The sequence below is a fragment of the Hyposmocoma kahamanoa genome, unplaced genomic scaffold (genome assembly GCF_003589595.1).
Source record: "Hyposmocoma kahamanoa isolate Upper Pololo Valley unplaced genomic scaffold, ASM358959v1 94, whole genome shotgun sequence".
Lineage (NCBI taxonomy): Eukaryota > Metazoa > Arthropoda > Insecta > Lepidoptera > Cosmopterigidae > Hyposmocoma > Hyposmocoma kahamanoa.
In genome coordinates, this window is record NW_020654878.1 from 10,698,750 (window position 1) to 10,770,838 (window position 72,089).

Genomic DNA, 72,089 nt, shown 5'->3' on the forward strand with positions numbered 1-72,089 from the left:
CAGAAATTTATTTCATAACGTGAACGCTAAGAGTTCTTGTATTTTTATACGAACATCACTCTATCACTCTATCCATTCCGCTTTAGGTGTTTTCCCTTTCATTTTTTTAAAATAACGAGGATAATTTTCATTATATAGGTATCTTACAACTTACACATTCAATGGCCATAAATCTTGACATTTCGTGATTCACGTGAATCGTAATTTATTCATCGTTTAATATTAAACTTTGTAAAGTAGTAACAATTCTGGGAATGTATTTAAGTTTCCTTAACCTATTTTTACAATGGGTAATGGGAAAAGTTACGCTTGACTCGAGAGCGTCTATTCGATAGGTTGGAAAATGAAGAATGTCCACACTTGTATCCGAGGACGGATTACACAAAGGTCAGGGTAGATAGACGGATTTCAAAAGTACCGAAAGCTGAATAAACACAGGTTTTTTCCAGCGAGACTTATAAACGTGCGAAGAAAGAACGTATGAAGGGTGACACAAAATTAAAAACGCTGGGCAAATATTTTCTAGGGTCGACCGCTTTGAATGAAATTGTATTTCACAGTAGGGATTCGCACAGGAGCATTGAGAGTTATGTTTAAATAGGCAGCTAATCCCACCAATATTGAAGTATTCGCGACAATATTCTGCCGGTGCGCTGTGATCCGTTTTTATTAAAACACAGCCTTATACCGGAGAGTCATGAAAAAATGTGTAAAGGAACGATTTCAACGTTTGAAACTCCCATCTTTATAAAGAAGCCTATAGGCTATGAAGTAATGTGATAATTTTCCTTAAATATAAAAACGCTTCTTTGTTCTTATTAGCCACTACGAACTTCTATAAAGTTAACTAAAACGAAAGATTGTTGAAGTAAATCCAATAGTCTGTTATTTGTAGGAACTCAACAAAGCTATTAAATTTCACTACACTCTGCTCTTCAAGTGATAGAGTTACAAGAGGACTTAGCACTAAATGTAAAACATGGCCGTTAAGGCCACTCCATTTGGCCGAAATGTTACGCGTAATAACTACCAAGTAGAACCACTAAATGTTAGTTAGGTAGAATACATAATTTTTCAAGGAAGACGGGAATGATTCCCTTTATGTTGCTAGCTAACAAGTATTAATGGTCTCGGCCGAGCCACCTTTGCAAAGATTCTGTCATTTGCGACCAATTAGGACACCCTCGTTTCGTAAATTGTGTAAGATTTGATTAATATCTTTCTCATTATGGTCCGACTTCATTTTATGGCTTTTATTTCACTTCTCGTAAATTTTTGCTGACTTTCGGAAAGCTTTTGGAGTAATTTTATTTTGGGCCGCATTGGCTCGATGCCACAACCATTACATTCTACCTATTTTAATTTGCATGGTGACGTGAAATTAAAAGATTGTACTGGTAGGGATAAGTATATGTACACACATGTGTGTTGTTTAACAATTAGGCGTTAAACGTAAATAAGTATCATATTTTATAACATTTGTTGAATTAAACAATGTTAACATTTGTAGAAAGTTATTTAAAAAGAAGTTATTTTAAGTAATTCAACGAAATACAACCCAACAATCCAAAGTAATTCGATACCATTTTTCAACAAGAAACTAACAAGATTGCCCTACAGCGATGCAGCTTTGCAGTTACCATTCGATAACAAAAGCAAAATTGAAACAAATACATTATCGCTTATTCGATTTCCGAGCAGATCTTATAGCACGTTTCGTCTTACTGATCTTCCATTTTGGAACAGTACACTAAGTCGGCTAGTGGCAAACGAAAATAAAACCATGACTTCCAGAGCCCGCGCTCATGCCAGGTTCGTGAGTAAGCCATCGAGAAAATGTTCTAGAAAATACTTTCATGTTTACGTGATAAAAGTGACTTGTATACACGAAGAAGTAGGTACGCCTTTGTTTACGCGCACTTGAGCTAATGTAAGCGTTTGGCTTGTTGCACAATGTTATATTAGTTGCCGTAGAAAACGTTTGTTGCCCTAAGATTTTGTTTGTACCTTATAAAGTTACTGTCTTATTAAAATTACAAGAGAACAGAAACAAGTTGAAAATAGTCTTAAGTAGGTACCTTATAAAGTTACAGTCTTAACTAAATAAACTAGGCCTTTGTCAATAAATATTATGCGACATCATACTTTAGAAAAAATACGTAGAAGTTATGTCTTTCCAAAACATAATGACTGTCCCATTTTAACATTCCAGAAAATATAATTACAGTTTCATATCTCAATCATTTTAAAAAAGCATAACAGGGGAAGTGATTATTTTAATGGTGGACTACGAAGTTTTAAAAACGCCGGTGGTGGTCGCCATTAATGCGATGGACATAGAAATTGCTTTTTCCTGATAAAAGTGGTGAAAAAAACACAGCAGCTACAAGAAAATAATATTGGACGGGAAAGGTGAATAGTAATTTTTCAAATTTTTGAATATAGAAAAAGCTTTGTGCTCTTTAAATAAGTTAACCGTTTCTCTAAGCTAACAATTTTTGTTTTGTATTGAGTCTGTAAATATTAAATTCCGTTAATGTTATTCGCAATTTGTGAAGTAATAAAGGAATTTATGTTAATTAAACTTAGTAATGCAGAATAAAATTTAGTTAAAAGATAATATGCTTCAAATCGTCGTGTTACCAGTATTTTATAAAATTTAAATTTAGCGGGATGTAGTAACAATCGTACTTGATGCACTTGCAGTCTCAGATTAGAGGCATTAGTAGCAGTAGAGCTTTTTGTGAAAGAGTTCGGCCGGGAAGTATTGCCACCTTTGGCATTGCATTTCGGTCGTCAAGCGTGCGTAATGAGAGCATTACTGCGTTTCGGTTTTAAAGGGCAAGGGTGCTGGTTTATTATCGGCACATAGGACTTGTCAGTTAATGTCGCAAGGTGACGGGAGTTTATTTAAAAATGTATGAATAAACCTCCAAAAAATCCTCTCGGATATAATAATAATATTAGACAACATCACATACATTGTTTTGTTTCCAAAGTAAGTAGCTAAAGCACTTGTGTTATGGAAATCGGAAACAACGACGGTACCACAAACACCCAGACCTGAGACAATATAGAAAATTTAGATCTATATTGACCCGGCCGGACTCGAACCCGGGACCTCAGAGATGGCGATACCATGAAAACCGGTGTGCAAGCCACTCGACCACAGATACATTCACTAATTACAAAAAAATAGTGAAAAGGGAGTGAAAAATCTCTTTTAACACAATGGTTTTTCAATAAGTCAAGGATAAAAGATTTATTTACTGCAAGTCTGTTCAATGGTTTTTATTTTATCAAGGGACAGGACCAACACGTCGTGCACCTGGTGTAAAGCGACACGCCTGTCCATAACAGTTGCAGTGCCACTCAGGGTTTTAAATCGTAAAGATCTGTTGGGCACTGCTACTACGCCCGCCACCCTGAGACATAAGTTGATAAGTCCCACGTGCCTGTAATTTCACCAGGAACCACTAAACCGGAAGGCACATTACTGCTTGGCGGCAGAAATAGATAAGGTGGCAGTACTTACTTCCCTGGACGAACTCTTTCACATGATGCTCTGCTGCTACTTAACATGTAGATTAACAAAATCTTCACATAATGTGTAGATGAGCAAAACCATGTTCAAGTTGCTGATCCTCTACTTACCATTTAAGAAATTTAAAATATGTACGCGTACGTAAAACATTATTATTAAATTGTTGTCGGATTGCAGTAATTAATTGAAGCTGAATAATTAACAAGATATTAAATCCGTTTCAAGTGAAGCAGTCTCTTAGGAAATTTTATCAAAATTTTCGGACCCTTCGTCATTTTGTTAATTTGATTTAAAAAAAAAATTACAATTCTACTATCTTTAAATTTCAAAATTTAAGCGTTTTTAAATATACTTAATAGATTTTTCATTTTTAATTTTCAAAAGTGCATTCGTTACTTGGACTCACTACTGATGACCCAACGGTTTCCACAATAGGCGCCGAATTCGAAGGTCCCGGGTTGGATTCCCTGTAGGACTAGTTTGGAAACTGAACTTTTCTAAATTCTTTCTGGTCTGGATGTTTCGGTGCTCTGGTATTCTTGGTACAGGGAATTCACTAGCTTAACATCATGCAAAGGCAATGGTTGTCTGGTACATTACTATTATTGTTATATTTCGGTATAAACCAAAAGAAATAAAAATAAAATCTGATTTATTGAAACGCTAAAATATATAACTAAATAAGTGATAACCATTAATTTTTGACAGTAAAAGCGGAAATCTGATTTAAAAAATTACGTCATATAAATATTTTTTGTTTGTTTAACATTGAATTTTAAAAGCTCGTCGACGACATAATCTCACACAAGGACAAAATTCCCCAGTGAATACAATATGCTGGATATTGCCCCACGACAATGTAGATAAATCCTGGTAAACAAAATTGTAACTGTCACCGATATCGTTCTTTATGATTGCAGCCTTCTGTGATATTCAAATCGTATGAAATTGACCGCGGACCCTTTTTGATAGCTAAAAACACGTTTTCTCCGAGGAAATACAACTTTGTTTCTAAAAGTGGATTTTGTTTTGTTTCAGATATTTGAGTACTTTTACTTTTCATTTGTCACTGTACTTTTAATTTGACACTGTGTTTGTGTATTTACTGTTTACCTTGATAATTGAAGTAATTCATGCACAAGTCACTATCTACCTTTTTGTCTCATATCACATTAAAAACATGTGAGTATGTGCAAACAATAACGGCCACTTGGTTCGATTTTTGTTAATTTAGCAGCAGTAGAGCTCCTTGTGAAAGAGTTCGTCCAAGGTAGTACTGCCACCTTACCCATTTCTGCCGCCAAGTAGTAATGTCAGCATTACTGTGTTCCCGTTTTGAAGGGTAATTGTGCTGGTGAAATGACGGGTACATGGGCCTTGTCAACTTATGTCTCAGAGTGATGAACGCAGCGGCAGTGCCCCTCAGATCCTTCCGATTTAAGGCTTTGAGTGGCTCTGCAACTGTTATAGACAGGCGTGTAGCCTACCTTAAGGCGCACGATTTATTCGTCCCGATTTATTATAAAAAAAATAATAAAATAATTCAAGTCTTAGAAGTATTCTTGAAAAACCTTATTGGTATACTTACCAATCGTCTAACTCAGCGCCCAATAATCACAAAGCACATTCTTCCGGCGTAACCGTTGGACAATGACGTTGACGCCATTATTATATTTTATTCTCCCTCACGACTCCTTATTATTTTTATGTTTCTTTATAGGAGGATATCGGCTATAAAAACGAAATGTTTCTTGCCTGATTGGACCTTCATGTGACGGTGTTTTTTATTTCCCTCGGAATTTGGTAACGCTTTATTCATTTTACATTCTATAATGGGGACGTGTGTGTTAACTGATATACCAGGTGAATATTAATAAATTTGGTATTTTGCCTAACTCTTTGCGAAATATAGTAGCAGTAGAGCTTCTTGTGAAAAAGTTCGTCCAGGGAAGTACTGCCACCTTATTTATTACTGCCGCCAAGCAGTAGTGTGAACATTATTGCGTTTCGGTTTTGAAGGGTACGGGTGCTAGTGAAATAACAGGCACATGGGACTGTCAATTTATGGGTCAGGATGAAGTGGCAGTGCCCCTCTAATCTTTGTGATTTAAAGCTCTGAGTGGTACTGCAACAGGACAAGCGTGTCGCTTTCCATCAAGCGCACGATCTGCTAGGGACGAACAAGTGTCAATTAGTTATTATAAAAAAATACACTTGCCTTTATAAAAACAAATAATTACACCAGTATACCTGATTGGCGTTCGTCCATTTCGAATTTGAGTTTGGTATAATTAAGATTTCATAATTAACGTAAACAAAATTTAGAATTATGGTTCGGTAAGTAGTCAGTCGGTATTGATATTAATGGGTTAAACAAAGCTTGTAGTGTAACTAGGGCAACATAAACGCGGTTTATGACTAATATCATAGTGCGGGCAACTCACCACGAGCAACTTGGTTGCATTTTGCATAAAATCGATATGATGGTTGCAGGGCGATGCAATAATGTACTACATGTCTTAGCCGTAAAAGAAATCTTGCGGGCGACAGGAGATTAGATCCTGGTATTTCTCATTTTATATGTTCTAGCAGTTTCTTGTTGTAGACAATTCTTTGCTTTTGTTGTCGTGTTTTCAAAAGATTGTTCGCAATCACAGTATCTACACCCACAGACAAGCGTAAAGTCTGAATAAAAAAATAAAAAATCAAAGCCAAGAAACAAAGAAAATCAACCTCTCAAAAATGAGTGTGCTTCTAAAAATGACTGACATCAGGGCTGAATTTAAATTTCCAGTAAAAGTACGCATAAAAATCTTGGTGTATTTTGCTGTAAACGAGGCATGACGCGATGAGCAGCCAACCTTGCTGGACCAGATATGAATAGAACTCGACGATGTTAGTTTGAAATTTCGAATTTTAAAACTAGCAGAGTTATATCGCTAGTCAGTTGCTAGGGTAAGTGCATTAAAGTGTCTAGCTAGGGGTGGGTGCTCCAGGTACCGTTTCTGCGCCCATTATTTTATGCAAAGTAAGCGCTAGTAGGAGTCACGTAATAATTTTGGGAAACAATGAAGCTTTGTTGCTCGTCTTCATCCTAATTTCTGAAATCTGCTGCGTGGTATGAAGGCGCGTGGCAGATTACGTTTCCACGTTATGCTGATACGAGTGTCTAGTTTTTTGTTAATATTATGTATTGTTGCTGTGTGTATGCATTAGTTTAGCTGAATATTGAAATACTCGTATTTCTCATTTGTAACCGACTTCAAAAAAGGAGGAGGGTCTCAATTCGACTGTATTTTCTTTATGTTTGTGTGTAAGTTACGCGATTACTCCAGCATTTGTGAACCGATTTTGATGATTCTTTTTTGTTGGAAAGAGGGTAATCTATTCGCGGGATGTGAGGGTATTGGTCCTATTCCAAATATTCCATCTCTTAGGGTAGCAAACTAAAGGATGAATCCGGTTTCGCGCACTTTCCGACCGATGTCAATAAAACTTAACAAATAGATGTGTTAATAGATCCCACGAACTTTTGAGGTCGGTTTTTTTATAATAAAAAGTTATAAAACTCTTGACGATCTCTGTGGTCGATTGCCTTGTACACCAGTTTTCATGACGTCATCATCTCTGGGGTTCCGGGTTCGATTCCCGGTCGGGTCACTATAGAAACTAACTTTTCTGCACTGTCTCGAGTGTGGGTGTTTGTGATACCGTCGTTGTTTCCGATTTCCATAACACAAGTGCTTAAGTTACTTACTTTGGGATTAGAGCAACGTATGTATGTGATGTTGTGAATTCAATTCAAATTATCAAAAATGCTCATTATTTGTATCAATGACATTTAATGTATCTAATCTATTTCATAAAATACTATTATTATTAATATTTTAATTGTGTGTGTGTGCAAATCTTTGCATTTAGTTATGTAATAGATTATGTTGTTAATGAATGACTTAGCCCAAGATTATATTGTAACCTTTATGTGCTGAATGTTACGGGCTTGTGACGTGGCAATAAAGTTTTTGAATCTTTGTCTAATGTGTCTATTTATTTATGGACGAAATGTGACCTCATAGTATTCTATACGTAACGTGCGTTTCACATTTCTATTCATCATATTGTGTGTACGGTAAAATGCTTAATCAAAGATCTTATAAATAAAAAAAAAATACCAAAAAATCGTTTATTTAATAACTTTACATAAATAGTTAAATGCGAGGATAGTTTATTTAATTTTCATACATTTCAAAACGGAAATTACCACTTCCAAAAGTCGGGGCAATTTTAGGTCAAATGGGAGTTAACACAATATGTTTATCGCGAGGACGGGGGTTGAAACAGTAACAGCCAATACTACAGTGAGCCTTGGAAATAGGTTGTAATGAAACAACAAAACCCTATTGTTATTAAATAATATTTTTATCTTTTCTACAACAGAACCATTTAAAAGCCTGCCCTTATCTGGATAGAGTAATACTAGATTTGTATAGCTATTTATTTATATTACAAAGCACGCCGTATTGTCTTTATTGCAGATGATATTAAGATATTTACAACAGATGTTTTCTATATGTTAGTGGTAAAGTATATATAATCACTATAGTTAACATACAGATAAACCTATGATAAAAACTATACAAAGGGACGTGAAGATGTATCTAGTTTTAATTTTACCCATTGCAAAAATCAGACGTTACTTCTCGCAATTAAATTTCTAATTACGAGAAGTAATTAGAAATTTAATATATTTATGTAACAATTTTGTAACAAAAAACGAAAATTATGTTATATAGATTTTAAGACTTTCGTGGGTATTCACTAAATCATTATCACTAATATCAGGTTTCTTACCATACGGTATGACTTCTTTTTGTTTTCCCGATATTTCGGAACGGTTGCACGCTCCATGGCCAGTCAACCCGTGACCATGGAGCGTGCTACCGTTATAATATATAATAAAAAGAAGTCGTACCGTGGTAAGAAACCTGATATTAGTGATAATCATTTAGAAAATTATGTTATCTATTTAATATCAGGAACATAAATAAATACAACAAGTAGCTAGTTGGTAAGCAATTTCTGATTGGTGACTAACTGTATAACAAGTGACTAATCAGATAACACCGCTGACGCTCACGTCGCGTGATCACTTAGCATTTTAAACACTATTACTTCAGCAGTTTAACAATTCCTAATGATTACTATTTACCTATCATTTAAACGTTCAGATATGGCACATTTATCATACAAAACTATCAGTCTTTCAATATCAAGGAAATAGTTCTAAATTATATTTACAATTCAGAAGAAAATTAATCTTCCACAAAAATATATTTGCGACTTATTAACTTAAATATCTATGAATGTCGAACTTATTACTATACATTTTTATCGGTAAAGATTTTCATTTTCATACGATGGAAAATAAAGATATGTAACAAAAAGGAACTGATATGTTTATCTATACAATTTACTTGATTATGTTAAGGTATCACTGCTAGGTTGTATCTCTTTTAGCACAATAATCTAATTGGCACTATGATATGCTACCGTTATGAGCGAAAACCGCGGGTCACCTGGCAAGAAGAGCTGCGATCGCAACGATGAGGGTAAACGCTCGTGCGCTCACGCAGCCCGAACTTTGAGTAGAGTCGAAATCTGCACGGGATTTTATTTTAAGTTTTAGAAGTGACCACACTATAGTGTAACAGGAGTCACGTTGTATTTATGAATAATATATCATTTAAACATCATTAATTAATTATAGTCAGTAATTGAAAAACTGAAACAACATGAAATACTTACAGCCGTCGGCTCCTTTCCATGGCTCTACTTCAGCGCCGTTGACTCTGTTATCGGCAGAACTGTCCGACAACGGTTTTTTATGTTTACCTGTTACAAATGTTAAAACGTATGAGGTAAAAACGTCTCAGCAAGAAAAAAAAACGGTTTCAGAAATGATTGCGTCATAAAACTTCACACATTTTGTTTAGGAGGCTATGAAAGTAGGCTTTCAAGTCTGAGCGTAATTTATGGCGCCATAAAGAATATAAAGGAAAGCCGAAATCTATAACAATAAGAGGTTACATTGGAAGTCAAAGCGCAAACAAAATCGCTTTTCCCACAATAATATTACTAACGACCCAATTGTACGGAAGCATTGAGCCGTGGCGGTGAAACCAATAAATACAAAATCCACCATCGACCTTTCGCTCCACGCCACCGCCGCCGCTCCAAGAGCACGATGAATGTATAAAAGGCACGTGGGACTTAACTTTGACTCCCATTGCCTTTCTAATCGCGGTTTACATTGCAATATTGAATTCCCAAATTTTCCTCAGGCAACGGCGTAAGGAAAATCAACGCAAACAGGAGAATTTATCATGAAAAATTAATCCAGAAATTGCGAAGTTGATCGCCCCTAGAAGGGTTTCATTAGAAAGTTTGAGGCTGTTTCGGCATTAATTATTTACACACCTAAATCATTTTGGGGGCACCAATCGAAGTGGTGCCAATTTCCTTTTAAAGTGTGATTATTCTGAGTTTTGCGTTTATATTGCGATTTGCATGGAAATATTTATATACCCAGTACTTAATGCGAGTACTTACTTCTTCTCTTTGTAGCGAACGTTGGGACGTTGTTGTCTGTAGTACTTATGGTTGAGGGGGCTGGTATTTCTGTTGAAAATAATAAATAATTGACATAAATAGTAAATATTTTCTTCTAAAAAATGAATTAGGGTATCATTAAATTGTCACAGGAAAGAGATGAAGGGGACATCGAAGGTAGTAGCATTAACTGTACAAACAAGGAAGTTTGTGTTGTGTAGGGTTACCGAGAGGTTGTCAAAGAGGAAATATAAAAAAAAATGCGAAAGGTGCCAGTGCTAAATCTTAAAAGATTGGCGTTGAACAAAGATAAAATCACAATATTCATTTCATGTTTCATACCATCAAGTCGTATAAGTCCGTCAGTTTCCCCGAGAGAGTTCTTGGCAACGCAGCGATACGAGGAGAAATCTCTGGACGACACTTTGCGTATGGTCAGCATCATTTTGCGGCTGTAGCCGTCGTCACTGAATGACGTTATGTATTTGTTACCTGTTAACGATTATTATTTGACTTAATAAAGGTAAAGATAAATTTATTTTAATATAACTTAATCTAATACAATATAATTAAAACAAATTTAAATAAAGCTTTTATATTATTAAAATAAGCATTAAGAAGGGAATCTAAATGATACATTCTTCATAGTAAAGCTATACATTTTTTATATAATATACCAATATAGCGGATCCTGGTTATATGATTTGAGATGATGATTAGAGACAGCATTTTAAGCGATAAACAAAATCGTGAATTGATTAGTTTTAAAGCAAAATTTAATTTAATTGTATTTATTTAACACCCCGAATATCACATGTATTCGGGGTGTTAAATAAATACATCTGAAATTTCATGGGGTGAATTTATTTTGGAGGCTCAATTTATATTGCCGAGGAACGGAATGGAAGTGAGTTTTTGTACCGAGATTCTACATAGTATAATGAACTTCATGACAAATGTGTAACATACAAACTACAAGTATATACGTTAGCTGCGGGAATTCCTGAGACTGCGCGAGAATTCTCCGGAACACGCGCGACCTGCTTACGTAATTGACATAAAGTACATTGTGCTATGTACATATTTTGTTACAAAAAATTAGGTCTGCGGTAATGTCATTTGAGCCATAATGGAGATAGGCAGCAGCATTTGCCTGTCGTTTCTCAAGTACGTTACATGACAATGACATTATTTCTAAAGTCTATGTTTAATAGTAAGTAGAAGTGGTCTGCCACAGAGTACGTGTTGAATAAAACTATAATCTCAGTATAGAGTACTGAAAAAACGACCTCAAACATTCGTGGAATTACATCTATTTGCCAAGTTTTATTGAAATCGGTTACCGGAAAGTGCGTGAAACCGGATTCATCCCTTAGTTTGCCCTTAGAGGTGGAATACTTTCTTCAAATGTAAGTAGGACTACTGCTGAGGTACCCTCTTTCTAACAAAAAAGAATGATCAACATTTACGTACAAAAAATATAGACAAATTAAGAACCTCTTCCTTTTTTGAAATCGGTTAAAACATATACGAATGAACGATTGTTGAAACACAAATTAATCAAATAGTGCTTTTAACTCAAATTGCAAAGAACGTAATTTGCTCATTTCAATCAGCTTAACCAATGAAAAGATCCTATGAGATTAAATCTCCAAAAACAATTCAAACTATTTTAATTTGTTTCTGTAATGAAATGTGTTAAAGTTTAAAAGTGCATAATGCAAGTGTAAATTACATAATATTATTAAATAATAATTATTGTAGAACATTTTGACATGAGTACCTGCTACAGGTTCACGAGTACGTCAAGCTTGACACTTAATACTTAAATCCAACTCTATGCTGCTTACGATAAAAACGGTCCAAAGTACAAAGTGTCAAGCTTGATGTGCTCTTGACTGTACAAATATATTTTATTACACGCGCAAGAGTTGTGTTTTTATTAAAACAAGTGTTTTATTATACAGTTTCCAACGAAAGTAATAATAACCACTGTAAAAACCGTTATTGCACTTTTCATACACAGGTTATGAGCACAAAATTTACGTCTAAAGTAAACTCACTCCAATCTCTATGCCTAGGTAACCGCCGCAGAAAGGTAATAAAACCAGAAGTGCTACATTGCGCGCGTCGCATGCATAACAAACAAAACTTTTTAGAGCATGCTATTTACATTCAGCTATTTCCTGGCTTGCGTAGCTTAATATTGGAACTATTTTAGGACACTTAAAGGCCGTTATGGAGCCATGAAGTGGTAAAATATTGTTTACAATGTTTTTATACGTCATATTTTTTTTAATATAACGCGATATATATTTAAACAAATCGAGTTGTCTATAATTTTAATGATTTTTATGAAATACGGTGAGTACAAACATCGTTTAAAAGTACCGCACCGTTAAGGATGACAAAGGTCAAACGAGAATAACAATATCCAGCACGACTATAAATTACATTCAACTATTTAGGTAAATTTTGAACGCAGTTTGATTAAATCCTGGAAGTTTGAGTAGTATCTAAATTCTCACCGGAAATGATCATGTCTCCGCGGTCGGTTGTCCAGTAGTTGATGGAGGAGGGGTACGCCTCCGTGTGGCACTCTAGCGTCACGTCCTGTCCAATATACGCACCCTCCAGCTGGTTCGGAATTGACAGCATCGGTGGAACTGTTATAAAAATACCCAAGTGTAGGAAATATCCAAGCGATAGATACTTTAAACACACTGTTTTTCTAAATTATTTTTCAGTCAAAGAATAGGTTTCCAAGATTGAATACAAGATACAAATAGTAAAATAGAGGTACAGTTATATATATTTAAAATAAAGAACTCAATATGGTTACATACAGTTTTACGTAAATCTAACGTAACCTTGTGTTAAGTAACTTGGTTCGAAACATACTTCCAGTGTCAATATTTAAATTAATCCAAAATCAAGATTAACTATGGAAAGTATGTAGAGCGCAAAGAGAACTCTGCTGTATAACATTCAGAGCATTATCATATAATTTGCCTTCAGCATAATGAAAACTGACAATGAATTCACAGCGAGACTTCGTTGGTTAATCGAGTGAAAGTTACGTGAACATTTTCACGTATCTTAGAAGAAACGAAAAGAAGGACTGCTTAGACACCACGCGACAACATTTTGAATATAGGCACTCATTTCAAGAACATCCATTAGAAACTAAATTTGGTAAAGGGTAAGCACGATTACGTAAAGGGTATTTTCGTAAAATTATTTAATTACGTTTGAAATGAGAAAATTTCAACTTTACTTATTATAGTTCGTGTTTTGTTGGATTCCGAATTACGGTCCATCTTCCTTATAAGAAGTGATGTTTTCATTATTCCTGAATTCCTGCATGGTTTATGAAGGGTCCCAGAGCAGTAAAGGCACTGAGATACGGAATGTGAATTAAGGGGAAGAAAATCGTCTCATTGGCTTTCTAGACGAGGTACGAGCGACGGGCCCGACGGGCGCAGCTCAAACAGATACTATCGCCATTATCGCGTCCGTGCCGTATTCACGTCAGCATAATGCTCTAATTGGCCGCAATTACGCCAGATCCGCCGGAAGGCGCTTTCAGGTAGAGACGCCGTGTCCTCGTAAATACTCGTTAACGACTGCCGCCCGAGAAAAATAATATTTCTGAACGCTGACTCTCGTCGAAAGAAAACGACGTGGAAATGCTCACGTACTTACAGAGAAAGAATTTGGGGCCAAGTTAACGGACCGAGCGAAATGTGCTGCCGTTTTTTTCTGTTCTGGGTGTGAAAGTGATATTGCTATAATTTACTACACGAGACGTCGAAACTTACTTCCAGTATATACGTTCCTATGAATATTAATGTCATAGTGAGAGGAATAACAAATATGCTTTTATTATTATTATGACAATTCAAAAATTGTAAAGCGTACTTTTTTTACTAAATTCGCCAAACAGCTGTGCAGTTTATTGGCGACATATGCACTCTTACTTGATTATACCTACTTTATTTTACAGTAACATCCATGGTTTCTATTAAAGACTTATTTGTACTTACTAAATATAGAGTTAATCACTTTTAACGAACTTAACGCATAGTTATTAAGCTCTTTGCATGAAATATTTCGTGAACACTACACGGTTGTGCATACTAATTAAATAAAGAGTTGCTTGGTACGCTTTTAGCTTACGTTTTACTACATATATTTGCGTAATTTTCTATCATCCCTTATCCAACCCATGTCGTTAAAAACCTTCTCAACTAAATACTAGTACATATGCCAAATGAGAACACTACTATGTGTGTTATTTGATTTCATGGCAATTTCACAATAATGCTAAAATTTTCAACGTTTAATTATGTTCTAAATTAGTGCAAGTACATGCTTACGTAAACACTCCTAATGGTCTCTGACAATAAATATATCATTGTGTATAACTTCCTTTGATTATACATTGTACAGTTTTTTTAACTATTATTGATAATATTACCCACGTGTCCATTATGTAAAATTATCTATTTTTTCTTGAATATTCAGGATAGAATTAAGATGCATTGTGCAGGATAGCAACAGCTGTTTGGAAATCACAAGCTTTATGGCCAAACTGTTGCCATGCTGGTCTGCCACGCAGAGGTCCCGGGTTCGATTCCCGGGCCGGGAGAAATATATGTATGGCCTATATTTATTTATCTCGTGAATTTGGGCGTAATTTGTGATGCTCTACAGGGTTTTCCTAGTGAGTGTGTGCGTTATTCTTATTATCAATTAAGTATGCGTGATATTCAATAAACTTAAGATTACAATTATTAAAGCGACATGTAGTTGTAAAGGTACCTAAGGCTTAGTGAAGAAAAACTTTCATAAATTTCTCACAGATGACCCTTTGGCAAAAAAGTCGCTAAAAACCAAAAGATCTGTAAGAAGCACAAAACTTCGTAAATTCTATGGTCTATTGGTTCGTTCCGTAGCTAAGTTGGGAGAGCGATGGCGTTCAGCAATATATTATAAAAAAATAATAGTCAATAAACTTAATATCAATAAAGTACTTATGTTTTTTTACCGGAATTGGACTAGCACAGGCTTCGCGTGTTCTGTGAAAAGAACTCAGTTGTACTGTTGCAGTCGAAGTTTGAAACATATGAAAGGCAATTTTGCAATGTTTCCTCGATACGAATTTCATGCTACATCATGCAATAATTCAAAGGAAATCAGGCAGAAAAGTTTCACAACACGTTGGTTGCTATTCAAATCTACTTGGCTACATGTGGATATTCACATTAGAAAGCTTTGTGAAAATATTGAATTCCGCCAGGCCGTGGATAAAATAAAGGATAAGGTTCGCAGATTATAGCGCTGTTGGGAGCTAGCGAAATTATTTTCATTCAGTATTCACATATTTCTAGTTTTTTGGTATGTTTAGATACTATTACAAATCACAAGTACAGTTTAATTGTATCAATTTCATAACCTTTTTATAAAAAAAAAACAAAGCTTGTGGAATCTTTTGTCTATTTCCTAAGTTTTCTTGAAATCGTTTAATGGAAAGTGGGTGAAATTTAGTAAACCTGATTCATCCCCTAATTTGCCACCCGTAGAGGTGGAATATTGTCTTCAAATTTGAATGGGACCACTATTGAGGTACCCCCTTTCCGACAAAAAATATTTCCATGATTCGAAATGTTTTCTTAAAATTAGTTTTGTTTGCATTCAATTTTTAAATTTTTTTTCATTCAATCATATCAATTAAGTCTGCCCGGGGGTGGGAACCTGGTTACCTGTGATACAGGTTTTCCTAGTTCAGGGACCAGCCTGCACAACCAGATTGTATTTTGATATTTTGTAAAGTATTTATTCGTACATGCACCGTTTGTGGAGAAAATAAATGATTTTTATTATTTATTATTATTATCAAAATCGGTCCATAAATATCGGAGTAATCGCGTAAACAAGCGTAGACAAAAAAATATAGTCGAATTGAGTACCTCCTCCTTTTTTCAAGTTAGTTAAAAAGTAAGGAATTAGCGTTTACATTTACAATTTTTTGCAAATAAAAGAAGATCAGTGCCTCTACCATGAGATTACAGTGACAGTTATCGCAAGCGACCGTGTAAAATTTTTGTAATCAAAATGTTGTTCCTTCTGGTAACCGCTAGAGATGCTGTACAATTTGCCATATAAAATTGTGAAGTAATTTACGCAGTCGCTAGAGACAACTGTCACAGTAAACTCGTGGTAGAGACACAGAATAGGTAAATAGAATAAAGGAAAACTCACATTGGACCATCAACACGACTCGCTTACTGATTGAAGGCGGCACACCGTTGGACGCTATACAAAGGTACGCGCCCATGTGGAGACGGGACACCTTTGAGATTGTCAAGTTCTCGCCGTCCACTACGTTCACTGCGAACAAATAAATTCCATTGGCTTCCACCTTCCGTCACCTATATTAAACATGATATCTACGGTACATTTCTGTACTCGTTGACTACACAACTCGTAAGTGAAGAGCCTCTTTTGTGAAAGTAGAAACGTCTGCTTGAATAGGCAAGAACGATGACAAATTGAATAAAAGCAGACTAGAGTCAAATTGTGTTATTGTTGCCTCAAAATGTTACACTCGAGCGAAAAATATATTCCATCGCTATTGCAAACGTTAATCCGATTGTTCTCTACGCGACCTCCTCAATTATCTTTTGTGCTTATCTTTTCTGCAGTAAAACAGTCTGCAATATGACTGACTCCCGCGTGTCGTTGTCGTCAATTCTGTGAAATTCGGGTTATTTCTTTTTTTTAGAATCACAATCAAGAGTCGGTAGAACGTAACAATATCTGGCGGCCTTCGATTATGTCATAAATAAACCACAGCTAAAGCAGCATCGTCGATCGAGTACCACCCGCGTCTGTTGATCCATTTACGTGATCTCCCAGCCTGCACTATCGCGCTCCTCATATTTTCCTTTTATTTCGTGGTTTCGTTTCTGTACAAGCACGCCAAAATAATGACCGTACAGGGCGAATATTTTGACCACATATTTATTACGAAAATCTGTATAATACGAGTGAGTTTTGATTGTACATGTTGTGCCCTTTTCAGCTTGAAATGGATGTTTTGTTCGTGCAATGTTGCGACCAGGTTACTCGGAAAATGTCCTATTATTGTTGCCGTAATATTAAAAGCTGCAGACATGTGTTTTGTAAGAAACGCTACTTACAATGTAGATAATGTGTTTCATGATTTGAAATAGGTGAAGCATTTCTTTGACTGTTTATTTCGTATTTACGTACCTAATTCGCCATTACAGTTGAATTCTTGTCCATCTTCTCTGCGCCACATGACGTAAGGTTCAGGATATCCTGTAGCTCGACAGAACATAGTGACGTTAGTACCCTCTCGCACTACCATGTCAGTCGAAGTCATGTTGTCGATGATGACAGGCGGCACTGTGAACAAGGAGTTTATTATACTTTTTATTTATTTAATATACATATATATACCGTATAAGGTTTATATATGTATGATTTTTAAATAAGGTCAAACTGAAAAACTTCTACTTCGTGTTTGCAAGAGCAAGTGTTAATGAAGAATGTATATGGTAGCGTTAATCTGACTCAAATCCTGTTGATGTTTGTTTGTTTCTTTGACATATACGTTCATAAATCTTCATTTCGTTTGACTTACTATACCTATTACGTGTTAGTATATGACGGCGTTTTACTAACCAACAACCTGTAGGTATCCTTTTCTTGAACGCATTGGGTCGGTGTTGACCTGGCACATATACCAGCCTCGATCAACTTCCTGCACATTCTTGATGTGCAGGTACCAAGACCGGTGGTCGTTATATGACAGGCTTATACGCGGATTTTGCGTTATTATATTGTGGTGGATACTCAAAATTGTCTGAGTGTCTACTCGCACCCACGCCACCTGTACAGGACAACAAAAGATTTAAATAACAATCCTATTTACAGATAATACGTAGTTACAATTAGAAATACGAGTGGAGTATAGAATCAAATGTTTGTTAAAAACTATTCTTTGGTAAACAGCTCGTCGACGTAGTTTCTCGGAAATGCACTATAAAATTTGTTTGTAGATTGCCATGATTGTTCAATAATAACTTTGGTACTTGTAGTAGGTATTTTTTATGATACAAGTGACTGGGCGATCAAAGCCGAGGTGGTAAACGACACGCCTGTCCATAGCAGTTGCAGTGCCGCTCAGAGCTATATTAAATCACAAAGATTTGAGGGGCACTTCCACTGTGTCCGTCACGTAGGTAAGGTGGCAGTATTTCCCTAAACGAATTCTTCCACAAGGAGTTCTACTGCTACTAAAAGATAGGTAGGTATTTTAGCCAATATTATTGTTATTGAAATTGAAAAACTGCTTCCATGGTCGAACGGTTATAATGCTGGGCTGCCATGCAGAGGTCCCAGCCTCTATTTACGGGCCGGGAGAAATATTTGTATGATCTAATTATTCATTCATCTCGTTAGTATGGGTGTAATTTGTGGTTATCAACCTATGTGTGTGTCCTTAGCACCCGCAATACATTCTTCATAACAAAATCATTAACAGCTTTGTAAAAACTTAGCTTTCAGCTCGTTCTGTTTAAATCCAAAGCCAGATTACACGACACTCCAATTTTGCTAACTAGCCGTCCTGCATGATTAATAACCTCAGAATCGTGCATTGCAAAGTGATATTAAGTTGGCTTGTTAAAAGTTTACCCCGTGCACTGCACCAATAAAGTTGTATGAAGTTGGAGGCACCATATCCGCTCATAGAATTACCCGGTATGCGCTCCAGCTCGTTCATCATGCGATGTGACGTGTGCCACTGGATGAAAGGTTGTTTGTTTCCTTAATTGATCGTGTTTGTTCGCGCTTAGTGCTAATATTGCGAACCACTAAACCTAGAAACTGTTACGGCTATTATCACTCATTATGGTAGTAGAATTTTTACCAATATATGTTACTAAAACATTTCTTTGTTTTCAATATTGCACTTTTTAATATGCTTAATAGAATGAAAAATGTTTGTAAATTGTGAGAATTTTCATTCAAGCATCTAAATCAAATTCATTTCAATATTTTTATTGTGAACATACAAAATGTATCGGTATTGGATTTCAATCGCGCTAAAAACTGTAGTTTGTGCATGCAATGCGTTTCGGATGGTGGAATTTTTATTATTTTACAACCGCGTTTGAACATTGCGTCACTGTCGGTCGGCATGCGGATTGGATTGGCAGACTATTGGGTACTGACTAGTCACGTGCGATGGACAGATTTGTTGAAATAATGAGCTGACACTTAAGCTCCAGTTGGGGACGATTTAAACGTAGTTTTGTGTGATACGACTTATAAAGCACATTATTCTTTTTTTTCTACAATTTTCATAACTGGTAATACATTTGTTACTACATTTCGGCGGCAATACAATTATTATTTGGTACTTGCACTTCCCTAAAAACATCTGGCAGGGTGAATTTCACAATATCCGCCAAATCTTAATCCTAATCCTATATGTATATTACAAAGAAAAACAACATTTCGTAACACTTTTATGGAAATTGCTGGTTTTTGTAAATACACGTGTTTTACGCATTTTATTTCATCTTAATTGAAACAATATTAGATACGAACGAAAGATAGAAAGATATGAACACATTCCGCTTTCCGCCGAAATTCTTTGTCTGGTTCTATTTATCGAGTTCTTAGGTTTTGTTAGGTTACCATAGGAAACGAAACTATTTTTCCGGATTTAAATCGCGTATATTTGTTTTTTCAAACAAACCGACGACGTTTCGAGCCCTTTACAGGTCCCATGGTCACGGTTGACAGTAAAAAATCCGGAAAAATAGTTTTATTTCCTATGGTTCTATTTATTTATTTTTATACATAATCAATGTATTCGTAATTTGTTTCAAATATCAAACAACTCCTTGACAGTAAACTGTTAAACTGGTTTGTGGTTAAAAATCCGCACATCAACACATACCTACCACATTCTTCATGATTCATACTATAAAAAGTACACTATAATGATACTATAAAAAGAACAGCTTTTCGAGCAACAGCATTGATAATATTTTTATTTAAATGGAAGCGTAAAATATTATTTTTTTAAACAACATAATGTTTCGATCTGTTTACAAGTCCCAGGGTCACGGTTTAATATTAGACATTACTGTTTGATGAGAAATACCGTCTCATTTGGAGAAAGAAAAGCAAATATACGCCATTATAAATTTTGAAAAAATAAATAAATGCCGTACACATTAATCGCCCAGCACTAGGGAAACCCTGTATCGCGGGTGCCACGGACACACACATAGATAACCAAAAATTACACCCAAACTCACGAGAAAAATAGACGTAATTATTTCTCCCAGCCCGGGAATCGAGCACCAAACCTCTGCGTGCATGCATAGCTATATATAGCATGGTAAGCGTTCGGCCACGTAGGCAGTTTGGTTTCATTTACAATATTACATCCACACTTAGGTTTTTATACCGTGGTAGCCTAATGGTTTGACCTACTGCCTCTCAAGCAGAAGGTCGTATGTTCAAATCCGAGTTCGCACCTCTGAGTTTCTCAGAATGTATGTGTGAAATTTAATTTGAAATTTATCATGATTCACCGAAAAGGGTGATGGAAAACATCGTGATGAAACCTGCACGTTGAAGAAGGTTCACAACCCTCGGAAAACGTGTGAAGTCTCCAACCCGCATTGGGCCAGCGTGGCGGACTATGGCCTAAATCCTCGTCTGAAAGGAGACCCGTGCCCAGCAGTGGGACATATAAATGGGTTGATGATGATGATGACTTAGGTTTTTGGTAGCAGTAGAGCTCTTTGCGAAAGAGTTCGTTCTGGGAAGTACTGCCCCCTTGTCCTTAATCAAGCCATCTATACGTCCTACCGCTGAGCACGGGCCTCCTCTCAGGCGAAGGTTTAGACCATAGTCCGCCAAGTTCGCCCACTGCGGGTTGGCGACTTCACGCGTTTTCCGAGGGTTGTGAACCTTCTTCGACGTACAGGTTTCATCACGTTTTCCTTCACCGGCAAGCTCATGGTAAATTTCAAATTAAATTTCGTACATACATTCCGAAAAACTCAGAGGTGCGACTCCGGATTCGAACCCATGGCCTCTGCTTGAGAGGTGGTAGGTCTAACCGTTAAATGTATCGATCGATTTTTTAAGTGTTCGCGATTGGTACACGTTGGAAATGAAACTCTTAATAAAATTGGAAGTAAATTAATTTGCTACTCCGCGAAACCAGTGAAGTGAAGTGAAGTTAAATCGTGCAAAATCGTGCATGTGTTGAATATTTTTTCATGCAGTTAATTATCCCACACTCCTTCCGTATAAAATTAATAAAATAAATCCCTACTGACCCTTACATCACGTATAAAAAGAAACTTCCAAGTTGTAAACTATTGAGTATGAAAAAACCGCTTTAAATACTCGCCTTGTACCCACGCAAGTCTTCAACGACACAGGCAAGCAGTGCGTCGCGACCCACCGTTACAGTGACATTCGGGACGGGCTCTACGAACCTCGGGAACAGTGACTCTGTAACAACATGAAACACTTAATCCGATTTAACAACAACGCTGCCCTCCTTGTCAAAATTAACGCATTTGCATTTTGGTAACTTTCGAGATATTGGCACCTTAAGTTGTTTTTTATTTGAAAAATGTCAATTGCGTTGATTTTGCTTAACAGTAAAATTGATAATAAACAAGATATTAAAAAAACCGCTTATAGAGGTTTGTAGATCTCGTTTCGCTGATTCCAGATGTCCCTGATTTGATGAAATCAAATAATGTCGTAACTCAAAATCGGTGAATTGAGAAAACATAATTTGAAATAATTTTTAATACAAAAATCGAACACTTAAAAATATTCCTTCGATCCGGTCGGATGCGAACCGACGTCTCCTTACAAACCGTGCCTCTCTAGCCATAGCTGGTAGCAATAAAGGTGTCTAACTGGGTGACGAAATAGTCTCATAGATTTCTCATAGATGGCGCTACGGCTAAAAGTAGTTCAAAACTATTTGGGTTGTCGGATATTAGTATTTACAAAGTTCAGACAATAAGCACATATAAAAATTCGTGAGGTTTTCTGGTTCTGGTTGGCAATAAGATCAATTCAGTTTTTTTTTTAATTTTCAAATCTCTACTCGTGTTTTCTCAATGTCACAATTTTGGGTTACGACAGTATTTGGGTTCATTTGCGATATGTTAACAACTAAATTTCGCTAAATATGTCAATTACTTTAGCCATGATAAGGAGGTCAGAATGTTTCACATACTATAAACTGACGCAGATACAGTTCATGAACCATAGTTGGCAAAATACCAGGGGTTTGGCCGTTATTGAAAACTTTTTTATGATACCAAATGACGGGGAGACAAGTCGTACACGGGAAACGTCTGTTCATAACAGTTGCAGATTCTAAGGGGCAATGCCACTGCGCCCGTAATCCTGAGGCATAAGTTGCCAAGTCCCATGTGCCTGTAATTTCACCAGCGCCTTTCTCCTTCAAAATTGGAACGCAGTAGTGCTCACATTACTGACTCACATCAAAGACATTGAAAAGTCCCATGTATCTGTAATTGGTAACTGCCTCCGTGGCCTAACTGTTATCATGCTAGACTACCACGCAGAGGTCCCAGGTTCGATTCCCGGGCCGGGAGAAATATTTGTATGGCACACATTTATTTATCTCGTGAGTTTGGATGTAATTTGTGGTTGTCTATGTGTGTGTCCTTGGCACCCGCGGTACAGGGTTTCCCTTGTGCAGACTATGAGTGTGTGAGTTATTATTTGTTATTGTTATTTTACCAGCACACTAACCCTTCAAAACTAGAACGCAATAATGCTTACATTACTGCTTGGCGGCAGAAATGGAAAAGGTGGCAGTACTTCCTTGGACAAACTCCTTCACAAGCAGCTCTTCTCCTACTGATTTAATTGAAAACTAATTTAATTATCATTAAAAATACTGATTAAATAGACATAAATTGATGATTGAAAGTGTAAAGCGTTTAAAACAAACAGCAATATTTCTTTACTAATAATAAATTTATTCGTTTACAAATAAACGTTAGAAGGTATAAAATGTACACAATAAAAAGTACAGTAAAAATCAAAACATAACAACAGTTGGTACTTAAAAAAAGAAAAGTTGAGCATTAAGTATCATCAACATTCCAGCGTCACAAAGATACAATCTGTGTTATTTTATACGGACATGACAAAAGAATATTCAACAATTGTTTGTAAGATAAATTTTAAGAAGCAGTAGAACTCTTTGTGAAAGAGTTCGTCCAGGGAAGTACTGTCGCCTTAAATATTTTTGCCGTTAAGCAGTAATGTGAGCATTTCTGCGTACCATTTTTGCTGGTGAAATTACAAGAACTTGTCGACTTATGTCTAGAGCATAGTCTCCCAAAGTGGTCCCTATCGCCGCTCCGTGGGTGTTGAAGTCCTAGGGTAGGGGCCTCGGAAGCAATTGACAGGCGTTGATGCTGTCCAGGAGGTGCTACCGTATTAAAACAAAATGAATTATCTATGTAAGCTACATTACTATGTGGGGCACACTATAAGTTTCAGGAATGAATAAGAAAAAATACTTTAAATGGTCAGAAATGAATATATAGTTTCTCAAAATATTCTCCGTTAGTGTTAATCCACTTTTTTATACGAAATAAACAATTTTGAAAACGTTTATGCCACTCCTCCGCGACAATCTCTGAAACTTATTTTTCATAATGTTCGACATCTTCAGGTGATGAAAATCGTTGACCGCGTAACTGGTTTTTAATTTTTGGAAATAAATAAAAGTGACAAGGTGACGCGATCCATTTTTTGAGTCTCAATCAAATTGTGTGGGATCCACTGAGAGCACAGCTTTTTCACGCCCAAATGTTTGTGTAGTAATGATTGCATTTGATTCATGTCTATGCCTAAAGATGCCCGAGTCTCATGGTATATCACATGCCTGTCTGTTTTGATCATATGGCGCACAACATCGATGTTGTTGTCGTTCGAGCGACCATCACGAAATTCGTCAATGAGATTCACAGGACCGCGTTTGAATTTTGCAAACTAGCTACAAATAGTCGTCTTGCATGGTGCTTCATCGCCAAAAGCAGTTTGAAGCCGAGCGAAGCTCGGCTGAGCTGTTAACTTGCACTAAAATTCGTAGAAAATAAATATTAATAATAAATATTGCTTGTGTAAGAGGCCAGTTCCGGAAACTTATAGTGCGCCCTATGTATACTCGCATATATTTTTTTTCCTTGTGATTTTTTGTATTTAGTTAATATAACAAATATGTGTTTTCAATTATTTTTTGTGGTAGTGGGCGTTGAATTTTTTTAGTAATAGTCTAGAGTGTGTGTTTTAACTACAAACCTAACCTAAACTCACAGGTGGAGGTCGAATCACCTAGCAACTGCAAACAAATTCGGTTCAGGCAGCTTTGTCATATATTAACCTAACTAGGAAATGCAAACAAATTCGGTTCATTCACCGTTGTACCTAAACACCATTGGAATTATATTAGTTTTTTTTCATACATACACATTCATCATTATACTCAGTGAATGTTATATCTGAAGTGTTTATATAAAATGAACAATATGCCATCAGTATATTAGATTGAAAGTTGTTATATCAATCGTCTATTATACCCAGTGACCTTTATATCATGTAAGAATATGTCAAATGTCTGTATACCATAAATTAATTATATCTGTTGAGCGTTATATCCACTAAAAATATGTCATTTGTTATTATATATTACGAATCGCACCCGATTATTTTATTAATATAAAGCATCCATTCTTCATCACCAATAATCATGCAATCTGAACCTTCTTGAATTTTGTGCCCTTCATTATGATAGTACAATCCTAACGCGTGTTGCAGTTTGGGCAATTCGTGAGACAATTTTTTTATACTAACTTGACGCAAATTGCAGTGTTGTGAGTAGTTACAATAAATTACTTAGTGGGTTACAGTTCACCAGGATAACATTCATAATAGGCAAACCAAAATTGCAATTAAGCATATCCGATTTCAAAATGAACGCAGAATCCATTTCGCCAAAATTTTAAATTTCGAAGCTTTTTATTTGTAATACGTTTCTAATCTGAATCACATACTTTATTTCAAAACGGTGAGAACTTTGAAACGGTAATTTCACACTTTTGCTTCTAATATTTATAGTAAACGAACTGAAGCTTTCCTTGAATCAAATCGTCTTTGTATATTGTTTTATGGAGAGTAGACTGCACTACCGAAATCAAATCAATTTATCGTTTATTAAATCGATCGTGCTGGGAATTAAACTTGTCCGGTGCAGTCTGTAGTCTAGCCAAGTTTCCAGTTGAGAACTTTATTGATTAGCGCGACATTGTCATCCACTGCAGAAAGCGACGTCCTTTAGTATAGTGATGTCAAGGTTTGAAACAATTATTATAAAATTATGTCTTCATCATTGCATTAATCAAGAGAAGGCTGTAATAATAAAGCCTGGTATTATGATCTTTTAAAAAAGAATGCAAGGTCCAGGCAATTCTTTTTACGTCCAAAAACTGACTGGACAAAATTCGTATTACGACATACATATTTTTCGCCGACTTCTTGCTGGTTATTTTGTCTATGACTGGGACTTGACTAGCTCGTGCTTTTTAATGTAACGTTCAAAAACATGGATGAATATTTATCGGTAAGTTCGGTGTTACAGTTTGTCACTTAGTTTAAGTGAAAAATAATAGATACGTTTTATCCGCTCACGCGATTCATGCGTCTCTGGAAGCATACCACACCTAGAGGTGCCGGTGATGATTTTATACCGATTTATCGGATATGTAAGTTGTTATAACTTACGTAAAAGAACTAATACTAATTGCTATTTCGGTAACTACTCTAGCAAACCATAAAGTTTTTAATGCCTGGGTCTGTCATTTAAAAAAAATAAACAACTTCAAAAATACGTCACGACAATCGTGTGTGTTATTGTTTGGGCTGGTGATGTCGCTGTTTATTTATTGAAAACATACCGTAAGTTGCGTTTTTTAAGTTTACCCTGAATATAAATGTTTATAAACTATACTTTAAGGAGTAATTTTGTGGTAAACATTAGATAGAACCACTCAAACGGAATATTATCATATTTACCCAAGTACACCAAAAATTTCATTAGTGCTTTTTAAGTGCACGACTTGCGGTGTATTACTGCATTTTATTTGAGATGTTTTTGTTGTAGTATGGACGGTTTTATTTAGCAATGCAGAATAATAATTTTTATTTTTAAAAACTTGTATTTAAACTGAATCCTTTTCTAATTTGCGAAACCAAATAGCCGCCATTTTGCGGTAGGATGAGCGCATCGCGTGAGCGGTTATTCATGTACGAAAGTAAATAAATAAATACACTATATAATAATAATAAACACACTATATAATATAATCAATACACTACATGTTCATTTTTGTAAATAAGAAAAAAGCGCAAATTAAATTTCCGAACGACGTCAAACGTCGACGAAATTCCGCGGGTAAATTTTTACTTTAAGTATAAATTAAATTGTAAGAAATTATACTTGACTTTAGTGAGAAATAGTCTTAGTCTTAACTAGTAAATCGATAGATTTTGTAGGCCTCGACATGTGCGGTTTAAGTTCATCGCCAAGATTGTGGACCATATCTTTGCTAAGCCGGTATCTTTTCGGTATCACTACGATCTCGCAGTTGTCTTCTTTGGATTTTTTCCATATTATTATCGTGAAGCACCACTTTCGAGATACTCAAACATTTCATATACATCACACGTGACGAGACGATTGCCTAAAAATATATAAACTCAAAATTATAATAAATATTATACAATTATGCACAAAACAATTCAATAAAAGCTACACAAAGACACTGGTAAACTGAATGGTTTATTGCTGTTACTTTTTGACAGATCGAATGTGAACAAAATGTCAAAATATCGTTTTGTAATACGATATTGCCAGCCAAACTTCGGGCAGAAGACAAGCTAGTGTCACCTGACTGCTGACTGGCTAGTATTACCAGTTCATAATAGGAAATTACAAGGTAGTTTAGTATAATATTGTTCTCTTGGAAGAATGAAAAGAGTGTTACTCTAAAAAGTAATGGTAAAAATTCTTTTCACTTGTCTATAATTAGCCTTTTTAAATAGGAAATGTAAATTTTGTAGCTAATTTTAACACTTATAATCTTTATGCTACAATTAAACACCTTTGCCTTGTCCATCATGATATGTAGAAATTATGTTCTAACTTTAAAAACTTCAAAACCATTTTCAATTTTTCAAAAGAGATTGTGAATGATTTTTGTAAGTTTACCCTAAAAGTTATGTTTTTTTTTGTTTTTGCAAGCGAATATACGTATGAACAAGCCTAAAAGTTGCAGGTTTACTTGTTAATGCGACACACATGTCGCTATGAGCGATGCTCCAACAATCTATTTAGGCTAAACAACCTGAGACACGGAAAAATATCCGTGAATGATTGATGAGTGAGAACGGGAATAGAACAAATCCATCCCGCTCCCATCAATCTTGTACCGCACGCCCCTGTACGCGACGTTCTCTAATGAAAGAAGAGCTTACTGAGCACATATAAACAATCGGAAAATGTTGTTTCTAATATCCCGAGAAAGATATATGGATTGCAGAGTGATTCTTTTAACCCTGCGGGTTTTGTTAAATCCAGGATAGTTGATTCGTTAAGCTTGAATTCCTATTTCGATTAACCTATAATAAGAAATCTAAACATAATTACATCGCTAAATAGGAAATGAAACTATTATTTCGGATCTAAATTATATTTGTTTTTTCAAACAAAACAATGTTGCGGGCCCTTTACGTGACCAGTAAACAAATATATGCGATTTAGATCCAAAGAAATAGTTTCAATTTACATCTAACAATCGCTAAAACCTAAGAACTCGATACATCGCTCAAATTAAAAGTGAAAATCAACTAGAAATTGGTCAGTAGCAAAATGGCATAACTATAAAAAACTTCAACGGTTAATTAATATTGATCAAAATTACCTACAAACAATAAATTAATTATACAAATAGGTAGTACTTTCTTAAAAACAATCAGAGTAAAAAACATAATACACGTTTTAGCCGATTAATATTATTGTGTCAATAATCACGAAAAGAGCGAAGGACATCGTTGACGAACGCCATTAAACACAAAGAGAACCAAACTAAAGTAAATTTTAAGACAATCTTTATAATAGTTTTTGAATAGACAAAGGAAAATCACAATTGTTATATTCAGCTATAGTTCTCGATGAAAATTGGTATATGGGAGATATTTAATCCGGGATGTAGAGCTCTCACGGGAGAGCTTAATGCCCTAGCTTAATGCCTTGGGCGGAAAGCTATTTGTCATAGTTTTTGTTGGTACGCTATAATAAGTAACTAGTTGATGACAGCATATGCAGCGGGAAAAACATAAAGTATTGTTTATTTTTTCTTAATTCACAATAAATTAGTTCTACATTACATATGCGTTCGAAATTTGGCTAAGAGAAATGTTGAGCGTCTTAACCTAAATATATTTAATACGAAGAAGCGAATTTAGGAAATAAATAATAATATAAAAAAGAAATCAAAAGGCAAAAAGTAGAAGAAGATTTTTACTGCTACTGATAATCGTGAATTCAATATATTGTGCTTTAAAATTAACGGAATAATACTTTAGACTGTAAACTATCATAAATCCACGTTTGTATGTAGATGTACGTTTAGATGCATACAGTTACTTAGCGTAACACTGACTCACCACAACTCTGTCAACTCATGTAGTAAATGAATATTACTATGACGTCATCAATACGTAATCACGTCAAAGATCGTAGTCCATAAATCTTCAGTAGTGTTCCATAACAAGTAATCCCTTTAAAGCAGGGTTCCATCGCTTTAATTAACGCTAGCTGCAGTAACGAGTTAATAATGTAGGCGTTACGGTGTTGATGAGACAACGAGATTACGGCCACTAGAAATATGATTACGGGCCGCTCATCAGGCCGTAAGTGTTTACGGATGCACGTGACGGCCCCGGTTCTCCGGAACGCCGGTTCTGCCCATTCTCCGCCGGGTGGACACCCTTTGCTACACAACCCGCGTATTTACCTAATTGGCACAGTCCAGTTTGCTGTGACAAAAGTCCGTGTGGTCTGACCAAATTAGATTTCCTGTTCGCACGTCGTACGCGCACCGTGCATTTGCTAAGGCAATGTAAGTGTAACCGTAAATTTACTTTGTTGTGATTGCAAAATATTATTTAAAAATAAGAAAAGATATTTTTCGATTTGTTAAGAATAGCGAAAACAAATAAAAATTTGGTACAAACCCCTTATAATATAGGTCGGTAAATTTTCTTTTACCATCATGTTACTAATTTGGGTACATAGTAGATTAATTACTGTGTTTTAAAATGGCAATTATATCTTTAAACGGAATATCATAAAACGAAAGATTTTAATTAGGAAGTTGGCGTGAGAAAACCAACATACACTTTATTTGAGAATGAGGAAAATTAATAAAAATGAATGGTTTGTTTTATGTTTCTGTACGAGTTTTGTTGTACAACAATATAACCATTTTTACTACGCTATTATAGAGCCAGTGTGAAGTTTATTGTATAGAATGTCTACGAACAAGGCGGTCCTAGGTACCTATGAATTGTTCAAAACGTAAAGTTCCTTCAACGAGTTTTAAAATTGAATTACTCGCATTCAATACGAAAATTGGGTTCTAAAAATAAAACCTATTCCAGCAAATTCGAATCGTTCGAGACTCATGCGGCTTACGACGGGCGCGCCAGCATTCATGACTATCGATTTTATGCAAAATGCAACAAGATTCACTTGGACGAGTAGAGCTGTACGTACTTTGCAGTGGTACCTATACAGCAATTACATTGGCGCTATCGACGTTTGTAAATGGTTGTGAACAAGCTCGGCGCGGGCGGTGGCAGTGGGTGCGGTGGCGGCATGTGGGCCCCATTCAGTGAAATTGAGAGAATTGCTCGTCGTGTATAAACATGAAACACAATTAGCGGTTAGGTCTTGGATGCGGCGCGCACGAGAGCCCGACCCACCCATAATAAGATGTTGATAAAGCCAATTTACCCCGGATTCGATATCTCCACGGTTTATTATCAGTTCGGTCCAATTTTAGTTTAATGCATCGGTTCTATTGTAAACAAACAACTAATGCAAATTAGTTAAGTAATTTGAACTTTGTATTGGTATATATTTAACACAAAACCCTTTTGTGTCTTCAAGTTAGTTTAAATTTTATTAATGTCAATTTTAGTCCTCAAATGAGATTAGCGTTTTTAATAAATTAAAAATATAGTCTTAACTTTTTTATGTCTATTACAAAGCAAGGAAGGTTATCAAAGAAATAATTTTGTACCGAATACCATGTCACTAAAGTAAGAACTTATTTTAAAATTAATATAAACCTGAAAGTAGAACCTTTTGTATAAAATATTCACGTCGGCTAAGTAGAAATGTTTGGGAATTGAATTAAATTAGCCTTGTTCCAGATTAGGCGTACTGAAATCCGTATACAACATCCTTATTACCGTGAAATTGCACGCATTAGCACGTACCACGATAATTCTCAGTTTAAACTACCTTCAATTTGTTCTCAGCGGTTTGTTTATCGAATAACACTCAACAAGCACCTTCTACGGCGTAGCATCAATCTTTGCTACTACCTGTATTATCAGCATGTACGATGTAGGTTGTCAGTAAACTGAAATAAAAACAATATTAGAGACCAAATGTTGCAGAGGAAATGGTTAGAGTCCATACGACGGTTATAAAAATATCTGGATGAAAGGCTGGCGTTATATTGCAGTTATAAATCAGTTGGGCGACAGTTGCGCATGGTGACGGCGACGGCGACGACGCGTGGCGTGTGGCACTGGCATGCCGTGTGGTGCCACCTCGTGTCGCGATACGCCCAATCAGATGCATAAATATTCCTAGTTAAACATCACGTACCGTCTAGTGTGACATTTTTTATATAAAACAAAGGAATTTACAGTATAAATCAATACACTCACATTGTTTAGGTTATACCTGAGGCACTAATTAAGTTAATTAATTAATGAAAGTAACTAACATTTAAAGCCAAGGCCAACTTTATTTTACCCCCTCCTCCTTAATTTCCTAAGCAGACAACTTTCTTAAGAACAATTTGTAATTGTACTTAAGAAACTGATCTTATAGTAACTTACGCTAATTTATTGAGGATGAGTTAACTACGTCCATCGTTTAGGGATTTGGTTTCATTATATTGTATTTTAACATCATATTCTATTTCTAATAATACATTTCATGAAAATTATGAAATTTCATAAAATAGATATTTTTCGAAATCTTAGGTTTTCGCGACTGTTACACATAGGAAAGAAACTTCATTGTCAACCGTGACCATGGGACCTGTAAAGGACCCGAAACGTCGGTTTGTTTGAAAAAACAAATATACGCGATTTAAATCAGAAAAAATAGTTTCATTTCCTACATATTTTTCACTAATGTTTCATAGACCGACTGGGTCATAAAAGTGCATTCCGTATGCAAAAAATGCTAGTATTTTATTTGTTAATGCAGAGAGTTTGAATTTATATCTGTCGGGAAGTTTTTAGGGGATAAAGAAAAAAAATGACTTCGATAACGCACACAATAGTGGAATGTAAACGCGTAGCAAAACTTTCACAGCCATGCGCTGTTTTGCAGCGAGCACGGGCGGCAATGGTTTCCGGCTCATTTCGTCAGATTGGATACACCACCGTGCCAGTCCAGTGTGAGTTACGCGCAGGTGTAAGCTTTGATGCCGGATTCACTTACTCACATTTGCTTCGTGACTGAGCTCTATAGGGTGGTGCAGTTGAACCGTAAATAAAACGATATTGTGGTGCAGAAACCGCACATAGAAAAATCGCAGAAAGAGTCGCATGAAACCGGCAGCGGCGTAGACGTCGTCGGGAAATATGGGCGGCGGCACATACGAAATATATGGCACGATTCAGCGGCCGTGTCGTGCCGTGCCGGTCACAGCTCTTTGTGTGCTATTGCTTCCATAGATAATTGTTATGATAGATCGACTTTCGTGGAGTTGCAATACAGTATTGTGCACAATAAAACAACAACGTATTGTATTCAAAAAGGGGCACGTGAAGCGATGGCACACTCTTTGTTTAACTGTTAACACAAAACAACTTTTGAAAAGAAAACCAGAATAGAGAACATTTCTATTACCTACCGCAATAGTGAAGACTCTTATTATCTTATATAATAAGATCTCATTAGAGAAATTTTCTATATTTTATCTTGGGCACAAAAGGCTCTTTTCATTCGTTTAAAGCTGAAAGCAATAAAAGCCAATTTAGCCTAACATGAGTTCACAATTATCATAAGTTCTACTGAACACGATTGCAAATAATTCAAAAGCAATGTTTCATTGTAGTGCTGGGGTCGACTGGGGTAATTTCGAATTTCTCGTCAGGAGAGAACCTGAGCTGGGAAAATCTTAGTAAATTTTGTATTCGCGATCTACTCACGAAGCAACTAGCGCAAACTTTAGAAGTAAATTTTCTTCGAATATTTTACGGTGGGGGAAGGACCGTAAGTTGCAAATAGTTGCTTTATATGCTCGGAGATTTCTTTAAAAGTATACGTTAGTTAATAAAAATTACAAAAATTGCAGAACGCGTGTGCTCAGATACCGTGAAAGTTATTTTTATGTCAATTTTTTATTGCTTTCAAAGGAAATCAATTATTTACCATTACGAAATTTTTAAAAAGAAGGCAGTGAATATTTTGCAGGAGCAGTTTTACAAAATATTAAAAGATAAAGTATGCTAAAATGTCGTTCAAAAAACCAAATACAAAGATACGACGCAAGCACATAGAAAAATTCGTGAGGTCCGCTGGTTCGTTCCGTGGCTTAGTTGGTCTAGCGTTTGACACGGTAAGCTAGAGGACGTCGGTTCGAATCCGGCCGGATCGAAGGATTTTTTTCTGAGTGTTCGATCTTTGTATTAATAATTATAACAAACTAGTGGACAATTTCACAAAAAATAATTGAATATCAATTCAATAAAAATTTGAAATAAAGTATGCTAACTAACTAACGTATTTAAAGTGCAATAAGGAATTAACCGAGCAACGGTATATTATGAATTTTTTAATTGCTTCTTATGCAAAAGAACTTATCTCGTTAAATAATAAATAAATAAAACAAAAACTGGACAAACAATTTGTTTATTAAATCAATGAGAGTGGAATTTGAAATCAAAAGTAATCTGCTTGCGCGGAAACGCGGAAGGAGATGGATGACAAGGAAAATACGCGAGAAAATTCAAAAGGAAAGCAAGGTGGATCCGGCGCAGAAAATTGGCTTCATTAGATAGAGGGGCGGAGGGTGCGAAACAGTACACACACTGCCGCCTCAATTGGGGAATATTCCTAGTACATATTGTATTGTTACACTGTTATTCTTGTTCGGTCACGTTATTCACGCTTTGAGAATTATTCAAAATTATAAAGAAGATTACAAAGATTAAGAAGCATTTAGGGGAGCTGAGCAGGTAAGCAGGAAAACTCCGAGTTGGTTGATTTGATGACTGCATATATTTCATGTTTATTACCCTACAGAAGTACCTTATATCTAATCGCATATAGTACATACTCTGACTAGTCAACGACATGCATCGACAGTGGTGCCGTGGCGGCGCGGTGGCGCTGCTGAGTAACGCTTGTATACAAAAATATGCGGACACGTCGCGTTCCTATTCAGTGCGGCCAGAGCGCTGCGATGGCATGTCGTATGCGCAGCTACAAGCATTATAATGTGAGTGTGTAGTGTACCACATAAATATTAGTCACATAACGCTCAATCGGTATAATTTTACTTCCTATAAACTCATTTAATATAGTAATTCACTTCATATAACCAACGTTTAATTTAAATTTACAGTCTATAATTTCATTTTTTTATATCGATCATTTACGCTAAGTTATAAACCACAGTAAACATAACGTCATTTTATCTAAATTTCATAGAGAGAAAGGATTATTTGCGAAAAACGATGTCTTTAATATTGATATTATACTATTAATTTGGACTGAAAACATGTTCGGAAACGCAAACAAATTCGTTTCTGGCACTCACAGGCCGCCGCCGCGACACGCTCGCTCAGCTCGCTTCGTTCGCTCCGCTCGCTCGGCTTGTGCTGCTTTTTCATGTTTTAACCTAACCTAACCTATTAAATGGGAGCCGTAACCAAGATTTCACCTATGTAAAATACGTTTGTTTTATTTAAACCACCGAGAAATCCAGTGCCTAACTATAATAATTTTGTCGAAATGAAAATTTAGCATTGAAAACTATATGGAGGAAAACGTATCGAACAGACAAGTACCATGGCAGGTCGGGTTTAAACTTATTATTTATGAAAAGTGATATTATACTACGTAAAAATTATGAAATGATTGTTATAAACATGAGCTTTATATAAAAAAAATAAAAATAATGTTATAAACATGAGCTTTATATAAAAAAATAAAAATAAAATGTGAATGTTGTATCAAACACGAATTATATGAAGTTAAATTATAGGAAGTGAAATTGGTCCAAATAAAAATTATATTAAATGAACGGTATTTGTTTTGAAATTAGTTTATTTCATTTTCGTATAAATGAGGCGCACCCATTATTATATATTACGAGTGATCGGTGATTCTATTTCCTGATTTGAATTGTATTTCTTTTTTAAATGACATCTTTTTGTAAACTTTTTTATTTATTCAGAATTTAAGATGTACTACTGCTTTTTGTACATCGTTTCAGAATGAATGAATTTCGTAGTAAGCTATGGAGTAATTATAACAAAATTCCTTCGACCCGACAGGACATGAACCTGTTGTACCGTAGCGTCGCTCTGTCAACTGAGCTACCGGTGGAGTAAGGATTTTTTCTTTGTGTTCGACCTTCGTATTAATAATTATAACAAACTAGTGTTATTTCACAAAAAATATATGAATCACGGTGGTAAAACAACACATCGTGAAGTTAATAACAATCAATAAGCTATTGAATATTACATTAAATACTTATGTATGCCTAATACAGATTTCCCGGAGAACAATACATTGTCTGGCGGTTGAAATAACCGTGTACCCCAAAAGATGGCCTACAAACTCCTAGCATCGTGACAATGTACGGCTTAACGAGTAGCCACATTACACAAACCTACAATAAAATTGTAGTTTTTGTGGTGTATATAGGATACGGCTACCCAATGTACAGTTGTAAAGGATGAGAAATAAATGTTGCATTGCAAATATCTACAGACTAGTAAAAAAGATGAAACAGAAGACGTAGACGTTTTACTAGCAGTAGAGTTCCTTTTGAAAGAGTTCGTCCAGGGAAGTACATGCCACTTTACCTATTTCTGCTGTTCAGCAGCAATGTGACCATTACTACGTTCAGGTTGTAGGGAAAGAGTGCTGGCGAAATTATGTCTCAGTGTGTTGGGCGCAGTAGTGCCCTTCAGATTTTACGATTTAGATTTGCGATGAAGCTCTGAGTGGCACGGCGAGTGCTATGTATAGACAAGTCGTTTACCATCAGGCGGACGACTTGTTTGTCTCGCCACTTGGACAAAAGACAAGATCAAGTTATTTTGAGGTTTAGTTTTTTTATATGTACAAAAGTCTCGATCAGAAATTATTAAATGAAATAAGTTTTAAAAAGTAAGTCGGGACATTCATTCAGCCAAAAGAATTTGTTTCTTTCCTAAATTTTCCAAATTTTAACCGTAAAAATCTTTTATCATAATAATGGTTAGATGATTTATGTGAGGCATTTTAGTCTAAACGCCCAAAACGGCCAAAGTTTGTCGCTTTTTCACGAAACTACCCAACCACTTTGATATAACAAGCGTGATAAGTGTTTCTAAGGAAATCGGCATCGAATCGGTTCGAGTATTCCCGTCATTGTTCGGGTAATAACTTAGACAAAGTTGGGCTTCCTTTCTCTGTACGTCCAACAATACAAAGAAATAGGTCTGTATGAGCACTTTCATGTCTTGTTAACGTATTTAGAGCTTAATAATAATATGGAAGAAAGTTTGTACTTAATTTACATATACAATGACATAAACTTTACATACTTAAACATGCTGTATTTCATTGTCATTTTCACATAATAATTAATTTTCATAATATGAAAACTTTAGTTTGTTTGATTAAAAATTGTTTCGTAATGTTTAACATTACGCACCAATTAGTAAACATAAAATATAATAATGAATTGAATTTTTGGAGTACGTTTCAGATACAAAAAGTTATGAGAAAATGTATGTAGAAGTTTATTTCCACTTGAATTATCATATATCATTTGGTTCAATCGTCGTTTAATTGTATTATAATCTTAAAACATTAATTAATATTTTACGAGCACCAAAGTTTTGGAACACTTCATAATTCTCCGAGATGAGAGTATAAGTTGTGCGGCGAATAGATGTTTTATGATATGTAGTGAGAACTGTAAACAAGGAAGTTTTGGTATCGCGACCGCATAGCGGGAAGCAGGCTTGTTTATGTGGCAATTGGCTTCGCAATGAACTGGCATTCGGGCTCGGAAGCAAGTTCCCGGTAAAGGCGGAATAGAGTAACAAATTGAAGCACTACGCCCGCAAATAATCATCACAAGGTAAGTTGGAAACTCCGCCAAAGTTCACCTAGAGTTTGATAGTAATTCACTTTAGTATCGCGGTCAAGATGTTAACAAACGGACTGGGGAGAGAGTTATTTATCATGGGTTCTTTGCGGTGTTTACTTTCAGCCAATGGTTGATTCGTCTCATGTTTGTTCTGAGAATAGCAAAACAATAATTGAATTATGTTTGTTGTTCGGTATATTATGGCTCTTGGATATTATATTTTATTCACAAGTACATACATTGACGGATTTGTCCTTGTATTATTTGTCTTGTAAACGTGGTTCTCCCGTAACTTCTCTTAGGTTTGAATGAAAGTGAGTACTTTTATCCGTTATTATTAAATTTAGAAGCAGTATAGTTCCTTGTGAAAGAGTTCGTCCAGAGAAGTACTGCCATCTTACCTATTTCTGCCGCCAAGCAGTAATGTGAGCATTACTGTGTTTCGATTTAGAAGGGTAAGGGTGCTGGTGAAATTACAGGCTCATGGGACTTGTCGACTTATATACATTTCTGTTTATGATATCAAGGGACGTGACACCAAATTGTGCGCCTGATGGTAAGCGACGCGCCTGTCCATAACAGTTGTAGTACCACTCAAAGCTTGAAATCACAATGATATGAGGGGCACTGCCACTGTGCCCTTCACCCTGACATATAAGTTGACAGGCGCAGTGGCACTATCCCTCAGATGTCAGCGATTTAAAGGTGTGAGTGGTACTGCAACTGCCATGGCCAGGCGTCGCTTAACACCAGGTGCACGACTTGTTCGTCCTGTGACTTGATATTATAAAAAAAGATTATTATCTTGATTGAATTCACTATAATGCTATAGTTAATCTTAACGTACGACAAATTTCAACCAAATAATTGCAACAACGTGATTAAGTAACGGCCGAAATTTGCTACTATATAACAATAACACTAATTAAGACTTTTGAATAGAGATATTAATAGTTTATACCTCTGGAATGTCTAAAGAACAATAGACATTAAAGATATTCGATTCGCAACATTCATGCAGTCGGAATAAAATCCTATGATTCCCTTTTGAATATTCCACGGTTCATCCGACAAAAAGCTAATCCCTTGAATAATGGGGTTATAGATATCAACCCGGGAGCAGGCGTGGAGAAAAAATATGCCAAAAATATGCCGATTGTTTGCCGCTCTGCCAGCTTATGGTATTAATAACGGTATTTAAATAATAAATCTTGGCTTTGGTGATGGTTTAATTGTTTTAGCTACTCATTGCCGACTGACTGGCTATTGAAAATTATCTATTACCATTATGAATTATATTTAACTTATTGACAAAGGTTGACCAAATAATTTTGTTACTTGTAGCGTCGCCTTACTTTTTTAAACACATATCTTAAAGCACAAAGGTACTGAAATGCAAAAAATTGGGTTGTTTATACAAATTTTGCAGGCTGATTGCATATCACATTTCCTTAATATTCACTCACTGGCTTTTACCTATTTTTAAAGTAATGCATCCAAATTAACAATTGACTTGATAAGAAATTTAAAATATATAGAAAATTTTGCCATCTCCTGAATAATCACTTTTTATAAGATATGACTTTGAGAAAGTAAAGCATCGATATATATTTTTACATTAAAGCTTTGACCGTTTTGTTTATGTATTATTTATGAAAAGTGTCAAAGTGATAGTAATATATAATGAAATTTTAATGAGATCCTTCCACGGCATTTATAATTTGGCAGATTTTGTAAATAAAGGAGAATTAATCTTTTATATGATATTCAGATAAAGGGCAATTTCGACTAGTTCATTATTTATTGTTGTTAGGTAATTAGCTCAAATTCTAATTCATCACATTGAAGATATTATAAGTCCGAACTGAGCAATAACTGAGATGAACTATAAAAATAACAAATGGCCTACATAAAAACGATTTTCGATCAGAACATCGTTTGATGCTAATGGAAAGCTACACCAGATTCTATTTGTTGCTGGTCGTCCCGTTTTCAAGATTAAAGTCTAAAAATTAAAGTCGGTTGTTATAAAACTTTCAACTAAGTATCTATTCTATTTCGTGAGTTATAATGAGGTAAGATGATAAAATTTTAAATCTAGAAGCATTTCTTCCAGAATTGTAAGTTCCTTAATACTCGAGGAGTAGTTTCGTAGAAGTTACCAATAATAAAATCACATCAATTATTCCATATTAGATTGCTGACATAAAGTTTATGTAGATATAGCGTTAATAAAATGTTTAAAATTTTAGCGTTATGAATAACTTATATTACTTATCGAGTTCTTAGGTTTTCGCGATTGTTACACATAGGAAATGAAACTATTTTTCCGGATTTAAATCGCGTATATTTGTTTTCAAACATGGTCAACCGTGACCATGGGACCTGTAAAGGGCATGAAACGTCTGTTTGTTTGAAAAAACAAATATACGCGATTTAAATCCGGAAAAATAGTTTCATTTCACTTAATTAAATTCACAAGAAATGAACATTATTAATATTTTTTTTTGTTTTGGTATAAAATAGTAAAAATAAAATAAATACAGGTAGTTTAATGATAAGAGAATTGAATAATGAGGTACACTCATTATTCAATTAACTTATCTTTTGTTACTTTAGGGAAACAAACTGAAATCTGCAAAAGGTTATATACAAAAATAATTGAATATCACGATGTTTTACTACCATGATATTCAATTATTTTTTGTCAAATTATTCCACAAGTTTGTTATAAATAATAAAACAGTGCACATAAGGCACAGGGCATTGATGTAGTAAACTTAATTTTATTTTTCAAATTTTAGAAACACCAAGTATTTTGTGTAAATGATAAACAGACAATAATATATACATATATAGTTGTTGACCTATCTATTGTTATTTATTATAATTAAATATTGAATTATTAAACGAGAATAATATATATTGAGTTTTTCATTCTCGTAATCATATCATTCGCTGACGTCTGGATATATCCAGAGAAAATGATTGAAGAAGGTATTTATGCGACTCTTCCACGCATATATTGATAAAAGGGTACGTGGAAACATCATAAAAGAATAATAAAATGTAGCCACCCATTTCCAAAAGTACGCTCGTGAATGCGCAGACAAAAGCTTCTAAAGAACAGACAATAAGTATTCCTGGAAGGATCTTGTGTGTCAAAATGTATCGCTTTGACGGATACCGAAGCGACAGACGACTGCTAACGAGAAAGTAGGGCTTCCATTTTATTCTCTAGCAATTTTACAGGCGACACTGCTTTCATAGAGTATGGGTACTCTATTCTAGGTATTCCGCTTACAAAAACAAGTTTACGACTACATTGGTCGTTGCTTGTCAACAATATCATAGGGTCAGTACACTGTTCAATTATCCATACAAATGTAACCCCTATTGCTTCCCCATAAGGGTTATAAGTATAATTTGCAGCGTTGTCTGTAGAACAGGAAGCGGTTTACGATTTACGAGTCAGCGGTCAACTGCGTAAGGACTCCAAAGTTATAAAACATGCAACTCCCATCACAAACTTTTCGTCACACGTCAAAGTTTTTGTGTATGTCAAAGTTAGACGTACACACTTATTATTATTTCCATATTTATTTGCACACTAGGTACTGTCAGTAAGTGTAGCTGAAGTTTTATAAAACTATACTGTACTACACTACACAGAACACTCAACTTACTTAAATTAATACAGTTACATTTGTGTGGAAAAGCAAGAAATGAAGCGCGAAAACAGTTTTCTTATTTTTGCTGTTGAAGTGCTTAACTAATGTCCGTTTTATTTACTACTACTTACCGTCGGAAACGGCCAAAGAACCGGCAATCATTAGTAACAGAGCCATTGCGGTGAAACACGAGACCAATCTTTGACCGATCATAGTGGGAAATTTCTTTAACCCCGCGACATGGTAATCGAATCAACTTTTACGACTATTACAGATAAGTCAACAAAAGAGTTTCCATGGCTGTGGCGAAGTAAGTTACGAGTTCTAAGTTCAATCATTCGTTGGCGCTTAGGTATCGAAGCTATTAAAAATTCATCGGTAGGCGAATTGGAGCGGGTCGGCCAATAGTAGAGGAGAGTGTTTAGGATCGAGCGTGTGTTTGCGAGCGGCAAACGAACGATACGAGTGACGCGTGGCTGCGAGCTCGGGGCGCGCCGGCTGCGTACTGGCCGCCCTCGTCGTAGCCTCGCTTTGTCTACGAGCCTCCGCCGCCGTACGGTCGCGGCGCTTGCGTAGCCCCGCCTCGTCGGATGAAAGGACGGAACATTACCAGTATTTGTAACAGTTTGCGTCAAATTGATATAAATGGAGACGGTTTTAATAAATTGTAATTGACTTTTGCCGACTTTGCGTCGCATGGTCGAAATTACGACCACGCTAAAGCGCCTCAGGCAGGTGCGCCGTTAAACACCGCCGTAGTAACTTCGCTCTTCGTCATGAATAATCTTAAATTTAAATGAATGTTAATTATAATGACTTTTTAAATTTGCAGCCAAGATTGATATAGACGAACTAGAGAAGAGTGTGTTTTTTGCAGTTAGATCGGTTCCGGAACTTTTTATAACGAAACCACCATCAATATCTCGTGCTATAGCTATTTGCTCAAAGGAGTAAGTTTTAGCTTTATATAAACTGCTAAATATTGAAATATGTTAGCATCGAGCTTGTGGTCTGTTTATAGAAGTTTACCACAATATTACTGAAAACAATGAATATTCTTTTAAAAGAAAGAATGTGCAAATCATAAAAATTACTCAAATGGCTCTTAAAACCTCTATAATTTCAAATGCTAGTATTTTACGAACAAATAGTCCATTTAATATAATTAAGTAATTAGAAGAAAATAATGAGCCACTTGAGAAATCTTTCAAACTCTGGACGACTTTTTTAACTTCATCCAAACGACTTTAATATTACTTATAAGTTCTTCCTGAAGGCTGAAAATACAATGTTTCGGGGACTTTGTAAATTTTACTTGAGTTGTTGTAATTCGTTTCGTTCTAATTATTAAGACAGTGACAGAAACGAAATTAATCACATCTTCAGAGACGTTCGTGAACAAAGTCTATGATGTTATATAATTACGTGTGATATAATTAATTTTAATACAAAATACAGCGCGAGGTATTTACTATTTGAATTAGCATAAACAATAAAATAATTAAGAGAAAAAACGGAAATTTATAATAATAATTCTTTGTTGCACAAAACGATACATTAAAAATTACATGTTACGAAGGCCATACAAAGGTGAGCTTATCTCTAGAAGAGATCTCTTCCAGTCAACCCTAGCCGTGGTGAATAAACAAAGTCTGTGGAAAAATTATTGTATAATAAATTTATTTAATTGTAAATATATCAATAATAGTAATAATAATAACGCATACATTCAACATAGCCCCGCACTAGGGAAACCCTGTGTCGCGGGTGCCATGGACACACACATAGACAACCACAAATTACACCCAAAGTCACGAGAGAAATAAATGTAGGCCATACAAATGTTTCTCCCGGCCCGGGAATCGAACCTGTGACCTCTGCGAGGCAGTCCGGCATGATCACCGTTCGGCCACTGAGGCAGTCTCAATGTATATATATACATTACATGTATATCGTGCTTCACTGCACAATAAGAATTATAATAATTCGCGACCTGCGCGGCAATTGCCGCTGCACGTAATTGACTATGGGTTCTCAGCAACTCATAGCCAACGAACTGTTGGCGTTTATACAACACGCCATAGATACCATGGACGAAGTCAGCATCGTGCAGATCTGCAAGTCAAATTTCAAAGAAGAAGAGCTTTGCCGTGGCAAGGCGCTGCTTTTCCGGGCGTTTGGCAAAGCCGAGCAGATGCCGTCTCGTCGGAGAGATGGAGGAGCGAAGAGTCTCCAGGATATCATTACGTTGTTCAAGGAGACCGACCCAGACGACGTGCCTGCATTCGTGGCGAAGGAGCTGCATAAGCTGCCCCCTGTCACGTTCGACCACGTCGACGTCACAGGCTGCTGAAGGACATCACGTCCCTAAAAGCAAGCCTTGCTGAAGTTCAGTGTAAATTGGAGGCCTCAGACAACACCATCAGTGAGTTGTGTGCCCAAGTTGTATTACTTAGTAGTGCGACTTCGGTAAGTAGGTCACCTGAGGCCTGCAACGTGAACACTTGTCGCGGGGCGCAAAATGCTTCTTTCAGCAGTTTTGTCAGTCACCGACCTCTGGCACTGTTGCCGCGCGCGTTTCCCCGCACCCCGCCCCGCCGGAGACGACCCCTCCATGTGATTACGCAGCTGTTGCCGCTGTCCGACCTAGTACTCCACAACCACAACCCAGGCAACCAATGAAGGGAAAACCGAAAAGGAAACTCGTATCTGGAGCTGCGTCGTCAGTACCACCGAGACGAGTTGATCAGTGCGACGAGGACGGCTTTCGGAAGGTGGGAAAGAAAAAGAAGAACACCAGCCGAAACCTTAGTGGCACCGCCCTGACTGGCCCGAATCATTTATTGCGTCCAGCGGTACCGACGACGTTGTTATACGTGTCGCGTCTTCATTACTCCACCAAGTCTGCGATATTGTGGAGTACATGCGAGTGAAGGCCAACGCAAACCTGAGGGTCGAGCGGTTGGAGTCGCGCCACAATGTGAATTTTAATTCATTTGTGGTGCGAGTACCAACTCAACACCTGTCGACCTTCATGAGGGAAGACTTTTGGCCGAAGGGTGTCATGTACCGGCGTTTCCGAGGACGGCTACCGGACACCTACGTTGTGTCACACGTCGAAGTACATACGTGTAAATAAATAGTGTTATATGTATATTATCATGTTATATTGTATTTATGATTAGTCCGTAAGGTATTTATTTAATATTTCTGTTATTGTTTTATTATATTATTGTTATATTATACAATATGTATGTTAGTGTGTAAGGTATGTATCTATGGGTCGTAGTTGCCTGAAATAAATAAATAAATATATAAATAAAAAATAAAATAAAAATATAAATGATGACAATAAATATGACTGAAATATACACCTACATCAACTCGAACTACGTGAATACATACAAAAGCTCTATTGTAAACTAAACAAATTATTAGTTTATATATAATATATGTTACTAATTAACTTCTAAGTTTAACAGGACTTTTTTAATTTGCGCTTGAATGATGCAACCGATGGACTGTCACGAATGCTAGTAGGTTATTTACCGTTTACTAGCCTCCTAAAGCCCCATTTACTTCAAATTGTACATAATATGTGAAGTGATTCAGACCCAGACAATATTATTATTCCTATGATTACATAAACGCCCAATGTGTTAATGGGTATAATTAAAACATCGCATTAAAATTTAGCACTATATTTTCTTTTTTTAACTACGTTTTTCATATAAATCTGAGGGTATATTTGCTTGGGCCTGAAGTATATTAATTTTATATTATCAATTATGTTTATTATATTATTAATTCATTAATTATATATATTTATTAATCATATTAAGCATATTTTTGGTATTGGCATTGTGGTGAGAGGATTGTGCGGCTAGATTCTGCGTTACCGTGTGCTAGCTGTTACCGGGGTGCACCGGACGTTAACGTATAAGCAGGACAGAACTTCGCTCGGAGAGGCTCTGTTCGGCTACAATTTGCCACCAGCGCGACTATCAAGCCGTAAGAGCTCCCTTAGATATACCACCGCTTTAAAAAGTAGCCCAACGGACGCGAGGCGTACATTTGGCACGCGAAACTCGCTGCTCCTCTTTATTTTATACGAGTTACAGTGGTCAATATGGAAATCCTTGAACTGTCTTAAGACACAAGTTGGTCGATGTAGAGACAACATGATGAAACGGGGATATATCAACTATATCAACCCATCTCAAAATCATTGTGCTTGCGGATCCCCTGCATAAAGCGTGACTCATTTGGTCTCATGCCCACTATGTCCAACCAGTTGTACCCATGAAGAGCTGCTAAAGGTAATAGATAGGGGTATGGAGGTGGCTGCTTACTGAGCCAAAGAAAATATGGCACTGGTTTGGTTATTTATTGGTTTTTGTCATTGACTCGACAAGAAGAAGGGTACGTTTTAATGTACATTGGGCCTTTAGCGCTTTTTGTAGTTTACTGGGTCTCAGGAGGCTAGAGAAGAGTAGGTCTGTCGTGAGTGCCCAGGAAATGAAGCAATTACACATATCCTCGCCTTGGAGTGAAAACCTCGCATACGTGTTTTCACATAGTACGTTTTTACTGATTTTTGTTGAAGAAAATCTTATAAACTTCTTGCTCAAATTAAAGTAATTTAGTATCTGAAAGAGGTATAGTTTTACTAATTAAAATGCTAACTACAAAAATTATTGCATTAACTACATTTTACACCACATTTTTATCTTTGTCCTAAAACATTACATAACAATCGCATACGAGGTATTCACTCTAAGACGACGATATTCATGTACTATCACATCTGTCTCCAATTTGAGTAGGCAAAGACTATGGACGTCCTCTTGCAACCTTTTGTACCTCTACATATTTTAGTAACAGTAGTGAAAACTCCTTGAGAAAAAGTTCATCCAGGGAAGTACCTTACCTATTTCTGTAATAAAAGCACTACTGCGAACCGGTTTTGAAGGGTTGGCGGAAATTACAGGCACATGAGACATGTCAACTTTTGTCTCAGAATGGCACTGGGCCACGTTGCAGTGCCCTTCAGGCATTGCAACTGATATGGATAGACGTGTTGCTTATCACTATGTGAACTTGTTCGTCTCGTAACTTGGTAGCATAAGAAAAAACCGTTTCGCTTCTTTAACATCCTCACTCTTTTTATACATTCTCGTTTATTTTTACTACTTTTGATCTGACCCTTTTTAAGGACATCCTCAATCTAGTTGAGATATTATGTACGTCGAGGTCACCCGGTAGAAGTTGAAGCATTATTTGGATAGGTATATATACACTTGGGAGCAATGAATCCGGGTCACTAACTTTAATATCTCGGAAACTAAGAAAGGTAGCTTATTCAAACAAATGTGTTTTGTAGACTAAATAGCCCATTTAATTACTATTCAAATAAAGAAAAATATCGAGCTCTTAGGTTTTCGCTTTTTTTTATAATAAGGGACGTGGCGGACAATTCGTGCGTCTAATGGTAAGCTACACGCCTGTACATAGCAGTGCCACTCAGAGCTTTAAATCGCAAAGATCTGAGGGGCACTGCCACTGCTCCCGTCACTCCGAGACATAAGTTGACAAGTCCCATGTGCCTGTAATTTCACCAGCACCCTTACCCTTCAAACTAGAACGCAGTAATTCTCCTATTGCTGCTTGGTGGCATGAGTAGGTAAGGTGCCAGTACTGCTCTGGACGAACTCTTTTACGAGGAGCTCTACTGGTACTAATTCTATTTCCCATTGTAGGAAATGAAATAATTTTATCGTATCTGAAACGAATATTTTTGTTTTTTAAAACAAACCTACGTTGCGGGCCTTTTACTCGAAACGTATATTCAAATAAAATTTATAAAAAATATTAGTTATATCTTTTTACACTTACATAATTCTATCGCAATATAGAAGTCCTTATTAATAATTTATGTTACAGAAATGTCACTTTATCACATTTTAGTACTTTGTGTTAACTCAATATTCTGTCAAAACGATTCGGCAAGCTTCTGTACACCAAGCTTCTGCAATATAGATGTAATGATGTTTGCTACTACAATAAGAAATTGTTTATTCGACTATATATCAATCCCATGTTACACGACTCATGAAACAATTAAAACACGTAGACAGTCTACTCTCTTTGTTGTTTACTTTTAATGGGCAACAAATCGTATTTGTATAATGATTTGATTAGACAATTCAATTCCAAACTTTCGCACTCATAAGGTCTAAAGCTCTAGTTCACCAAGACTAATTGTATCTAGCGAATATGCTAAGTAGAAGCAGCATTAAGCTTGGAAGAGGCTCAGCCGTTAATATTGATGCCAAATAGTATAAAACACTATTCCACTATGTAGATGATATATGCACGTGTGACATTTACTTATTTGTGATATGTTCTTATAGTTCTTAATATCTATAGATAATCATATATAAATAGAATACAATAAAATAAAATCAGAATTACTAAACAAAATGTTAATCTTCAAAAATAAATGGTCAGATCACGGTTTCAAACGGATATAATGTAGGAATTCCCAAGGTAGCGTCCTGGGTCCGTTACTGTTTCCTCTTTATATTAACGACCTTCCACATGCGATTGATAATAAATAGATACAATTTACAGCCGATACAACTTTTATAATAAAATGCAAAAATAAACGTTCCTTCAACACCAATATAAAAAAGATACTGGCGGATGTAATAAGTTGCAATAGACATTAATGAGTAACGAACTTAATATAAGTAAAATTTAACTATTTAAAAATTTATGGCATTTTGATATTATTATTGAAATCCTATACCAATTAATAGTACATTGTGTATTGTAAATAAGAAATTTCTAACGAGGATCTATTAAAAGCCCTAATACATACATCACATTTGCGAGGAAATAAATACAGTGTTTATTTCCTATATGAATAATGTTTTCCACAACACAACAATTATGGGTCTTGCAAATGGCGGAATTTTTGTATTTTTTTAATCAACAGATGGCCGCTAGCTATTCTTCCATAGATAATACCACTGCAATGAAAATGTTGTAAAAAGCAAAGACGCATACAGCCATCATGGATTATAAAAAAATTTGCTAAATTTTTATTATACAAAATATAATTAAAATCAATTTTAAGGAATTGTTAATTATAAGTATTTAAGTAGTATGTGGCTAAATTGCAATAAAATTTCTGTTTAGATAACATTTTAAGCGAATGATTTAATTTTGAAGTTAAGTAACCTCCTTGCTTGAACTTGAACTTGACTTTTTTAAGGAATTATGTCGTACTACAAATATAAAAAAAAACTTCTTACAGACCATGGCTGTAACGGGAAGAAAAAAGGCCCGAGTATTTTATTTGGGGCATTATAGTCAAGCTAGCTACCATGCAATCATACTATTTATGAGCAAGTGTTGTGAAAAAATCATTACAATGCTGACAATAAAGACAAAGTTTATACGAAATGAAAATTATTTTTTCCGGATATAAATCACGTATAAGTATTTTTTGTATAAGTATATTTGATTTTTCAACAAGTCGACGTTTTGAGCCCTTTATAGGTCCAAAGGTCAGGGCTGTCTATATTTCACTATACTTACGAAAATAATTAATTAAATACCTTATTTTTAATTTTCCAAAGAACATTCCAACTTACGCTACATATGACTTTGTATTAAATTAAATCTGTTTATCTTAATAAAATAAACAATTATTAAATCTGTTTATCTTTATTTATGTATAAAATTATAATACATTCAAACATATTAATTTTAATATGTAAAATTTTTAACTGCCTCCGTGGCCGAACGGTTACCATGCCGGACTGCCACGCAGAGGCCCCAGGTTCGATTCCCGGGCCGGGAGAAATATTTGTATGGCCTACATTTATTTCTCTCGTGAGTTTGGGTGTAATTTGTGGTTGTCTATGTGTGTGTCCATGGCACCCGCGACACAGGGTTTCCCTAGTGCGGGGCTATGTTGAGTGTGTGCGTTATTATTATTATTATTATTAATACAGCAGTCTTATATCTGCTTGCGATTTTTTATCTGAGGAAATACTGAATTTCAAACTGGTGGTACGGAGAACTCATCTTCGTTGTTGAAGCGTTTGGTTTGTTTGAAAAAAAAAAAAACAAATACTCGCGATTTAGATCCGGAAAAAATAGTTTCATTTCCTGTGTAACACCCGCGAAAACCTAAGAACTCGAAAAGTTAATACATTTAACTTTCTTGAGTTAACAACCGATAAGCATCTTAGTTGGACGTTGACGTGTTTAACGGATTTGTTTATGCTCTACGAAACGAAGCCTAACGCAAACTGTGAGTTGTATTCCAGAACTCTACTCAATACTCAAGTCAGGACATGAGTATTGCAGTGAGCACTGAAAATCATACTCAAGTGCTTGCCATTAGGGTCGTATTTCCAGTGCTTCAAATCATACTCAAGTCTGCTCAAATCCTGACTTGAGCGTTGAGTAGAGTTCTGGAATACGATCCTGTGTCTCGAGAAACTGTGCTGACGGCCTATGACGGTTACGTTTACGTTATGCTTTGAGACAAGCGACTAGTTTTAGACAAAGCTTCTAAGCCACTTTGGTTATGCACTGTACCAAGCGTGTCTATTATGGACATTCGAATAATCGTCAACATCGTGAAAAATCAAATAAAAGCAAACTGGAGTTAAGTTATAAATAGTTTTAGTAGCAGTAGGGCTCCTTCTGAAAGAGTTCGTCCAGGGTAGTACTGCCACCTTACCTGTTTCTGCCGCCAAGCAGTAATGTCCACATTACTGTGTTCCGGTTTTGAAGGGTAAGGGTGCTGGTGAAATTACAGGCACATGGGACTTGTCAACTTATGTCTCAGGGTGACGGGCGCAGTGGCAGTGCCCCTCACATCTTTGTGATTTAAAGCTCTTATGGCACTGCAACTGTTATGGACAGGCGTGTAGCTTACCATCAGGCGCACGCATAAAAAATAAATAAATAAATCTTTAAGAACAATTTGATTGTTATAAAGTGATTTAGAAGAATAACTGATTCAACATATTATTAAATAAAACTTAATTCCGTTGTGATGGTTTATTTCTCCAATCAGAGACAAACGGAAAAGGCCCGATACAAAAGATTTATTTATATAAATTTCTACCCGCCAAAACATCACCGAGGAAAGAGCTGTTTTGGCGGTATTGGCTAAGATCAACAATAATATCAAAAGATGACAACAGATGGCAGATTACAAGCTAAGCCTGTAGTTACGACACAGTCTATGACGTTAAGAAATATTAACTGCCTCTGTAGCCGAACGGTTACCATGCCGGACTGCCACGCAGAGGTCCCAGGTTCGATTCCCGGGCCGGGAGAAATATTTGTATGGCCTACATTTATTTCTCTCGTGAGTTTGGGTGTAATTTGTGGTTGTCTATGTATGTGTCCATGGCACCCGCGACACAGGGTTTCCCTAGTGCGGGGCTAAGTTGAGTGTGAGCGTTATTAATTGGCAACACCGATATAAAAATAAAATATCATCTGTAATTCAAATTACTCAATAATAACATCTTTAATTAAATATTTGAATGTATTGTGAAAAGATATAACAAATTCTACGTAGCTGTTTGCAAAAGTGATACATTTCAGTAACCATGTTTGTTCGAGTATGCAATGTAGTATGCAAAATACGACCTGATTATGATTGCAATCTAACACTGTGTATTAAGTTTTTCAATAAGTTTACCAAATAAAACTTCTTAGTATTATCGTATCGATGGCATACACTATTAATGCTTGCCACCGTGGCAAGTCTTCACTAAATATTATAAAACAGAATCGCTACACGGACGTATTTTCATATATCTATGCTTAATACAATCAAAATGGTTTTTCAGACTTTGCTCCTATTATATGACATATACTTTAAAGATATTTCTTCCCATTTTTCAGCTGTTACTATCCCACAGCAGGGGAAAAGGCTCTTCCGTTCCTCCACTAATCGCGATTTAATACAGTTACAGGCCTAGATCTCATACTAGCATCTAGCTCGTCACGCTATCTCCTTCCGGGTATTCCACGTCTCCATTTTGCACTAGGTGGGATCCACTCCATGGTGGTGGTGGTGATCTTCGTCCATAGCTCGCTTGACATGCAGCAGATGTTTTCGATCCAGTTCCATTAATATACAGTATACTGTTCCGTACGCGGTCTCACAAATTTACTCTCAAGATATCCGCTAGCTTCACTAACACACCCCGCGTGCGAACTTCTGACGATTCTTCAAAGACCAGGTTTGAGCACAATAAGTAAGGACGAGGAGAAGTCGCACCTTCATGAGTTTTCTTTTGAGGCATAGCGGTAAATTTACATTTATAATTTTTAGAATTGCCAAATACGAATTAAGAAACTGTGGCAAACAAAATTAAATACAAATAATATTTATGTATTACTGGATTTTATATTTTAATTTTATAAATAAGGAGGAGATCCGTAGAAGAACGAGATATGTTGGTGATATTTCGAAGGATTAATAAGTTAAAGTGGCAGTGGGCAGGGCTTACATAGCTCGTAGAACTGACGGTCGTTGGGGCAGAAAGGTTCTCAAATGGAGACTACGAACGGATGACCTGGTAAGGGCGGCGGGTAACCGATGGATGCACATCACGTTCGATCAGCTGGTCTGGAATTCTTTGGGGAGGCCTATGTTCAGCAGCGGACGTCTTCCGGCTGATATGATGATGACGATGAAATAAAATTAATAAATAAATAAGTTCTGTATAATTGTTATATTCTGATAAATAAATATATTCTATTCTGGATGATGTAACTTAAACGCGGAAACACGCAAAAGTGTTAATTAACTTACTTTACAACTGCTGAGGGCTATCTAATAAAGTGTGCATCTGTTACTGTACCAAAGGCTTGTTTATATCTCCATAAACCTACGCAATCTATGAAAAGTAATGCTAATAATTCAAAAACAAAATTTGATACGAAGTCACTAGGAAATTCCTTTTCTCGACTGAATGTAATCACATTTGTAAATTGGGTCCGCCTTTTTATTACATGCTGCATATTATTTACTTAAAATCGAATCTCCTTAAGGTATGGTCGATTCTTGGAATAATTTGCGCCACTTAGCTATAATTAATGACGATAGCAGGAAGACTGATTACGAGCAAATGTTGCAATGAAAAGCCGTGTGGTGAACACCGAATTAATTTATTAGACTAATGGAAAATCCAGCACCGGTTAGCGGCTTGAAATGAACATTATATAGTAAATATTTTGATTGAAAAACAGCAAGCACAATAAAATAATATTATACAATAATTCCAAGGATTTCAGTCTGTCTAATAATATTAACGTCTGGGTCGTGTTTTAGTTTGATTTTTTCAAGTGTTCAGAAACGATTCACATAGCAAGCATTAGACGAAAATTTAGTCTATTTACAGTGATTGAGTAGTAATCATTCAAACATTAATATTTATAATATTGGTAAGATTACGTATTTTTAGTGTTCTGAATCTTTTCTTTTAAAAGGTGTCACGTTATCGACGTTTTCGCAATTGTTACATTTATTGTTATATTAAAAAAAAAAATGTTTCGTGATCTTTTCCGATTTCATGGTCGCGGTTAACTGAAATGGCGAAATCATCGACTAGTTATGTCAAATTAAATGCAAATCACCATATTTTTCACAATAATTGCAAAAGTTTTTTTCTCCAGTTTGGGGTCGAGTATGAAAAATCCCAAGCAGACTACTTATTAATATTAATTTATTTTTAAATTTAGCTTTTAATTTATTAAGTTTAATTCAGTAAAAACTCATATTGTTAAAATAAAATATTTTGCAGAATATATGTAGCGCAAATTGTGTTCTTTCGTAAATTGAAAATAAAATAAAAATTGCATTAGCGGTTTGCATTAATATCAGACAACGGGTTATGACTTTATCACCTCAGTCAGCCGTGAGCGTGGCAATGGGAACTGTAAAGAGCCCGATACGTTGGTTTGTTTTGTAAAAAACAGATATACGCGATTTGGATTCGAAAAAACAGTCTTTTTATAATTTCAAGTGACGGAACGAACAAGTCATGCGCCTGGTGGTAAGTGACATAGTTACAGTGCCACTCAGAGCTTTATCGCATAGATTTTAGGGCACTTCCAAACCGGAACGTTGTAATGCTCACATTACTGCTTGGCGGCAGAAATAGGTAATGTGGCAGTACTTCCCTGGACGAACTCTTTCACAAGGAGCTCTACTGCTACTAAAATTCTCGTTTCCAAGGTATCACGATATTAAGCAGTCTACGTTAAACTTACAATCACAAGTGAACTAATAATATGAAATTAAATCATTTTATCTTTTTAATATTTACAAATTTTCTTTAATTAACGTCAGCACTAACAAGATTGATATGAATTTCATCGGAAAACGACAATACGGTCCAATGAGCACAAAATATTAATACAGATTATCATTGTGTCAATATGGCCAATTAATATACTCCACCTGCCCACGAGATTCCTGTTTTATTTAAATTTGATGAATAATAATTTATTACAAAAATAAATTATGATCAATTGTAATTGTCGAAAATGTACAACTTCCTTTTCTTGTTAATCAGCGCCAGGACCACGTCGACCTTGTTAACGAAATTTTCATCTTTCGATTTACTCATTATAATCTCTACAACGACCCATATTCACTTTACACTAAATTTAGTTAGTAGTGTATTTATATACCGCTAAAACAAATTCGGTTAAATGATGAGTTTAGAACAACGAACAAATGGGTCCGTCGGCTTTGCCGATAAAAGATTTGAAAACTAAGTGGGTGCTAACTTTAATTTAAGTTTCTTGAAATTTACATACATAAATTTATAGTCATGATGATAATGTAAAAATCTAAAGTATTGTTTAATACTAATCTATTGTATATAATTACACAAAAAAAGAGAAATAAAGGAACAAAGACAAAATAAAAGAGGAAACTATATTGTAGCATATTCACGCGGTATTCGTACAGCATTTGCTATTCGACAATACAACTTACAGTGAGTATTTGTTTACTACTTTATTGACAAAACATTACAAATTTATCCTATGCAGCACTTTGATTGTAGGAAAGCGCTAATCCACTGGTTACGTACTCTTACATGTGGAGAAGTGGAAAATATTTTACAACGAATATCATTGCCAACCATTGACTTACAATTGTAAGTCAATGTTGCCAACACTTCGAATTTCACATTATTACTACATTTACATAATAGGGGTTAAAGTATGAAATTGCCGATTTGTACTGAAAATCTAAATTGTTTATTTTTTAAATTTTTAACAAATTTATTTAATCAAAATAGTTGCCATTATTATCTATACATTGCTGACATCTCATGGGAAGGTTATTAATGCCTTTGCGATAGAACTCCGACGATCTAGACTGCACAAACTGTGTGAAAGCATTTTGTACTGCCTCCTGGGAAGAAAACTTCTTGTCACGTAGATAATTGTCCAAATCACGAAAAAAATGGTAGTCCGTTGGAGCAAGGTCTGGTGAATACGGAGGATGACGAATGGTTTCTAACTGCAGTTCCTGAAGAGGCAAAATGGTTTCTCGTGCTGTGTGAGGTCTCGCGTTGTCGTGGAGCAATAATGGTGAAGATCGATTCATGAGTTGGGGCTGTTTTACTGCTAGTTTTGTCAACATGGTTCGGAGTTCGGCACAATAGACATCTGCCGTTATTGCTTGACCAGATCGGAGAAAACTATAGTGACTAACACCATGCTGAGACCACCAAACAGTTACCATTACCTTTTTATTGGTAAGTTTTGCTTTAGGACACTGTTGTGGCATTTGACCTGGGGTCAGCCATTGCATTTTTCTTTTCCGGTTATCATAAAGAATCTACTTTTCATCACATGTTACAATTCGATCCAATATTCCTTCATTACTGTACCGGTTCAACAAGGCAACACAAGTTTCAACACGCGTTTCTTTCTGCAGATCAGTCAAATCATGAGGCACCCATTTTTCGTATTTTTTTATTTTATTGATTTGACGCAAGTGAGTCAATATTGTGGGTAAGGTAACGTTAAACCATGCCGCTAATTCCTGGGTAGTTTGACTAGGATCGGCTTCCACTATCTCTCTTAATTCATCGTTATTCACCTGTGTGGGCGGTCTTCCTCGTGGCTCGTTCTTTAAGTCGAAATTTCCATCACGAAAGCGTTTAAACCAAAATCGCACGGTGCGTTCATTAGTAGACCCCTCTCCAAACGCAGCATTGATATTGCGGGCTGTTTCTGCCGCGTTAGTTTCGCGTCGGAACTCGTATTCAAAAATCACTCGAATTTTCGCAGTATCCATCTTTCTTGTCTAAATTGAATAACAAAAACAATTGAAAGTTGATATTCAAATGTTTCAAATTTAAAAAAAAAAAAATCACAGAACCCATTTGAAAAAAGTTTCATTCGAAAACCTCAAACCATGAAGATTCTATGAAAATTCAAAGAACCTATTGCAATAAAACGGCAATTTCATACTTTAACCCCTAATATTAACATTCTTTATATAGAGAGATATAAGTATACTAACCTATTAATTCACTATAAGTTTTTTTTCTAATATCAAGTGATAGGACGAACAGGTTGTGCGTCTGATGGTAAGTCACAAGGACTGTCCATAAAAGTTGCAGTACCACTCAGCTCTTTAAATCGCAAAGATCTGAGGCGCACTGCCACTGTGCCCGTCACCCTGACACATTAGTTGACAAGCCCTATGTGCCTGTAATTTCACCAGCACCCTTAAAGTCAGGCCACACAGCAGCAATTTTAACATAGTTAACTTGAAACTTCTATTTGTAACTATCGCATTTTTATTATAACAAATAATTAATAGGTCCCTATCGAAAGTTACATTATTATGAACAATCAACAATCTTAACACAATTAATTCAAACTTCTTTTACTATCAGTCTAATGCTGACTTCCTACGGCCCATGAATTTTTATTTTAACAAATAACAGGCATCTAAGATTTGTAGAATCAACAACAATTCTATTTAACTTTATGTACCTACTTAAATTATTATGAACTATGTATAATTGAAATTATACTTAACTTATGTACCTACTTATACACTCGGGAGCAATGAAATGAAGGAGATTGTACCAGTGCTACTGAAATTTGATTTTCTTCTAGGTCGTTCAGTTCAGCTTCTGTAAAAATGTGTGCAGTTTTAATTTGATTTCGGCTTGAATTGTGGGTTTCAGTTTTTTAAAAGTTTCTGCATAATTGTTTGTTTGTTAAATTGTTATTGTTAAATGTGTATTAAACAGATAATCTACGGTCTCATGTTTTTTTCTTATTATTTAAATAATTTAAAACTTTATTCACGTCGCCTTGAGAGTCTAATTTCCTTTTCGTTGGAGGTATTGGCACAGCTATCTCTGGTGAAGATGGTATTTCTGGCGGTGGAAGAGGTATCTCACAGTTGATTGTTATTGATGGAGACGTTTTCCACAACATATTCGGCCAGCTAACACAGAAATCGCAAGTCTATAGACATCTTATGCAATGTGATATTGAAACGACAATAGAAGTTATCAAAGGCACGTGTTGTTTACACGATTTTATTAAAGTAAGAACGGTAACGATTCAACAGAGCGATTCTCAACCACTTGAGGCCAATGACCTATTTAAAGATCGTCTGATTATGCAATTGAATCAGAAAAAAAATTATTAATTATTTTAATAATAATTAAAAACATAAAAAATATACTCACGACTTTGATTTAGCTCCTTGGAATTGTTTCCCAAATCATTTCTATGTTTTTATAATTTCTATCACTTGTATTAAATAAACTGGGGTATGATTGCACCAATGATATAAGAAGGATACAAGTTTTTCCGTCGAGTTCATCTTGAAACTTGATTAAAATCAAATAAAACACATTCCACAGTTGTAAAAAAATACAACGCCCAAGCCCGCTGAAGCTCCGCTCCCGGATCGCACCCCGCCACTGACGCTCTGTGTGAACGGTTGCATAGATCTCAATGTATTACAACACCCGCGCCCGCACCCGCCCCGCGGTCGCTACGGCCGCGGCCCGCGCCCGCTCTGCCTGTTTGTCATGGCGCTCGGCCCCGCACCGCGCCGCCTCGCCGCGCCTTTCAGTGTGGCAGGGTTCATAACAACTGGTACATTACAAAAATTCCCGCGCCCGGAACACTTCCGCGGCCGCGCGGCCGCCTCCGTGTGGCCAGAGCATTACTTTTCAAAATCGGAACACAGTAATGTTGACATCACTACTTGTCGGCAGAAATAGATAAGGTGGCAGTACTTCCCTGGACAAACTCTTTCACAAGGAGCTCTACTGCTAGTAAAGTTTGCAATGTAAGCTCAGGGGCGTTGCGAGGCTTTCCCAACAAAGTATGAATTTGGTTAATGGGAAAACCTCATCTATGATATGTATAAAATTTGAGAAATAAATACATTTTTATTTTATTTACTATTTATTTATAACGATAAAAATACGCGTAATGTCGATCGGTTAAAATATTTTAAGAGTTAGCTTATATTATAGTCTCGCTGCTAAGCACAGGCCTCCTATATAATGGGAGTGTTTGGGCTGTAGTTCCCACGCGGGCCCATTGCGGATTAGGGATTTCACGTATATCATTAAATTGACTTGCAGATGTGTGCAGGTTTCATCATTATGTTTTCTTTTACCGAAAAGCTCAAGGCAAATGTTAAATTACATTTTGCAAATAAATTCCGAAAAACTCAGAGGTGCAAGCCCTGTTTCGAACCCTCTGCTTGAAGTCAAACCATTAGGTGACTACGGCTTCAAAATAATTTTGAAAGGAAATTTAAAAAGAATTCATTACTTGCTTACTACAATAGACCCATTCATATTCTTTTTCTATTACAACATTACTTACCCTCTTCACTCTATATTTAGTCAATGGTACTTTGATATATAAGAGATGAAATGTTCGAAGTCACTTTACTAAGGACTTAATACTATAAGGAGTTCAATAGAAGTTTCATGCAAGATGAACGTTGTTTTTATTTCGATAGCACGGAAAAACAACAAACATTTTTTAACAATTATTAAATTCATTGCCTTTTGCATGCCATAGAATAAATATGTATTATCTATACGTTCATTATAATTGTAATAATAAATGTTTATTTGATTTTAACAATAATACCACAGAACTCTATACACAATAATCAATTATAATGTAAGGTTAAGGAAGAAGGAAAGAAGAATTGTAAATTATTTTTTTTTAGATTTGTTTACACACTCATAGCCTCGCACTAGGGAGACCTTGTGTCGCGGGTGCCATGAACACACACGTAGACAACCACAAATTACGCCCAAACTCACAAGAGAAATAATTGTAGGCCACACAAATATTTCTCCCGGCTCAGGAATCGAACCTGAGACCTCTTGCGTGGCAGTCCAGTATGATAACCGTTCGGCCACTGAGGCAGTTTTGCCAATTTATGTAAGCCTTATGCAATCATACAATGACTTAACACACGGACACCACAATCTGTAGTCATTTAAAGTTGGTGATTATCACCACATATTGCACATTTTTAGCTACTTGTATCCAACATGCAACATGTGTTATATATGTAAAAAAGAAAAAACATAGGTAGGTACTACAAATAACATTAAAAATATACAAAATTAATGAAAACAAAATGACTAATCTTACGTATATACAAATAATAAAAATTATCAAATAATAAACAATAATCAATGCCGCAATGCATGTAGCATGCACATACACATAGTCATACCTTGACACATATTATACATTTATATAGCTCCTTGTGAAAGAGTTCGTCTGGACGAACCCTTCCCTGGGGAAGTACTGCCACCTTACCCATTTCAGCCACCAAGCAGTAATGTGGGTATAAATGAGTTCCGGTTTTGAAAGCTACGGGTGCTGGTGAAATTACAGGCACATAAGACTAGTTAACTTATGTCTCAGGGCGACAGGTACAGTGGCATTGCCCCTCAGATCTTTGCGAATTAAAGCTCCAAGTGGCACAGCATATGTTATGGAGATAGGCGTGCATCGTAGCTTTGCATCAGGCACATATTCGTGCCGTCACTTGATAGTATTAATTTATATATATATATATTGTCATTGACGATCTGTGTAGGCACCGCGTGCGCAAACGCATACCTAACGCTCTTGCACAGTATGCTATGATGGTTGTTTCAAAACTACTCACCACTTAGAAAAATGTACATATTTTGTTTCCAAGATTATGCATTTGGCGTTTATCGTATGGTGCAATATGTTTATTGCTTACAAAGTGTTATTATATTTAAGTTCCTCATTTACGTGAATGTATAGTTCTTTTCAGAAATAATCTTCTTAAACCATGTACACGGTTATTTGGTGGGGCCACGGAATTAATGACAAAAGAACATAGTAATTAAATGCGTTTAAAATGAGAAACCGAGTAACAAACAATTTGATTCATTCCATTAATACTTGGTATTTGTTTGAAAATAAATAGTGAGGTCGTTAAGTACGGATGAAAGGGGTGCCGGGCCCCGCAAATCTAATATCTAAGCTTCAGCAACTGCTTTTTTTATTCCGCAAATCGTCGAGGATTATATTCGAGAGTTCACACCTTTTCACCAATATTTTTTGCGGTTTAACAGGCGGTAAATCTGCGATACAAAGTGTTGTGCGATCAATAGATGTTTGAAAAGTTACATCCATTCTGCAACTTTTATTGATATTTCCAGGATGAAAGGGAAATAGGATTACGCGGGTTTCTTTCTGATTATTTATTTCTTTCTTGGGGGATGGTGTCAAACCTTTGAAGTGTTATCGTGTAAACAAAACAAATACTTGAGAAAATGAATAAATGACGATGGAGATACAATAAGTATGAATTTTAAATAGACTGGAAATTCTACTATTATTGTGTGAGAATACGTACACAGGTTTACGAGTAAGTAGGGCTTTTTTGGATTATTACATGCCGTAAAAAAAAGAGGCACTTTCACTGCGCCTGTCGCACTGAGGCATAAGTTGACAAGTTCCATGTGCCTGTAATTTCACCAGCACCCTTACCTTTTAAAACCGGAATGCAGTAACGCTAACATTACTGCTTGGCGGCAGAAATAGGTAAGGCAGCAGTTAGTCTTCTGAAAGAGTTCCCTGGGCGAACTCTTTCACAAGAATCTCTACTGCTGCTATTTTCTATGAAATAAGACTGACGGAGTGAAATAACGTCTTTATTGAGCATTTACTAATACATTTGTCGTGGTATGTAAGTAAAAGTTACGTCAAACGTATTTAAAATTTTACTTTAACAGAAACAGATAAGGTGGCAGTACATCCCTGGACGAAATCTTTCACAAGCTCCATTGCTACAAAACGTTTTGCTACATACGTCACTTTTGCTGTCTCTAGCATATCGTACGTGAAACCAAATACTGTTGTCACTCAAAAATTTTAGAATTGATAAGCCAAGATTTGAATGTTCAAAAAAAAAACTGAATGTATCTTGTTAGGAATAATGGGATTATTTTTTTATATATAATATTTAGTTATCCACTTTTAAACGGGAATATAAATTTGTTGGTTCCTTTTGTAATTTATTGAACTTTCAAATTGTGTTTTCTCAATTTCACTCTTTTTGAGTTGCGGCAGAATTTAGATTCATGTCCGATATTATTTACCATGTGGACATTTACATGCAAACATTCCGTAATCCTACTCGGAAATAATACAAGTAATATCGTCTATATATAGATGACGACTCCGACAATAGCTCTGTTCCCTTGAAGGTTTTATAACGCCCTCGAAGAACACGTTGTGTATTCAGGGGATAAGGCAAATCCTTTTCTTCTTTGAACTCAAACAAAAATTATTGCATCGTAAACATTTAGGAAAATCTTTTTACACGTGGGAAAAGGAGAACGCAAAAGTTTGTTCGTTTCAAATTCAATATATTATGGCGAGCGTGCTCTCGCTCTGCCGACACCGAAATTCACTCGAGCGATGCTCGCAGAAAATTTATTGTTTTTCTAAGAAAATTTTCTTCGCACCAAGCTACATCCCTGCTGAGCCCCGGGAAAGAGTTACAAAAACTTAATGACGTCGAGGAGAGGCGAGAGCTTGTTTAACCTCAGTGTTCACCTTCAACTTTATGATGAGCTATGGCTTCACTGAAGGAAAAGGGGCCGCTTAGTCTTATATTGCTTGCTATTTTGAATTTTATTGCCTTGTTTATGCTAGACTCGTTCCAAAAGTACTGAAGTAAATAAGCCTATTTGTAAATACGTAAATGTTTCTTAAAGTGCCGATGTTTCAAGTGTAGAGAGGTAATCTTTGAAGGGATCCGAACGGCAATTTCAACATAAAGTCTTTTATCGGACACATAACAACGTTCAGTGAAAAATCGTTAGCCCGTGCTCACGACGGTGGGACACGTGCGCGCAGGGCACTCTCGAGACTGATCCCTCCTTCTGCTTAGATTAAATTTGTTCCTATAAAAATGTGTCCTCGAGTCGATAACACCGAAAATGTGCAGATGTCGCCGGCCAGGCGGTGTATGAAGCCCGACAGGGTTCACAGACGTGCCGGGCCTACTGACGCACCGCCGCTACTTCGTCGCGCTTCCTTGCCTATGACGGGGAACATCTGTTGTTGTATCCCTGTACCTGTATCCCTTCTTTTCACGTGTTTGGGTCATATCACTTTGTATACTATTCAAAAAGCAAATAATTATTGTACTTCTCACTCCTTAAGGGAGACCTGTGCCCATAGTAAGTTATATGCGTATAATAATGAGTTATTTTTCATTTATTTCGGACTTCTGTAGCCATATTTTTAGTATAGTGTTCAAAACTATTCCAATTTCAATTTTATCGAATTGAAAAACAGACTTCAATGATAGTGCACTTATATTATTTTTGAATATATGTAGGTACCAATTAAATTATGTCGGCATTGCTATTATTCTGAGAAAATAAACAGTTTCTTAATCCAAAAGACATGAGCGGTTGCGAGACACAGAACTTAGATCAAAGAATTAGGGCGCGCACAGATTCCTATAAAACTTTTTGCGATCACGAACAGAAACTTGTGCATTACGTTTCGAAAAAATGTGAATCACTCAAGTCAGAGAATCAATATTTAAAAGCATGAAAAAGTTTGAAACGAAATAAATCTTTACAAGGATTCTTTTGCCCTTTCTTTTAATATCCCATTTCTTTATGTTGTAATTTCCTTTCGTTTACAGAGTTTTTGTCAATTTTGGAAAGGCCGTGTTGTTTTTCTTGTGTAACTTTAATAAAGTTGTGCTATTTGTTGAAATTCTAGGCATATAATTGATCGTAATTAATATGAAAACGATGATTGTTATGCAGGAAGTTTTCTTAGTCGGATGCGGCAATTAAATCAGTGTGGTGCGACGGGCATTGTTCGACAAGGTAAACAGCGCGAAAGGAGGCTCCCAACAACAATACCAGAGCCCGATAATGCTTGCAGCCCTGAACGATCAATCTTGAGGCTATTACGATGTTTTAGCGCCTTGATGTATTGTTTCAGCTTCAATAAAGTTTTGATGAATTTTCGTGTTCTCGCCGAGCCTTTGTCGAAATTGAGGCGTCGGATATTGATGAATAATTTGACGGCCAAGTAATGCTGATGTAATTAGTCAAAAGCCGATATCGGGTTACGTCTTGCTTATTAACTCATTGATGCGATGTTTGTAATCAAGATAAACCCATCACAATATTTTATTTATTTGTAAAGAAGCTTTGCCTTACGAAAGTATTACAAAAGCTTTACATTTCGTATATCGTCACAAATACACTACGTATTTGAAACGATATTGTGTGTTAACAATTTGCAATCTGTCAATAATTCAATATACATTTTGGGTTTTGAAATTGTAATGAGCTGTCACATGCACATTGAATATAAATGTTTTAAAGGAGCAAATACAACAACAAAATATAAATGTAAATTATGAAAAACACTTTGTTTAAGCTTTTTATGGTTTGAGAGGTGTTGTCGGGTAATTTGCGGGTTGTGCCGTATGGACAGCTGTTTAAAAAATTAAGATTATTGACAGTTCCTTCAGTATATATATTTAAAACGGTACTTTTTGTCCGGCTTAATCCCACAGTCTTCAGTAACTTGGAAAGTACACGAAGACACAATAAATTGAAACTAGTTGCCTGTAAGACTACCCTCTTACATGATAATATTTGTGAGATGGCCTTAAAACTATACAATAAGCTGCCAAGCATATACTTGAGACTTACGACAATGCCAATGTTAAAAAGCGATTATTTAAATGACAAGAACATAGAATAACAGTTAACTACCACACAATAATGACATTTATACAATTATATATATGTAAGAATAAGAATTGAAATTAAAGTTAAGATTGGACATTTTGTAATTAAAACTTAGTACATACAGTTAAATTAATTTAATTATGTGACACAACAATGTTATATAAAACTTTACAGAAGTGCGTACACAATAAATGATTTGAATTGAGACTTAAGCATTTGATATAACCCAACTAAAGTAAAAACTAGTTTGATGGATGCGCTTAAGAAATACAATAACGAAATAAATAATTACTAACTAAATAATAGTTCCGTTTGACGTTGAGACTATATAGGTAAAAAGTATAGGTGAAACTATGCACCTACTTAGTATGTATAGCTCTGCAGAGAATTCCTGCTAACACTTTCATCAAGCGACAGAGGTACACGTGCGCGGCTCGAACCGAACGATATTTCATCCATGCGCCATGATTCGCCGCTTAAGCGCGATAGGGAAATCGTAAATTCAAGGGAAAGAATTTTCTTTATAGTCTCCTAAAAAGTTTTCACACAAGCACGTATTTGAACACAAGCGGCAACATGAGAGCAAATGGCGCCGAATTGTAATATCATCCGTTTCTGTAGACACCCTTACTTTTCAAATTTTCTTTTACAATGCGACGTGGTAATATGCGTTTTATTGGATCGTTTTTTCTTTTTAAATGAAATGGAATTGTTGTTATGCGAAAATGCTTTTTTGACATATCGTTTGTGTTTCGAAATAACATTTTGCTGACATTTAAATATAAAGTATATAGCATAGCGAGAAGAGGGTGCGTTATGATACTAGTAAATATTACGAGTGCCCCTGATAAAGACATGTAATATAATCGGATGGGCATCCGAATAGCTGTTCAATGTACAGGATAGACATTCTAACCTACGGTCGAAAGCGCCTGACAGCGCCGGAATTCGTTGTGGTGGACACTAGAAGGACTTTTTAATTGGCCTTTTGAATTTCAAAAGTTGAGCGACGTACAATCGCAACTATAAAATGTGAAAAGTCGTGTATTTTATTATTATTTATTATAAGCAATTATGTGACTTTTATTTTGCTATTACCCCGCACCCAGTTACACGACGCGAAAGTTTTCGCGCGGCCGTCGCGCGTTGACCGCCCGGTAACCACGCTTCAGGTACATTACTGGCTAATCTGAAATGTATTTACTAGACAACAAACATTCAAACTCCTCGGACCAATACAACCGCGCGGTTGCCGCCGCGTAGACCAAAGACAAGTTAGTGTCGCCCGTGCACCTGTGGCGCTCATTAAAGTTAAAACGTAAAAGCTCAATGAATAGAGCGTATTTTGCCAGGTCAGTTAGATGCACGCGGTTGCCGCGCGACGTGAGCGTGATGAAATTCGTGTTGAAAAAAAGCGCCCAGAATTACTTGTAAAATTGAAAGCAAAAACTATTTTGTTTATCCAGTTTCTTTTCTTATGAGTTACTTAGAAATTCTTATTACATAGGTATTTGCTTAGTATTTTAACGTAAATTAGTATATTATTAAAAAAATAAAATAAAAAAAGGTATTTAATTATTAACTTTTGTAACTATAGTGAAATATAGTGTTATTTGCATTAATATTACACATAACTGGTTGATGATTTTATCATCTCAGTCTGCCGTACCGTGTCCATAGGACCTGTGACCTGAGACCCGTTTGAAAAAATGAATATATCCGACTTAGATCCGAAAAAACGGTTTCATTTCTGAAAAAAAAAATATTTTGAAGGTTTAGTGCAACAAGAGAAGATAATAAAATAGTAGTTTCAGACTTTCTTTGAAAAGTAACTCCCGTAATGGGAGTGTAAAACAAACGTATGGAGTGAACATAAACTTGAAAATATGTGTTTGGCACGTGATAAAATAGGTGTAGCGAGCTCACGCTTCCTTAAAATAGGACCTGGCGAGTGCGTTTGACAACCGGCGGTAATTTTCGGAAATAATGGATCAGACATGACTCCTACCGACTCTTTTGTTATAAACGTAATGAGTTGTTAAACGTTGGGAATGTGTAAAATTTAGTTTTAATGTTAGTTAGAAATTGTTTTAGCGGTTTTGTTAACCTTTTAAACTTGTTCTTAGCCTTGAACCATCTGACGATGCATTTAACCGCCAACTATAACGTTATTTAATATTTTCTATTTTATAAATTTTTATCTCATTGACAAACTTCCTCCGATTTCCTCAGGTCATATATTTGTTATCAACTTATGACGATCCGTGACGAAGAATAATATTATGTTACATAATTTAAGGACAATAATATTATTAATGAATTGTTAATTTTATAATTATTGTATATTTTTCATTTTATAATTTTCATTTTCATTTGTCGATCACAATATAATTTTTTATATTTTGACATTATTATGTATTTCTTTATTACATTCAAAGCACTAAAAAACCAAAACATTCTAGTATAACATAAACTGAACTAAGTTTTTCCGTATACCGCTCATTCGCCGTACAAATAAATTTATGTGTCTAGTGTGTGCGTTCATACTGCTGCGTGTTGAAATTCCTCTTGGTGTGCGTGAGTGTCGTTAATAAAGGGTATCACTAAACCTTGATCCTTGTATGTACATCCCACCGCGGAACACGAGTCTATTCTAATAAATGGTCGTGAATAGTACTTTAATAATACATTTAAAGTTAATACCTATGTATGTTGTTAGTTAAAATTAGAAGGTTATAATTATTATATATTTTAATCACGTATAAATTTTTTCTAAAAAGTTTTTTTTTTAGTTTAGGTTTGATGTTTTTACAATTTAACGATATTTTTATTTCTTTAGGAATTTCGTTTATTAGATAAGGTATTATATATTTTATTTTATTTGTACCATAAAGATTTCGATAAGTCGGTATTAACAATTTATTATTATAGAAATTTCGCGTCTTCATTTCACCACTGTAGGTAGATTGTAAACATTTATCAAAAAAGTGTTCGGCTAGCAGCATATATGTATTTTAATTTTTCATGTATAGGGAGTATTTTGCAGTGGTGGAACAAACCGCGGTAATCGTCTTTGTAATTTAATTTAATTTTAGAAGGTACTATAGTTTTTAAACCGTATCATTATGTTCTGTCCATTTTATCCGATTATCTATTGTTAGTCCTAGGTACATTTGACTATCCACAAGTGCTATATAAGGGCATATGCATGATAGTGAAGTTTCATTGATTGAGTGTAGACACTTTTGTTCATGTGCAATGAGTTTAAGTTCTAGACTTGAATTTCTATTGTGGGAACTCATATACATAAGCTTATTTTTATTGGCATTAAACACCAAGCCAGAGTCGTGCCACCACACCATCAAGTTACTGAAATCTATTTGCAAATTTTGAAGAGCTTCATGGACATCATCGTGAGCAGACAAAAGGCATGTGTCGTCAGCGAATTGATATATTTCACATATTTTATAACATTAGTGACATTATTAACGTATGTCTAGGGGTGTAAGGGTCCAAGTAGTGAACCCTGCGCTATACCATCGCTGACCCACATTTTATCACTCAAAGCTTCGCCTACTTTTACATAGTAGAAGTATTTGCTAAGATAGTCTTTGCACCAACTAGGCAGCGAGCCCCTCACACAGCAGACCGTCTCTCATGCAGTCTCTCGATGAGCACATTATGTCTAATCATGTCAAACGCTTTAATATAGTCTACAAATACAATTAGTACTTGTTTTCTATTGTTGAGATGTCCAATAACTAAATCAGTAATGGAAGATAGTTGTTGTGTCCTGGATTTATACGGCTGAAACCCGTATTATTTTTTTAGTCAGTACATTGTCGACTTAGAAATGTGTGCGTATTTGATTTGAAATATATTTTTCTACTATTATGTAATTGTCACAGTTAATTTTGCTACCTTTTTTGAAAATGGGCCTAACAATTCCTACTTTTAATTCATCAGGATACTTTTCTGTCAGAACACTGGTGTTTATAAGTCTAGCAATAGCTGAAGCAATTCTATTGCTAATTAACCTAATATCTAGTGCACGTATACAGTACACTGCCGGAGCTTTATTTTTGTTTAATGAGTTTATAATTTTCTGTACCCCGTCAGCATTTGATTTTTTGAAGAGCATTGAGACGTCAGCTGGTTAGCTTGCACTGTGGCAATATATTTCTAACCATATTGCTGAAATTTGTGGCAAACTTATTGGCTATAACTACAGGTTTTATATTAGGGGTTAAAGTATGAAATTGCCGTTTTATTGCAATAGGTTCTTTGAATTTTCATAGAATCTTCATGGTTTGAGGTTTTCGAATGAAACTTTTTTCAAATGGTTTCTGTGATTTTTTTTTTTTAATTTGAAACATTTGAATATCGACTTTCAATTGTTTTTGTTATTCAATTTAGACAAGAAAGATGAATACTGCGAAAATTCGAGTGATTTTTGAATACGAGTTCCGACGCGGAACTAAAAAGGCAGAAACATCCCGCAATATCAATGCTGCGTTTGGAGAGGGGTCTACTAATGAACCCACCTTGCGATTTTGGTTTAAACGCTTTCGTGATGGAAATTTCGACTTAAAGAACGAGTCACGAGGAAGACCGCCCACACAGGTGAATAACGATGAATTAAGAGAGATAGTGGAAGCCGATCCTAGTCAAACTACCCAGGAATTAGCGGCATGGTTTAACGTTACCTTACCCACAATATTGACTCACTTGCGTCAAATCAATAAAATAAAAAAATACGAAAAATGGGTGCCTCATGATTTGACTGATCTGCAGAAAGAAACGCGTGTTGAAACTTGTGTTGCCTTGTTGAACCGGTACAGAAATGAAGGAATATTGGATCGAATTGTAACATGTGATGAAAAGTGGATTCTTTATGATAACCGGAAAAGAAAAATGCAAAACAAAATAAAGCAAAACTTACCAATAAAAAGGTAATGGTAACTGTTTGGTGGTCTCAGCATGGTGTTATTCACTATAGTTTTCTCCGATCTGGTCAAGCAATAACGGCAGATGTCTATTGTGCCGAACTCCGAACCATGTTGACAAAACTAGCAGTAAAACAGCCCCGACTCATGAATCGATCTTCACCATTATTGCTCCACGACAACGCGAGACCTCACACAGCACGAGAAACCATTTTGACCCTTCAGGAACTGCAGTTAGAAACCACTCGTCATCCTCCGTATTCACCAGACCTTGCTCCAACGGACTACCATTTTTTTCGTGATTTGGACAATTATCTACGTGACAAGAAGTTTTCTTCCCAGGAGGCAGTACAAAATGCTTTCACACAGTTTGTGCAGTCTAGATCGTCGGAGTTCTATCGCAAAGGCATTAATAACCTTCCTATTAGATGGCAGCAATGTATAGATAATAATGGCAACTATTTTGATTAAATAAATTTGTTAAAAATTTAAAAAATAAACAATTTAGATTTTCAGTACAAATCGGCAATTTCATACTTTAACCCCTATTATTATTATTTCCAAATGCGTGTATTAATATTTTGTCTACAGACGATCTTATTTTACCTGTTAATTTATTTAACGAATTCCACAAGTTTCCAAAGTTATTTCTGTTTTTATTAATTTGTTTAATCGTATAATTATTTTTAGATGTTTGAATAATTCTATTAGCTTTGTTATATTTTTGTTTTACTATCATATTTTTGGTGCTTTTTAACCATTCTCTAAATAATTTATCCCTGTGGTTACATGCACGAACAATTTTATTACTCATTCATTTATTATTTATTTTGTGTTGATTTCTACGCAACTTTATTTTTATTTCCGATTTTATGTAACAATTATTTATTTGATTATTAATGTATACATCGAATTTGAACAGTTCATATCGTTTATTAGTTCCCAGTCAATATCAGATAGGTACCTTTCCAGTAGTAATTGATCGTAACATGTTTCACATTTTTTAACATACAGGTATCTTTGTTCGAGACAACTTGCCGGTGCACGCGAATGCCATAGCTCGGTGGTCTGCCAGTGTTGTATTTAATGCTGTTGTGTGGACATCTTGAGTGCGTGATCTTGCATATATATGATCGATAAAAGTTTTACTTCTTTATTCTTACATGTAACATATAGTGCAATTTATATTATTACATTATATTTGACAAATAAATAATTTTAATTAATCTAATACTTAATAATACTGAGTTAGTCGCTTCTAATCCGGTTTGAATATCATCGTCATCCATCTTTAAAATTTTGAATAAAATTGGGAATCCAGTTTTAAAAGAAAAAGCTAATTTTACTATTTTCGAAAAGCTTTAGGAAAGAGACAAAATAGGGTAAAAAATCCAAAAAAGTCGAGAAAAACATCAATCACTCACCTGAACATTGAAATTCCCAATAGGACTGTGGCAGCCACAAAAAAGGAAGCTTTTTGAAAGACATTTGCCTGTACGACTTTAATTCATTACCCAGAGAAGGTTTTACGACAATTAAAGCTCTAATCTAAACAGGTCCCGATAGATATAATGTGATTAAAGTTTAATATTTTTAAACTGTTTTTGCTATCTACGGCGGCTATACTACGGGTACTATATATATTGTTTAGTACCTTTTTTGAACTGTACAATGCGTTTCCTTTTACTATTTTACTTTCTGTGATGTAGAAATATATCAATAAGCCTGAATTTTCTCAGAAGTCGCTTTACGTTTTCAACGTTGCGTGTAATCTTGTGTACGAAATTACTAAGGTGTGAGCAACGATTAACTTATTTTAAAATTTTAAATATTTTGTCAGGTCATCCGTATTATTTATTATACAGCAAAAATACTGATCGTATTTCGGTTGACTAACCTGACTGAAACACACTAACTGAAAAATGATGATGTACTCGTAAAATGGCCAAAAACATTTTCCCAATTACACGGTATCGGAAGAAGCTCTCGTTCAATTTATTTCACACGTCGTTAATATCGTGATTGATTCCACTGGCCCTAACGATACATGAACGCAGGCGCTCATTAAACGCTGTGCCGCGTGGAGTGCCCTCGCTCTGCGATCACGGCTCGATAAATATCATGTTGAGCACTCAATTAATATACCGAACAGAAAATTGTGTTACAGGTAAAATTTCATGCGGAATTTCGATGTTGCAACGACAAATTGAAAGATCTTTGATCTTGGTGCTAAAATGCTAGTAATATGCTTTTGTTTGAAGAGTAATGCATTCGAGCGACAAATTAATTCGTAAATATCTTTTCAGATAATTCACGCGATTACGACGCGCTACAAAATCTTGTTGAAAGTGATTTTGTGTGCAAGTTGTGAATTTAATTACGGTGGTAATGAAGTGCGGAACATTAAGGGCGCTCTACTGCATCTGAATAAATGTACTTTACTTATCTTGCATCGTAATAGCAACGAAATATTTGAGATAATGACAAGTATCCAAAAATAACATTAAAACAATTCAGAATACTTTCATTTATATCTCACCGATTCTCAGGATTCAAATTTACAATTCAATAGAAACTGCACAAGGCTTTGCATGCCAATGCGTCCATTTGGGGCGCACACGATCGACTTCCGATTTCAAAGATGAATGAAATCATTCAAATACGCGTCTGTACTTCTGTTCATTGCATTCCTAAGCAATATGAGTTTCAGATTACTAACGCTGAGATCACAGACCACATAAATACTAGTAATAGACTGGTTAGTGGGCGGGTTCGGCGTTACCTAGTTTATCACCAGACGGGCATATGAGTGGAAACAGCGCGTTACTTGTCGTTCAAATGTGATACATGATTATTTTGTGGAAAAAATAGAAATATGCCGAATTGTGCCATTATATCATGTCGCGTAAGAGGCCAAACTTTAACAAATACTCCGGGAGTGATTTACTTCTAATATTTTGTACAATAACAATACTATAATTTCGAAACAAAATTATTTTCTTGCAACTCGGTAATAACAATATACATTGGTTGCTAGCTATAGCCGCCGTAAAAAAAATAATTCGAATGACGCTCAATGAATTGCTTGCACTAGTGTCGTATTACACTTGGTACTGGGTCCGCGTGTTGTAGTCAAATTATCGATATGTAGAAGCTCCGTATTTAGAAACCCGGTTTTGGTTTAGTTCAACATTTTTTTATTATAGCGATACCGATGTGTAAACATAATTGTTTACAGGTATTGAAAAGCTAACAATTTTGATTACTTAAATGTTTGGTCCCAACAGTCGCAATAGTTTTTTTTTTAATTTTCAATTTAAGTAAAAACGATGTATTAATGGAAAAAAGGAAATATAGATAGAAGAGGTAGAGTGTCGATAATTTTACAATGCACGTAAGTTCGTGTAGTATCAAATGAAGACTTTATGAGATTGGAGATTTTCTTTCCCCTACATGATTCCTATCTCCCTACTTGCTAATTATATGTCACCTTCGTCCGTTTGAGTTCTTAGTTTTATCACAGGTTGATTGTGACAGGAGGCACATGATTTACATTTGCAGTTTTCGTATTGATTTTTTTAGTTTCCTTTAGTTTTTGTAGATCCTTTTTAAAGGAGAAATGGACTAAATCAACAGGCAGTAAAAGCTGCGTACTTACGAAATGTAGCACCATTTGCTATAGGCACTTCATGACATCACATAAAATTATGTATTAACTAATATAATATGAATAATATATATATGAATAACAACCGAAAAATTCATTAAGAAATAAATCATTTGGTTAATCAGGTAATATGTGACATGAAATTCAGAGTCGCATTCACAAATTATAGACCACATCTAAATGTGAAAACATTTCTGAAGCATTGTCAGTTATTTTTCGTCAAGTTTTCAGGAAACAAATGATTCGCTTCTTCGCCCACGGAAATAAGTATCTTCATTTTCTTGACAAGCTCGTCGACGCTATAGGTGTAGTCATGTTCAGTCAGTTCAGAAAGAGGTAATTGTTGAACAAATATATCATATTTCAGGGAGAATAAAGATTTTTATGATGATTGTGTTTTAATATTTCAACCCTTCCAGTGATCGGATTGACTAGAAATCTAGTAGGTTAATGAAAGTACGATGACAGTATATAAATC

At 35.6% G+C, this 72,089-nt stretch overlaps 1 protein-coding gene across 2 annotated transcripts; it reads right to left on the reverse strand.

Moving 5' to 3' along the window:
* Window positions 1–8,351: 8,351 nt before the first annotated feature.
* LOC113237832 (lachesin-like) lies at window positions 8,352–41,136 on the reverse strand. Of its 2 annotated transcripts, XM_026474517.1 has the most exons (11): window positions 40,772–41,136; window positions 21,627–21,730; window positions 17,867–18,074; window positions 17,432–17,587; window positions 16,418–16,546; window positions 12,682–12,819; window positions 10,496–10,645; window positions 10,154–10,222; window positions 9,350–9,436; window positions 9,084–9,202; window positions 8,352–8,379 (listed from the first exon to the last, which is right to left on the reverse strand). In XM_026474517.1, exons 1-10 carry the CDS (start codon window positions 40,851–40,853, stop codon window positions 9,117–9,119), a joined length of 1,209 nt encoding a protein of 402 aa, XP_026330302.1. In that variant the 5' UTR covers window positions 40,854–41,136; the 3' UTR covers window positions 8,352–8,379; window positions 9,084–9,116. The 2 variants fall into 2 exon arrangements, with proteins under 2 accessions (XP_026330302.1, XP_026330301.1); XM_026474516.1 differs by lacking the exon at window positions 8,352–8,379 and having other exon boundaries at window positions 8,962–9,202.
* Between the last annotated feature and the right edge of the window lie 30,953 nt (window positions 41,137–72,089).

Bases quoted from the DNA above. Each gene is read 5' to 3' on its own strand.
- LOC113237832 (XM_026474517.1), bottom strand. From the start codon at position 40,853: ATGATCGGTCAAAGATTGGTCTCGTGTTTCACCGCAATGGCTCTGTTA. The intron at 18,075-21,626 runs GCGAGTATTTAA...TGTCCTGTACAG, and splicing joins AAGACTTGCGTGGGTACAAG to GTGGCGTGGGTGCGAGTAGA. The intron at 9,437-10,153 runs GTAAGTACTCGC...CATTTGTAACAG, and splicing joins GTTCGCTACAAAGAGAAGAA to GTAAACATAAAAAACCGTTG.